The sequence below is a fragment of the Ambystoma mexicanum genome, chromosome 6q, assembly GCF_040938575.1.
Source record: "Ambystoma mexicanum isolate Mex_15411 chromosome 6q, UKY_AmexF1_1, whole genome shotgun sequence".
Lineage (NCBI taxonomy): Eukaryota > Metazoa > Chordata > Amphibia > Caudata > Ambystomatidae > Ambystoma > Ambystoma mexicanum.
Window position 1 is genome coordinate 1,209,219,647 of NC_090937.1, and position 72,089 is coordinate 1,209,291,735.

The window sequence follows — 72,089 nt, forward strand, 5'->3', positions numbered from 1 at the left end:
TAGTCACAAAAAACGTTCTTAAGCACAGTTTATTAGCAAAGTCTGTCAGCCGGCACGTGTTTCGACATTCAAGTCGTTCTCACGGCTGGCAGGTCCATCATAAAATTAATATTAACATTCACCAAACAAATAATTGTTAACCAAAACAAAAGCAGGTAAGTACACATAATATTGTGAAAAGGTATTGTGCATCCAAATTGTAAAATATCGTAGGTTTACATACCCATAATGAAGTGGATGAATTCATTGTCAGAGAAATGAGATTTCATTATTTGCATGAATATCTATAACCTATATATTAAAGCGTGTTGTGCTGTGAGCGAAGCGCGCACATCACAAGTCACCCATGCGTGAACCCTGCGTCCAACCCCGCGTCCAAAATAAGAACACCACTGAGTGGTTAATCGGGGTGATTCAATAAACGAGAGTGGTTAAACTAGGCCAGTTCAGTGCTGGTGAGGATGCTTATATTCAACATTGAATAAGCAGTGTAGCCCATAAGATAATGAAGTGGAGAACATTACAGCCTAAACTGAGTGTGGAAGTTCTCTTAAATGAGAAAATGAATATAAAGTCTCACCCTACTTCTTGTGGTTTTCAATTAAATTATTGATGCTCCCAACATAATATTTAAATCAGCAAATCGCCACCTTCTAATGTCATCTGTTGATGTGTAAGCATATTGTGAATGGTTATTATTAATTATGACCGGGTAATGGTTACAATATTCACACTACCACTTTAAAACAATTAAATGAAAATTAGCATGCTCACCATCGAAATGTGAGACATCTCAATCGTATGTCTGTGATGGTTCCATGTATCACGATGAAAAAAGATTCCCTCAAACAGCTATATCTGTCTCTTAGTTTTAGTAGTGTTCATCCTACGAAAGAAAACCATATATTGCTAAACGTTCTGAAAAGAGAAGAATAGGCGGATTTAATGTATAATGTGAGTGCTTACCTATATAGATGGGCTTAATTCCAGGCTACATATTCGTGGTGTTGTTTAGGCACGAAACCGCCGAGTGCAGCACATTAAATTGCGTTGAACGCGCAAGTGAATGAAGGCAAAATGAGTGTCTATGCGCATGGGCGAAAGGAAAATGCTACTCTTTCACACAGCCTCACTGTACGACAAGTGTTCCTGACATGCGAGCATGCGTATTGGCTACACGTTCATAGATAGCCAATATGCACGTTATTTTATATGAATGTTTAAAAGATATATAAATCACTTTTTCCATTTCACTGCTTGATAATGGTAGTCTTGGCACAACAAATATGTGCACGCTAAATATAGAAGGCTAATATATAAATTGTTTAATAGATCAAATGTTATTAACATGTGCCGTGACTCCGTGTGAAATTGATAATACGTTGAAAAAATAAAGTAAAATGTTGCACAACTATATCAAATGGGATAACTTGTTGCTGGATAGTTTTATAAATCCATGTGCTGTATGGTATTGGGAAAATCAGAAAGAATTAACAGCTGGCCAGATCCAGCTAATTATAAAGTATCAATGTTATTGATCATATGTAAAGTGGTGTCTTTTGGGTGCGCCGTCCACACAAAGCAAAAAATGCTACACGCACTCCGCCCCCCACAGCTATGTAGCTTGAATATCTACAAACAACATGTGAATGTCTATCTATTACAGTTGGAACTGAATACTCCTGTAACTATCATCAGTATTCCACCATATTTACACATTTTTATCCACAAAATGTATACACCCATCAGTATATGTACATGCGCAAAGTGCAAAAAATATGCAGGCATCGTATTGTCCAACAAATTCGAAATGGTAGTTCATACAAACACATGCATCTCATGATCCGCATTAAGCCCAATCTGTGTACATCGTAAAAGACAAATGAGCCTAGCTTCCATTTGTCTAAGTTTTAAAATAATGTCTCCCCCTCTTTTTCCTAGCTTAGCTTTACGCAGTCCCAAAAAATGAATATGTTCCTTGTTGTCTAATTGATGTCTAGTTTGCCAATGTATTGCCAAAGGCAGCTTGGGATCCTGGCTACCCAAGCTAGCCAAAGGCTCACGGATCCGGTATCTTTTTAATTTTTAAAACAATTTATTAAATTCCACAAAGAACACACAAATCAGCAAAGTAACAATGTCTCACATTAACCAGAAAGAACAAAATTAACATAATAATATAAGCAATATAAAGAGTTCATATCAACTAATTACCAACCATTAGTGAAACATCTTCAACACATTGATCTGAATATACCAAAGACAACACAAACACAAATGACAACAAACGATACCACAAACTGAAAGGAGAAAGAAGAGAAAGAAAAAGAGAAAGAAAAGAAAGAAAAAGAAAGAGAAGAAAACAAAGGAAGGAAACCCATTAACCTCACCCTGAATAGCCTCTTTAACAAAGTAACTCAACATACGCATCAATCATAGAGAGCCATAAACGGACCCCATAGCTGCATGTAATCTTCCTCCTTATCCTTATTATGAAATGAAACCTTATCATAGCTTGCCAAGACATGCAACTCCGTCAACCAATCGTCAACATTTGGCTTTTTCCATGTTTTCCAAATCCTGAGTATCAACTTAATCGCTATCATTATAGCTCTATCAATCCAACAAGAATGTCTCCTAGCGCTACCACATCTATTTTTATTGGAAAGCAACATTATATTCACTGCAGATCTCTGCAAAACAATACCAAAAATCAAATCAATCCTATCAATTACCTCCTTCCAAAACGCCTGCACTCTTGGACAATCACACAGTAAATGCAATAGAGTTCCCCTATGAACATCACAACACCAACACAAATCATTAGGTCGTAACCCCAGCTTAAACATCTTAACCGGTGTCCAATACAACCTCCCTACTACTTTTTGTCTAATTAAACGTAAACCCAAATCGGGTCCCAAGTTCAAAGTAACCTTTAGAACATTCCTCCAATCCACTTCAGAAATGTCATCCTGAACCTCTTCCGACCAAATTTCTCTCAATCTAGACCATGCAAATTGTGGTTTCTTATCAATAGGCATAAATTCCTGGCCCTCTAACAACTTACTGATCTCCGGCTTCTTTCCAATAGAACCATCCGCCATATCCATCCTACTATTCAACATAGAAACCAAAGCCAAGTATCTATTCCTCTCCCTCAGCCTCAATCCGTATCTATCTTGTAATTCCACAAAAGTCAACAACCGGTCACCATCCATCACATCCCCCAGCCTCAGAACACCCTTATTTATCCAACTTATCCAATTCAAACATTTATTATCTATCTGTATAACATCATTAACCATATAGAAGCATCAGGGCTGAAACCATAACTCTCATCATTTTCCTTAAACCATTCCCCTATCACCTTCCTTGTCGCCACAATCGGAATAAACTTCAACCTCTTATTTGGTAGTTTATCCATACTGCATACATTTCCTTGTTCAAATGGCGCACAAACGTCCCTTTCCATGCGCACCCAAAGTGGTTCTTTTGCATTCCGTTCCCTAAAGTAATATGAGCTTTTTTTTTTAGCAAAAAGGCTTTGTAATATTTTGTTAAATCAGGGAATCCAAACCCCCCATCCGCAACCTTTTGTACCAATATATATTTTGGAACCCGAGGCCTCTTTCCCGGACCCCACAAAAAAGAAGAGAAGAACTTCTCCAGTGGGATTAACTGCTTCTTACATAACAACAACGGAACCGATTGAATAATATATCAAATCTTTGGCAAGAGGGCCATTTTGATTGCATTAATCTTTGCCCATAAATTCAACTGCAACCTCTTTCATCTCTTAGTCAATAATGACATATTTGTGACTACCAAGTCCAAATTAAATTGCAGCAATTTCTTGAAATCTCTGATAATATGTATACCTAAATATTTGACACCCCTCGGATCCGGTATCTAAGTTGCCTGATAGTGGAGCCAATATACACTTTAGAACAGACACATTTGAGAGCATATACCATGTGTGTGGTCTTACAATTAATCTGGTATTGTATTTGTAATTTGCATCCATTGATTATTGTATATTGGGTCACATTGCTGTCTGCAAATGTGCACATTGAACATGTATCGCACTTATAAAAGCCAGTAATTGGGGACAACCAAGTATTTTTTTGCTTTGATGGTGTCTTGGTTAGCTGAAAAAATTATGGGCTCGACAAATCCCGAATGGTTTCTGATGTTGTGTAAATAAGCTTCGGTTTATCCACCAGATATGGTCTAATGTCTTTATCTAAGAGTAATGTGCCCCAATGCTTGAGTAGCAACTTATATAAACTTGTGGAATCCTTTGAAAACTTGGTGATAATATCAACAGTATGTTGTTTTGGCGATTTTATGTTTGTTAGTTTGCAAAGTGACATTCCTGTCCATCGAGATGTATCTGCTAAGACTCTTGTTGATGCTAGTCTTAGAGTAACCCCTTAACTCAAACCTTTCGGATAAAAGTTCACACTCTCGTTTAAAGTCTGATTCTCTACTGCATTTTCTGCGTGCACAATAAAATTCCCCACTAGGAATGTTGTCTATGGTGGATAGATGATGGCAGCTAGTGGAGTACAGAGTCAAATTAGCCTCAGATGGTTTGCGAAATGTTTTGGTGTGGATAATTCCTTGGTCTATAAAGATAGTGAGGTCAAGAAAGTCAATGGTTTCACTGCTATATTGTGATGTAAATTTAATGCCATGAGTTGGTGTTGATTTCTGAGCAAAACAATGACAGTTCAGGTATGGATCCGGACCAGATCATGAGGATATCATCTATAAATCTTCTCCATATCACAATGTTAGACCGATATTGACTCTGACTTAGAATGTGACTTTCTTCCATCTGGGCCATGAATAGGTTGGCCAAAGTGGGGGCATATTTTGCTCCCATCGCTACCCCTTTGACTTGGGCATAATATTGATCGTTAAACAGAAACACATTATTTTCAAATGTGAATCGCAGAAAAGATTTTAACATATTAACATGGATCCTATATGAAGCTGATTCATTACAAAATGTGTAATCCAGACATGCAACCGCTAAGTCGTGGTCTATGCTTGTATATAGGGCAGTCGCGTCCAGAGTAACTAATGTGTAGTGTGGTTGCCATTGTATTAGTGAGAGAATTTGCAGGACATGTGTTGTATCCCTGATATATGAGGGCATTTTTGTCACAAAATGTTTAAGTGCATTATCTAGATATTTAGATAATCCTTCAGTAGCCCATCCAATCCCACTCATAATGGGCCTAACCTCTGGAAGGTGGTCAAAAGATGTATGAATTTTGGGCAGGAAACACATAGTGGGCATAATGGGCTCCATAATACTCAAAACCTTTTTTTCCTCATCAGTGAGATATCCAAATAAATACCATTGGTTGATCATACTCAGCATGTTCTTGACTATAGCTTTAGTGGGGTTTGTGTTGAGTTGACGATAACAGTTGGGGGTAACAAGGTGCTGGTTAGCCATTTGAACGTAGTCAGCGATGCTAAGTATGACTACATTTCCCCCTTTATCAGCCTCTTTGATTGGTCACCACTTGTAACTAATTTACTATTTACTGGGCAGTGATAGGCATACCCAGCAATCTGACAATAGCACCACTGCAGGTCCCCCACATTCATATCTGATACGTGCAAAGCGCACACCAATTGGACTTTAAGCCTGTTCTCTTTTGTGACTTTACATTAGGTTGTTGCCTACCTAGAATAACTATTCAGTAAAGTGTGACATTGGGTTTTACGTTCCCCTTCATTGTGAAGTTAAAGTATGTGGGTTTTACTTACCTTGTGTTAGCTGTGTGCCATCCAAAATAAGTTACCAGAGTGATTGCTTACCTCAATCTGGGGTTCCCTGATTTCAAAAGCATCCGTAATTGTATATTACATCCTTAGGTTTTACTCACCTGGTATAACTGTGTGTTATGACAAACGTAGTTATAGGTCTTTACTGCACCTAAGATAAGTGTTTCACTATTCACCAAAAGTATATTGTCCAGTTGACTGTTTATGTGATTTGTTCCAAGAGTCACTGTACAACTGGAAGGGCTTACTGCCCTTGTATTACTGAAGGTAATCTGAAAGTAACCATTGGTCTTTTACTCCCAAAGAATAGGCTTGACCTATACTAAATGTGTATAACAAGGTTTTGACTTCTCTAGAACTATGTTAATTGTTACAAATAAGGTCTATACTTGGGTCTGTGGATTTCAAGTATAGTGTTGTGTTTTATATTGTGATTTCATATAATGTGTTAGTACTTACTTAACCCCTAGATTTATCTGGGCCTACCTGTATTTAAATAAATCCTTTATTTTTAAAATACATAGTGTTTCAGTGGGTTTATGGTCATAATACCGAATTTTAAAATCTCGAAAAAATAAATCTTGAAACAAAAAGGCCAAAAAAAAAAGGTTGAATTTATTTTTCTGACGTTTTTTATTCGAAATGGGGGGGTTCCCCCCCAACCCCCCCCCTTTTTTTTTTTTTTAATCCCGGACCCCAAAATAAATATATAATTAAAAAAAAAATTTGACTTTTTTTCGGTCTTTTTTTCGACCTTATTGTTATTCGAGATTATTTTTTCGAGATTTTGACTGACCACCGTTTCGGTGTTTCTTTGGATCATTTGTATTACAATTTCACTTGTAATTTATCTACTGCCCTCTCTCCCTCCTAAAATAAGCCTGGATGTTCTGTCTACGTTACCCTGAACTCAGGTGGTACAGCATTATACTAAGAGTGGAGTCTTGTACTTCCTCAGTTGAATGGTTTTATTAAGCCCTTAGTTGGACTTCAGAAAAACTGTCCTAACATGGCGTATCTCGACTATGTGGCTGCCAGCTTGCTCCCACCTGTGCTGTCCTTGGACACGGATGCGGCTGCGTTAGCTGCTGACCCAACTACCTCCCTTGCCATCATCCTATCAAATGCCAACAAATGGAAGGACTACCGACGGGCGATTTTGGCTCACCGGGGTGTGCAGGGAGAAAATGGAAAGACTGGCAAGGGTGCAGTCTGAGCTGGCTGTAAAGGACCACAATATAATCTTGAGAGGTCGCTGCATCGTCATTCCTGTCGATTTTAGGGCTGATGTCGTCCAAACTGCTCATGAAGGACATGGAGGGGCTGAAAATACCAAAAGACAATTACGCTGCCATGGCTGGTTGCCTTTCCTGGACTTGTTGATCGATGAATGGATCAAGAACTGCCTAGCCTGCCAGTGTACGGCACCAGCAGAGCACCCGGTGGCCTTTCAACCCATGCAAATTCCAGAGCGGCCATGGGAGAGAGTTGCTGTTGACTTCTATGGACCATTGGAGTCCTGGGAGTACCTCCTCCTCCTCATTGATGAGTACTCTCATTTCCCCATTGTTAAGAGAATTGCTACCACAGTGTTCCCTCAAGTAGCGGCCTCCCTGGATGAAGTGCTCAGTGAATGGGGCATCCTGACGATAACACCACAGTGGCCACAAGCAAGTGGCATGACAGAACGCTTCATGGCATCGATAAAGAAAACACTTCGAAGGGCATGCATAGAGGCCATAATCCTCATCAGGACCTGTCCCGGCTCCTATGGGACTTTCGCAAAACTCCGCACAAGGCCACCAACAAGAGCCCGGCAGAATTGATGGTCCGTTACGATGTCCACACCCGCATTTTGAGAGACTCCTCGACTCCGGGGGGAGCGGGCGCTGAGGTGGCCCATAGAGATGCAGAGGTGAAGGAAAGAATGAAGCAAGAGTTTGATGCAAGGCATCGAGCGGTACGCAAGGACTTCCAATTGGGGACGAGGTCCTTGTCCAGCAGCCCATGATCAAGAAGAAAGTCTCTCGTTTCACTCCGAAGCACATGAGTGTGTATGAGCCCCCCACGTCTTAGACATGCAATAAGAATAATGAGACATACCCTCATACAAATGAGGCTAAGAGAAAAGGTTGTGAGAGTTCAAAAAATATTTTAAGTAATTGGCATCCAAAGAATTCTGCTGCCCGAGAGCGCTCTGCCAAATATATCAATTAGATCACATTATAAAGAGAAAAATCATCATAGGTGACGCAATTAACATAGGGTACTACGTCAGCGCAGGATTGGACACTCATTATAGCACTATATAGTTGTGGAGGCACCGTTTCATCCGGATCGGTTGTTCCTTTGGCGGGAGGGTGAACATCACGTGGTCTGGCTGACAGTGTCCAGGAGGGGTGAAGGTCAGGTTTCCGTGAAGCGGGGGGGGCCACTAACTAAGCTAACATAATACATCTTTGTGAAGCATATACTAAATAATGATCATTGCAACTCTTTTGAACAAATCATTGTAAACCTATAAAATTCATTCATGTATTTACATCATTAATTACTGCGGCTTATATGGAGCATCAAGTTAAGGGCTTTGACCATCATGATAACATTGATTGAAGCGAGGGTCTGGACTCGTAAAGAATCTAAGGCAAGTTGGCATTTGTAAGTAATGAGAGACAAGATACTGCAACAAAGGTCTAATGTTACTTGGGGGCCCACCAGGAGGGCATTGTGGTGAGGTTGCATATCTGGTACATCAAGAGAATACCTTGCAGGAACACAGGGTTACATTGGCAGTAATTTTCCAATAGCGACGGTGAGGGGGCATGGACAGATTTGTGGAGATGGATGAGCTGCAGAGCCTGGCTCAAGCCAGTTCACATGCGGGGCAGTGATCTCAGAGGAAGAGTGAGATGTTACATGTGTTCTTTTTTGCAATTACCTCCTGCTTGAGCGTGAGAATGGGGCTGCAGAGTTTTCCAGACACAGTGAGAGAAAATGTGGGGGCCATGTGCGCTGTGTGCGCGGCGCTGCAAAGGGCAGAGAAGCCTTTTCGTATTTTCGCAGTGAGGCCTAGTTACCAAGATGGGGTCAAGGGGGCACAAAAATCACTCTCACACAAGTGTCACAGCTGTCAAAGGGACGATGGTCCACAATGAAGACAAGGCAGTCACGAGAAATAGTTCCCTATTGAAGAACTCAGTCAAGAGAGAAGACTGAGTCTCCTCCTCCGCCGGAGCCAGACCTGGTGTCTCGGGAGCCACGGGACGACCTGTGGGTCCCACCCAGAGGGGACACAGGCCAAGGAGTAATCATGTGCGATCCTTTGGGAGAAAGAGAATTTGGAGACCGACAAGCCAGGCTCCAGCGAGTGACGCGGAAGCCGCTACGCTGGGTCGAAGAATGTTGACCTGGATGTTTGAACATTCGTCCGGGGGTGGTGTTACAAGCCCCTGTACCTTTAAAGCACATGCCTGCTGGGCAATGGGGTGTGTTCAATGACAAAGTGATGTAGGGAGGAGTGTTGGCGTGGATACGCAAGTTCCAGTTGTAGTTTGAATAAAAAAGTTGTGTTCCTTTATCTCTCCGGCTCCGTGTCCTTCCTTTGTGTATGCAGGCCCAGTCAGGGCTACACCAACGTTATCCATACACATGAGGAACTTGGGGTTTACTGTTTACAGACTGTTCCACACAATGTATTTTCACTATTCAACGTGAGTTTCTTACCTGCTCATTTAGATATTCATTTTGCTTACATACACTCTTAGATGACATTCATTTTTGGCCACACAGTGTGGAAAATCTTTTAGTCGATATAATAAAGTGTTGAATTCTGACTCCCCACACACCCTGCTCATCTTTGTGCCCTGTCAGTGCACCCAGCTCTACAGTAGGCAAGACGAGGGCAACCAGTACTTCCTTGGTGCCAAAGAGTGATCCTTTCCAGCATCGGTTTTATCAGGTCACATTGACTTGTATTATGTTCCTATGTATTTTAAAGATACCAATAGGTCAACGGAATGCATGCAGTTTCTCTAGATAGAACTGAGTAGAGGTTTGCATATCTGACATAAAAGATCACTTAACGGAGCTCAAACAAGATTGTAAATTGAACTAGAATTCGTAGTATGCTAATGGACTCACGGCTGAACGGTATTAAGGGGACGCATGCATATTCATGTACATGCTCTTCGAAGGTTTGCTCCATAAACACAGTACCAGTCAGCTTCACGTGGAGAGTTCGTCGGGGAACACAATCGGTATATCATGTTAGCTTCTAAATACGCGCATAGTTGTTACCAATAGTTTATGGAAAGTTAATTTAACAACTGCTAGACTTCCAATACTCGCATGTTCACAGAAGAAACTCTAAAGTCAAAATGTAGATGAACTCGGGCAGTTACAAAGCAGGTAAAAGCCCGCCACATCATCTCGTTCGCCCTACACTCGCAGCTCTCTTCCCAATAAGCACATTCACACAATTGTAAACAGATGGGACAAGCTCAATGCGACCGAGACGTGAATAAAGAGCACAAGCCCACACGAGCATTTGAAAGTCAAATCATTTCTCCCAGGAATAAACCGCAATGGCTCGGACTCAAATGAGAGCCCGCGTTGCTCTGAAGGCTAGTTCAGGATCTTTGTCTTTTCCAATTAATCAAAACTTTTATGTGCTGAAAAGGTTATCGCAGCCATAATGCTGGCTGCAGAGTAATTTATGAGAACGGGCACATCTGCTTTCCGGAAAATAATATGTCTTGCCATAACGCATAATCCTGCATAATTTCAAGTGAAAGATATAGGCTCTGATAATACACGTTGCACACATATAAAAAGGCATTTTTTTCCATAGACACTTGATTATGGTATTTTAAAACGATTGTCATTGTTCGAAGATTTGCATTGTATTCCCTAATTGTTGAAAGCATTAGTAGACGACCAGTTTTGCCAAATATTGATAATGACTGAATCTGGTAAAAAAAGACACTGATGCAAAAGCGTTCTGGTGAAACTAATGCAGTGTAGAATTTGCTGTAGAGAGACAGCGAGTACACAGATATCGTGAAGCACTCACGTTACATATTGTAAAGGATGACATTATTGAATAAGTAAGACAAAAAGACAAACATAAATGAGGGGTTTTGTTTTGGAGGGGCCGGTCCTGGCAAGATGGGGCTGATCATTTTCTGCAGACGGTTTTGGTGGCAGCCATGCCCTTATTAAGGGCATGGCTACCGCCAAAGATGTAATGAGGCCCATAGTCTGTTACGGAACAAGCAATACAATGGAAATACTGGGCCTCATTACGAGTGAGGCGGAACAGGTTAACGGGCTCCGCTAAAGGAGGCTGACCCGTTAAACCCGTTCCGCCTCATTACAATCTCCCCTCGCGGGACACGGTAAGTAACGCCTGGTCAAACCAGGCGTCCTTACCGGGTCCCGCAAGGGGAAGAGGGAGCAAACAACGGGCCGCTCGTAATCGGCCTATTGTTTGCTCCCTCTCCCATTCCCATTGAGCCCTATGGGGGCTCAGATGGGAATGCGGAAGGTCCGGGCCCGGGTTCCTGGAGGGAGGAATTACTGGGCCCTCCAAACTCGGAATGGCCCGGTAATTCTCCATTCTGGGAACCCGGACCCGATTTCGGCGGCACCAATGCCGCAAATAGCGACATGGCTACCGCTGAAGTCGTAATGAGGCCCACAGTGTTGGAAGGATCGCCTTTCTGAAAAGTTGTACATTCTCCTAAGGAGTGTAACTAGTCTTTTGAAGACATCTGCTTCACACACTCACTGTTTACATGCATTCAAACAAAAGCAACACGTTCAGTGAATGCAATACGCTTTATAAATCTGTTAATTATTTTCCCGCAATGGCTTTATACTTGAAACGCCAACACATTTTTATTCTGATAATAATTAATATATTTAATCTTTGAGTTTATCTGAGGTTCTTTAGAGGTTACAGATACCTCAGGTTTCCCCTTATTAGATGTAAACTGCTAAACTAGTTGTGGATTATACACTCACAAAAAGTTGTCTTCTGGTATTTGCAGTCTGGCACCTATAAATAGATATTAACATAGGTATGTTATAGGTGTGCGAAAATGTATGGATTAAAATCCAGCACTGACAGAACATCATTTGCATGGTGTGTTTTGTAATATAAAATAAAAAATAAGTGATCATAATAACAAAACGTATCACATTAGGTAATAGAAGTTTGCAGTAGTGTGTTCGCGTTACCATTTTAACGGCGCTTCTGTGACTGCTGCTCTGTGGTTACGTTGACTGTAGATTAGAAATCGAGCCCTCATCATGAGTTCTGCAGATTTCCTGTAGTACTTGGCGAATGCAGTAATTACAATCAGGTCCACTGGATTGTATGGTTCATTTAAAGTAATTTAATACCAACAACAGACTGGGTAATTGGGAATTGTAATGTCACATTCAAAAAGGAGGGAAACATAAACATAATCTTTATTTTGTCAAGAAAATGACAGGGGATGTTATTGTTCTCTTGGGGCCAAAGTAGGGTTATGGTCAGTCTACCACAGGTGTGTCCGACTGGCATCTGGTCCAATAGTTCCTTTACATTAGTCTTAGATGGCTAAACAGCATCCTTCTGGTACTTTTTAGTGTGGTTCCTGTGTTTTAACGCCCTAATTGCCCTTTCCTCCCAGTGCTGAGCCCTTTTTTGGACATTTTGGCATGCCAGCATTCAATCCCTTCTAATTTTGTGTTACCAATGATATCCTTGCCAAATTTACACCCTTTTCTTCCCACATGTAGGTCGGAATGCCACGAAGGATTTGTGGTTTGCTGTAGTGGGGTGTGAGAAAATAACAAAATGTTTTTGTGTTTTTTCAGAACATGCCAAAAGAGGATGTACAAAGAAGCCTGTTTTTTTTTTCTTGTGAGAGTTAGGAACAAAAGGTTTGAGTTATGAATTTGCCATTTTCCAAGCTTTCAAGAACAGGTTGAGTGGATATATATATTTTTTTCATAAGTGTACCTTCAGTTTTGTAAGAGCTAGCGATTTTCCCCTTTTTTCAATAAAACATGCTTCCACGGAATGGAAGCAGACTATAGGAAAGCTGAATTGGAACATATAAAGGCATACATTTTATGAAAAGTAGATACAATTGCAAGTTCAGAAAAGGGATAATTTTCACAAATTAGGCAAGAGCTCTTTACCCATAGATCGCGTAATTTGTCAAAATATTTCAAAAATGACTGAAAAAAGTATGTGCTGGAAATGTTTACGCTTGTAAGGTAATGACTTTGATGCATATTCAGAAAAGCAATGCACCACTACATTTTCCTGACTCTTCTGGTTAGGATATGAGGTAAGGGTCCCCAAAAGGCATATAACACTCCCCAATGAAAGTCAATGATGGACACACCCCTGGAGGGATGAGACCAAGACCAAGTGTGGTTGAGATTAAAAGTATTTTATGTATATCGATATAGGGCATGCAAAGGACTCTGCAAACTCTGAGAGCGCTTTGTCTGACAATAGCAAAGACTGTCATTTAAACAGTCATTTTAGCATGAGCTAAGCTATAGGGGCCACATAGTCTTTGGGATTGCATGGCAATGACTAGCTACTATGTCGTCTGCAGGCACGGTGCTCCATGATTGGTGGAGATCCACGTGGGTGCATCACAGAGTGCTTGGGTCAGCCGGGCTCATCGGGGTGATGTGCCAGGCTGCAGGCTTTCCAAGGAGATTCACTATTTCAATACTAAAACTTGCCCTGGTGGCCACTCATACACATTCATCACACCCGCCTATGTCACGTTGGTATGTAGAACCTTCAACACATCAATCTAGTACCAGGGAGTGGACACAGGAAAACAGTATGCAATACGAAGCTTCCTTTATACATCATCATAATTTTGGCATTAACAAAGGATCCAATCTCATGGGCCCAGGTGTCTTGTCAGGGGCACGGGTTAAGCTATCTTCATCATTCTATTCTGTTAGAAGTAGTGAGTGATAGTTTTACGGTATGTTCGTACAAGGGTGAATAACTGTTTCTCAGGCCCATTAAACTTAGGATGAACTGAAATACCATTGCGTCGGAGGGGGCACATAGCTAATACCTCAAAAGGTGGTGGGGGTTGGGGTCGTGTGGGTCATAATTCTTCTTGGCCTGGCCAGGGCGGCAGATATTGATTTTATGGTGGTATCTGGCGTCGGAGGCATGGGGGAAGGTGAACGCTTGGTGCGGGTCCAGCAGGCGTGCGGGGAGGTGTAGCTGTACTGTTTCAACAACAGAATACCGGGACCTTCAAGCCATGGCAAGTCTTGAGGGGATGAGTGGGGTTAGATATGCAGCTCTCGAGAAGGAGGGGAGATGGCCTTGTAACTTTTCGCGGGTCTCTATTCACAGAACAGCATGAATGCTCTTACAAGGCAGAGTGGATGGGGGACTTGAGGGCATTATGTAATGGGCACATTTTTATAATTCACATATTCTCGTGTATGCTGAAACAATACAGTTAAAGGTTTTCAGTAGCATTACATCGTATAACATTCATTACTCATTTGCTTTGATCCCACGGGGTGAAAAATGTACACAAAATGTGAGGTAGAACCTGGTTGGTGGATGAATGGTTCTCAGTGACATATCACAACTTTAAACATATGATTAGGATTTGTGACTCGAGGATCGGGGATACTACGCGTTCATCTATCATTTCAACCACAGCGGGTGTGGCTCAGAACTTCAAACAACTCACGAATATCATAACACTCTCAATCATACTATACACAAGCATTTTATATATTGCTCTTGTTGATTATTTTACACTAGCAGCAAACTTTGGTCAGTAAAAGGAGCATTTGAGTGTCCATACGCTTGACACCCTTACAGGGAAATGTTCTGGGGTAGACAGGGGTCGTACCATATTAATGCGAGCAACTGGCACTATGGGTTTTGAGCCTATTAGAAAAAGACTTAGCAGCATTGGATAAGGCTGGGAGACCCAGGGTTCATGTTTAATGCTTCAGCTGGGGGAGCAGGGTTCGGGGGTCATGAGCACCATATATCATGGGTGTGGGGGATCTGCGCAGGGCCGAGGTATACTTAATAGGGACGACTTTGTTCTTTCCCAGACCCCAACTAAAAGTCAGGTCACCGCCAGGGCAATGATGTACTGCGGAAGGTAAATGATATAGTGTTTGTTCTGTTACTTGTTCGCATCTAGTTGCTCGTGAGAATGGGCCATCAACAGATCCACCATAGGGAGGAGGCTGGGGGGAAGTGCAGGGCTCGCTGTGTGCAGACAAGTGGAGGGTGAGCTGCAGCTTCTGCAGGCAGCCTGTTCCACAGAGACCTGGGTTCAGTATGCTCAAAATGGAGTCTAAGTGTATTACAAAATGGAGTCTATGTTATGCTACAAGGTGAGCCGTGCAGCCCCACGTGTCGATCCGCAGCCACCCTGCCTCCCGGGCGCAGGTGCATGGGGGCTGCTGAGGAGTCATGAGCCTCACGTAGGGGTGAAATGTGGGGGGGGGGTCCTAAAGACCTTTCCTCCCATACATTTATCACACATTTTTTGTTATGTTTCACAAAACAAGCAATGCCATTAGCCATAAACTAAGCCATAGTACACAGTATGTTTATGCGGATGGTGTGAACTGACCACCTAGCATTTGAAAATAACAAAAAACAATGTGGTGAAGAATGCCAAGCATACATTTTTTGAAAGAATACAGTCTGACCTTTTGGAGGATGGTTGACTTACGCAGGTCACAAAAGCGTGAAGTGCCTAAAGCAGCTGAATGTAGCAACTGAATGTAGGGCATATTTGGGAAATGAGAGTGTTGTGTAACGAAGCACAGTAGGAAATATATGAAAATGCTATCACATCCAAGAGAAACAATGAATGTCCTATCTTCCCACATCTAGAGGTGGCCTGATTAACATGGTTTGACACATGTGTGGGTGCACTGGCCTGGGAATAAAGGGAAAAGGCTAGACCACTGGTACACCAAACACCCTGGTAAGACCAAATCCCTACTGTATTTGGCCTTGTGAACAACCAACATAATTGGGCCTGTGGTGTCACAGCCACAAAGGGAAACAGGGAGCCCCATGCATTTCTGAACAGAAGACACCCATGGAATCCAAAGAAGTTTCACTTACATGAATCACACTAGAATGTATCATGCAGAATGACCAGCAAAAGCTAAAATTTAGGGAAAAACACAATTTGGATATATTTGTGACAAGAAAACATTGACATATCTGGACAATGTGGATTTGGACCTCTGATCTCCTTAACCAAAAAAAGCCCCAGCTCTTAAGAAGCGAGTGCACTGTTGACTGTAAAGCAAGTTTATTGTAAACCATCTAAGAGGGGCTAAATGACTCTTCACAGACTGAACTAACCAGATTTTCCTCGAACCACACAAATGTTTCACATTATATACATTTTGTAACAGTTCACACACTCGCACATATTTCATTACAAAGTCATCACCCAAACAGGATTGGTTAACCCAATACAAAGAAATCTAAACCCACTCAGTTCCCACGCTCTCATTGGATACATTAATTTAACCACCATGCCCTTTTATTTATGTATTTATTTATTCACACTTGTAGAGTGCACAACAGACGTTGGGCATTGTGGCGCCAGTTACAGGAGACATAGTTCACTTAGTTACAATAGCAGCGGGTTTACAATTTAACAGGTTTTTTGGAGCAGTGCAATATGTATGCAGAATAGCGAAATGAAACATTAGATTGCAGTAGGTTGTGGAAAGAGTGTGATCAGTGGGGGTAGTGGGTAAAAGGAAGGGAGAGGAGAGTTAGTTGAAGAGTGTCGTTTTCAGGTTTCTCCAAAAGGCATAGAGAAAATATTCAGCCGGAGAGCGGTCGGGAGAGCGGTCCATAGCTTTGGGGCTATGTATGGGAAACCTAGCCCTCCTGCCGTGGCCTTGTTGATGCACGGTAGTGAGTTGATTGGTATAGCATGTCCTAGTAGGACTTGCTGATGCAGCTCTAGAGAGAGAGTTTCAGCTAGGTAGGCGGGTGCAGTCGAGTTGATACATTTGTGAGCTGTGGTGAGAATTGTAAATGTAATGCAGTCTTTGACTGGAAGCCAGTGTGCATCCTGTCTGGCTTGAGAGATTTGGTCTCTTCTTGGGATACTTACTGCTGCTCTTAGCGCGTTCTGTGTGATCTGGAGTCTGTTTACGTTTTTTGCTGATGTGCCTGCTAGGAGAGAGTTACTGTAGTCCAGTTTGGCACCAATGGTGGCTCTGGCAATTGAGAGGCAGTTAGTCTTGGTTAGGAAGGGTTTGATGGCATTGATGAGTTTCGTGCTTAGTGCAAAGGCTGAGGCTATGGCATTGACTTGTTTATTCATGGATTGCATGGCGTCGATATGGACCCCTGGGGTCTTGATGGATTTAAGGATGGGGATGATGGAGTTGTCTATGTTGAAGTTGGCGTAGAGGCTGTCTAGTTTTGCTAAGGTAGACTTTTGTTCCAATATGAGGATCTCAGTCTTATCTCCATTTAGGCATAAACCATACTCTGCCATCCAAGCCTGCATAGTGGCATAGATTTGGGTTAGGGCGGCCACATCCAGATCGTAAGTACCAGTTAGAGGTAGAAGTACTTATGTATTGTCCGAACCCTATGGGAATCCACAGTGGATAGTGGTGGGAGGTGCATTTGCTGTGTCTGAGAAAACTTTCATTACTCCTCCTTCAAGGAAGGAGGTAATCCATGAGGTTGCTTGGTTGGAGAATTGTGCAGCTTGTGTAAGATGCTTGGTAAGAGTTTTGTGGTCAACCAAGTCGAAGGCTGCCAAGAGGTCTAGGAGGAGGAGGACTGCCGGTTTACCTTTGTCTAAGATTGGAGTAATTTGTTTTTTTAAATCTAGTAAGGCAGTTTCTGTACCATGTCCTTTACGAAATCCACACTGTCTTTTATCTAGGGCAGAGTTTGTCTCAAGGTACAATTGGATTGACTATGGGCTGCTTTGTTTAAGAAGGACAGGTACGGTGGTTATGGGCTGATAGTTGTTAGGCTTGGTGGGATCTAGTGAAGGTTTTTTCAGGAGAGGGCAAACCCAAGCTTCTTTGAGCCTAGAGGGGACAATGACTGTTTTAAATGAAGAGTTGATGAAAGCGGTGAGCAGGGGAGCAAGGGCATTGGCGTATTATTTTACAATCCTAGGGGGGCAGACGTCCCCTTTGCAAAGAGATGGTTTAAAGTGGTTGAGAAGGTCTATAACTTCCTGTTCTGTGATATCCTTGAAAGAGAATTTAGGGAGGTTAGATGAGGATTCTGCTAGCGTTGTCTGAGAGTGTGCTTTAAACTGAGCCTGAATTTTATTTTGGAGGAGGTCAATTTTATTTAGCATAGCCACATGAATGCTTGCGCACCAGGCTTCTTCCTTAATGATTTCCTCTGAGCTGGTGGGAGGAGCAGTGAGTTCCTTGACTATGGTAAATAGTTCTTTTGTTTGGGAGTAAGCATTGGAGATATGAGAGTTAAATGAGTTGGATTTTGCAATGAAGATGGCTTCTTTATAGATTAGTGCAGCTGATTTAAAGTTATCGCTAGTGAAATCACATGGGTTAGTTTGCCACGTTTTGAGGGCAAACCGATTGTTGGAGCACATCTTTTACAGTTCCTCAGAGAACCAGGAGTTAGAGTGAAATGATTTCTTCTATTTTTTACATTCTAGTGCAGCTACAGTGTTTACTGCATTGGTGAGGGTGTCTGTGAAGATCTGCGCTAGAATGGTCGGGTCATGTGAGAATGGGGGTGCTAGGCGAGGGATGTCCAAGTGTGGTCGGAGGTTATCTGCGGTGAGTTTTTTGGCTTTCTAGCTAGAGTAGTGGGAGCCGGTGGAGCTGCAAAGAGGATTACTCCTTCCCTTTGGCTTGTGGAAACAAGCAGTCCCAAAGACGTACTTTGAAACAAAGGAATTTCCAGAGCTGCAGAATCCCAATACCAGGACACCTGCTGCCCATTTCGAGTCCATCATCGTGGAAAGGACGAATCTGTCCAAATCTTTGCTGAACTTTTAAGGACACTCCAGAGATCTGAAACATCTTACCTAGACCCATTCACCAGAGTGTGGGACTGCAGGAAGTGAAGAAGATTGACTGGGCTATCTGCGGCAGAAAAGACACCAAAACCACAGAGTGAACCAGGAATTTGCGGAAAGTCATGCCACAGTTCCTCCTTCGAACTGCTGCTGAGATCCCATCCATTGTCCTGCCTTCAGTCACCATACCAAGGAATCCAGAGGTCCGGTCCAGAGCTGCAACATCGCAGAGCATCCAGCACAACATTTTTTTTCTAACCTAAGGTAATGTGGGGAAAAATGTATTGCTTACCTGATTCCAAGAAGTCGCTTCAGAACACTGGAGTGCAGGTAGAGGCATCCAGTGCAACCCCCTCCTACCTCGGACCCGATCTGTTGCTTCTGTCCCCTTTTCAAGTCAGTTTTAAGGTCTCCTTTGTTAGTTGTTAACTTGCTGCTTCAATAAATCTAGAGTTCCTGTGGATTTTTTCATAATTTGCTGATTGTCAAGACATCAGGCCCTCTCCTAAACGACTTTAGCTAGGGTTGTGTTTTTGGACTTAGTCGAAGAAGCCATCTGTAGATCCTTGAACTAAGCTCATGCTACACCAACTAACCATTTTCCTCCCTTTTAGTGACTTTACTTTATGTGTTTGCAGAGTACATTTTTTACTGTATAAACCGTTCATGACCGATAATATGATAACATTGTCTTTTCCCTTTCTAACGCTGCTACAAATGTAACTGCAAACAAACACAATAACTGAACGTGCCCTTTGAAGTGTATTATCAAGTATTTCTAAGTGTTCTAACATAAACATCTGAAGTATTTAAAATGATTGTGATGTAAATATAATAAATACATACTTTTTATATCATTATAAGTGTAAGTGCTTCCTTGTTGTGCCCGTCTAGCTAAGATTCAGTGTACTTACCTAGAGCTCACATCTTCCTCTTAAGATAACCCTGACTGCTCTGCCACTCTACCAAGGTCCTGAACTAGTACAGACTGATACTAAGAGTTGGGGATCTACAAACCAGTGGGAGAGCTTACTAAAGTCTTACTGTCAGTAGGACTTTAGGAAAACTCCCCTTACTTAGCTTGGTTCTCAGTGTGAATTGTTTGAAGTGTTCCTTCCCTGTATGAGAGAGATGCCTGTTATCCAAAAAGTGCGAAGTACCCACATGTATTTAATTTCACCTTTTCTTGAACCCTACAGCTAGGTTGTCTTAATGTCCATTGAGGTAGGTTTTGACATTGTCTAGCAGTGATGAAACGGGAATTTTTTAGCAGAGCAGTGAGATGGAATGATAGCTTCCTCTGCTCATTACCAGATTTGTTTTGTTATTCGTTATTCTGAGCAGTGGGCAGTGCATGAGTCCTGCTTTTGCAATGCCCAGTTTGACACATTTTGTGAGAGTGCCCACCAAAAGTAGTGGTTTGCTTTCATAAATGGGTAGTGTACCCTCCAACTGGAAAGGACCCTCTTGTTGTACTGGTCTGATCTCTGGTAAAGTGTTAATCCAGTATAATTACAGCAGCCATGTTCACCACCAACATGTTATCATCTATTTTAGCCATGACCATGACATACAATAGCATCTGAAGCTGTCTGCATTCATGATTGAAGAACCAGGGCAAAGGGCAGCTTCTGTTGCCTTCAAAAAACAGTCCTGTTATGTGACTTGCAAGGCGCATGTGCTGTAATGCTACATACTGTTATATTATCTGCATGCACTTTGCGTTGCTCACCCACTAGTGGCCTCCTTGCCCTGTAAATCCAGGGTAATGCCACACACTATTGATTGCACCACACACTATTGATTGCAAATAGACTAGGAATTCTTTTCAATAGCATCAAAGTTTGATTAACTTTTCTTAAGCCGACAGGGAGACAGTGCCAGAGCTTTTCTGCCAGGACTGAAGGTGATTTTTCCTTCTTGAATTAATAAATGCAAATTTGTTGGGTAGTCGTGGGGTGACATTTTAAATAGAACTTTAACTGAATGTAGGCCCTGTTTCATAATAAACATATGCTTTATGCAGAGCCTTAAATAGTATCTCGACTTTTGCAGTTCAACAATAGTCAGTACTGATACGATGTGTTTTCTCCAGCCTCATCTAGTTAAAAGGTGAGCTATGGTCTCTGCAGGCATGAGTGAAATAGCCTGGGTGACCCAACTATAAACCGACTGCATGCCCAAGGTGAGAAAGGACCAGTGTGAGCAAAGCTGAGACTAGGCGTTTTCAGGAATAGGACAAAGGTTTTTAGAAATCGTTCGTTTCCCTGCACTGTTTTGATTTCTAATCTAGCGGTCAAGCATTGTTCTCCAACCTACGCAAACTGCAGTGTTCCATGAGTGACCACAAGTGCTATGAACAGAGTTCTCCAGGTCCAGGAAGCGAACATTAAATTCCAGTTCTATGTGATATTTTCGATTTTTGTACAGGCCGCCTAATTAAAAGACTGATTTTCTTTTCAGACGATTTGAAGCGACCTATAAAAAAACCAAAAAATAACATTTCCACGCCCCTCATCAATCCCAACACCCCCTCCCTCTCGATGAGATTAACCCGAAAACTCCCCCCCTCCCTCAGCCCCTGACATCCCGCTCTGAACCCAAGACTCCCCTTTCTCCAATCCATCACAATCACCTAACACACACACACCCACATAAACACACACTCACACAGAAACTTACCTCCTCCCCCTCAACGCCGCTTCTGGGTCCTGAATTGCCCGTCACAGTCATGGAGCAGCTTTTCTAAATCAATCTTTCATGTAGTCATTTTATTTTAAATGTCTACTTCACTTAGGACCTAAATTCCATCTTTTAAAAACCTATGCTGTTGTATTTAGTGCTCCATGTTCATGCCTGAAAATCAGGCAGAGGTTGGGCCTTGTTGGTGGAGAAGTAGCTAATGATGGCAGGGAGGAGGCCCATATTGGTGGCGGCAATTTTTTTCCATGCTGAGGTTTTTCAGCTAATGCTAGAATTAAAGAATGCAATGGTTGATGTTTTTCTGAATTTCTATCTACTAAGAATCTCAGAAATAAACTTCCATAATATCCTGTTAAGCAAAGCTTTGTATTCAGAAGGCAGTACTAGGCAGGAGGTCTGAATGTCTTGTGACTAACTGTGTGCCACATCCCAAGATAACTTCTGTGATCCCCAAACCCAGGATCTCCAACTGATAGAACCTTCTAACCTTCATATATGGTGCGAGGGATATCCACCTCAAAGCAGCAGTTTGAGACCATTCATCCTTCACATACCCCCTGTGCTTCTGTAAAGGGGAGTGCGATTTAAGGAGGAATAGAATCTTCACAACCATTCAGATGGCTGGACCAGCTGGTGAGAATACGCAATCCCTGCCTGCTGTTCCAGCCACCCAAGGCCCTTTCCCCGGTGGCGCTTTCTTTTTTTTTTTCTAACGTGGGGAGGCAACAGAGAGCATGTCCCTGTTGCCGTCCCGTATTAGAAAAACACAATTACCCTTGCCCCACCCCAACTTACCTGCGGGACCGGAGCCTTGTTCTCCGGTCCCCGATCTCCTCCTGTCTGGCTGCCTCCACTGAAATAGAAAAGGGACTAGGGCCTTTTTTGGATGACAGCGGACATTTTGGAACATGGTTTCCATGGCCGGGTCTCTTTTAAATTTCAATAGCTGCAGCCATTTAAAAAAAAAGAAAATAATTCTCCGACGTGAGATTGGCTTAAGCAGTGCTAATCTCCCGTTGTGGTGTGAATAGCTTTCACGCACTAGCAGGGGTAGTACATGGGCTTTAATGGACCACAACCCAAGCTGAGGAAAGCCAGCTGTTAATGCCCATACATGCCCCCCCCCACCCACCAGCGCATGAAAGCTATAGTCAGGACTGCGGTAGGAGCCATGAGTTAAAAGTTGGAGTGGGGACTGGGCAATGAATAGTGAAGAGGAGACTTGTATGAAGTGGATAGATGATAACAGCAGATGGAGAATGAGGCGGAGAAGTGCGTAACTCTTTATTAGTCTTTTCATGGTTCCAATTGCAAGCATGATTTGCTTCTGTGTCAGTCCAACTGACACGGAAGCAGACACCCTTTTGGCCCTCATTTATCATTGTCCACAGGAAATGCATAGCACTTTGATATATTTTTGGGGCAAGAAAGGTGTTGCACTTAGATGGATTTAGGGGGCAAAAAAATGTGTCGAATTTAGATGCATTTTGGGGGCAGGAAATGTGTTGCACTTGGATGTATTGTGGGTGCAGGAAATGTGTCACACTTACATGGAATTTGGGGGTAGGAAATGTTTTGCACTTCTATGTATTTTGGAGGCAGGAAATGGGAGCGCCTAGATGTATTTTGAGGGCAGGATATGTGTTGCATTCGGAAGTATTTTGGGGGCAGGAAATGGGTGCACCTCAATGTATTTTGGGGGACAGGAAGTGTGTCACATTTGGATGTATGTTGAGGGCAGGACATGTCTCACACTTCGATGCATTGTGGGGGCAGGAGATGTTTCACACTTAGATGTATTTTGGAGGCAGGCAATGGGTTGCACCTAGATGTATTTTAAATGTGTTGCACTTAAATGGTGGATAATGAGTGGCACTAAATCATTAGCCTGCCCATTATGTGCAGACTTTTTATGATGGTATCCTTGTCACGATGCCTACCCCCAGACATCCGGAACAGGTCCATCTTTCCAGGGAACAGGCACCCAAGAAGACACAGGAATTCCCAAAACCCTGCATAGGGGCTATATGGGTTCAGTCCTGGCACCGTAGGTGCCAGGCTCATATTGTTAACTTTAAACTATGCAGGTCATCCTGCAAAGAACTCATGTACAGGCCATCATGAGGCCATGAAGGGACTACTTTCCTTTAGGAACTATTTTGCTGCTTGGGTGTTGTACTGGAACTTCTTACCTGGGAACTACTTTTTTGATGCTATTTAAACAACGCCCGAAGAGCAGCACAGGCTTCGCGTTATTCTGCATCTTAGCAGCGTAACACTCACCGTGTCTGCAGTCCAGCATCCAGTCTACAGCCACACCCATCTTGTGTCCGGAGCCGATCCTAGAGAAAAGGAAAGAAGAAGAGAAGGTTAGAACAAGGAGATTTCCATTTGGTCATCATCTTTTCCTGGAGCAGCCGCACCTGTGGATAAAGGAAAAAGACATTAAAATAAACTGTGTCACATTGCCAGCTGCAGCGCCGCGCCATACTCACCTGTCTTCAGAGCATCTCCACGACCCGGCGCAGGACCCGTTGCATCGCCGCCCGAAACATCAGCATCTGAAAAGACAAGAACAATCAAAAGGTGAGTGGGGTTCCGCCAAAGGCAATTCTTTTACTTACCTCAAGATACTTACTCGGGATTTTACCGCTTGAGACAGCGCTGGTCACCATCCTACGTTAAACATTTTCGGCAAGGTGCCGCACCTGCAAAGAAGATAGAGAACTATTGGTTAATTACATTTGGAACAATATTACTTGCTAGACAGTGCTTGGTACAAACTGACTCTTACCTAAGTGCTACCTTCATCCATCGAGGCAAACTCACTCCTTGCATCACGCTGTTAGGGAAAAGGTATGAAAGGAGCAAGAGTGAATTAACAGACATTTGAACTCTAAAAGAACTATACATTCGGTTTACACACTACTTACCTCATTGTTGTCTGGAACTCTGCCAAATACCTTTGGATCAGTGAAGTAACTGAACTTCTATGCACTCCTGCACTCCACGCAGGATGGAGAGTTCATCATTCCAAACAATAAGGTGAGACTTTATGAAGGGGAATACTGGAAGTTTTCAGGGAAAATAGTGTTAGTGTAACCTCTCTACCACGGGTGGCTAATCCCCTTTACTGCTTTTAGGAAAATATTCTTGCGGGCCAGGCAGACGAAACTGAGTGGGCAAGTGCAGTCGATCAGCACTTCGCTACGAGTCACACTGGTGGAGACCGCAGCAGTCCATCTTCGTTCGACGCCCCTGTGGAATCCAGGTGAGCATAACATCCTGACCACAACACTCAGAAGATTATAGGGAGAACTAGAAGATATATGAGGAGAGACTATTTATTGCACCTAGAAGATGTATTAGGATAGAGTTTCCTCTGTTCATTAAATGTACTAGAACAGCCCGTCTATTGCAATCGGCCATGGTATAGCACCTGGAAGATTCATGATATTAACCTGTCTTTGCTCTTAGAATGACTGTGAAGACCGTTGATGATTTGAACAAAGATGTATGCTGTTAGCCCTGATATTGCAATTTGAAGGTCTCTGAGGGTAGAGTTGTACTTTGAAGATGTATTAGGACAACTCTATTGTGCGCTTAACAGATGTATCAGTATAACCAGCATATGACACTTAACCTTGGTATTGGACCAGAGCATTTTTTTATGTTAGCTCGCCTTTTGTGCTAAATTTGTGAGGATAGCCCAGGGCTTGCAAAATGATATGCGGGTAGCCTGATATGCCACCAAGAAGATTAGCACATGTAGGTTATCACATATGTTGCACTTAGAATAACTTGGGTAGGCTAGCTCCTGTATCACACTTAAATAATTGTCAAGGTTTACACATGTATTGCACTGAGAAGACATTGAGTAGGTTAACACGTGTTGCATTTAGAAGAAATTGTGTTGGTTAGGAGATGCATTGCGTGTGAAGAGCTCTGGAGACTAGCACATGTATTGCTCTTAAAAGTAATTGGGTAGGTTAGCACAGGCATTGCACCTAGAAGAAATTGTGAAGGTTAGCACATGTACTGTTATAAAAGAAACTGTGAATGTTAGCACACTTGTCTCACTTAGAAGATCTGAGAGGGTTAGATGGATTTGAGGTTGAGCAGTGTGCTGCTCTTAGATGGATCTGGGAGTGTGCATTTTGTGTTGCACCTTATAATGGTAGCCTGACCATTGCGCTCAAAGATATATGATGGTGACCTGTCCATTGCACTTGGAAAATCTAGAAGAAAGCCATTGACACATATAAAGATATATCCAGGTATCCATGATATTTCACTTAGAAGATGCTTCAGGACAGCCTATTATGGAACTGAAAAGATATATAGTAAGATAATAAGGGTGGTCCGTCTATTGCATCTAGAGAATCATATGATCCCAAGATCTTAATGTAGCCTGTCTGTCATGCTTAGAAGATGTATTAAGATAGCCAGCCCATTTACACTTAGAATACTTTGAAGATAGCTGGTCTATAGTGCCTTGAAAAGCCTACGAGGGTAGCCTGTCTTTACTGCACAATCTGATCACACAGTGAGATCAAACATAAGCTCCATCTGAGCATAAGGTACGTATAAATGCACCACTTTGGTGGACTTCCGCTGAAGGCACGGCTTTCCATTCACACACATTAGAATGCAGCTAGGACTACGACAAATGTATTCTAGCTGGACACGGAAGGTCTTTTGCTCCTTACACCAGACTCTACCATTAGAATACAGTGACAACCTATGACAATATTTGGGCTAGCTGGAAACATAACAAGTCACTTGCACAAGCAGGCTCTCATGACCTCCCTCAGCACTCATACACATACCTGACTTTTTGGGTTGCATAGAGGAGCCTTGCCAGCCCACCTGTTTTTCTAATCTTGGCCAAATGCACACACACACATTCTAAGCCATTTCTGAACATTTTCCCATACCTGGACTTCGGTCCCTGAGGGTGTTTCCACAACAAGCAAGTTGAGGCCATCGAAATGGGAAAAGGTGCTATATAAATTACTACTGCTGATGTATTTCAACTGACCCAAGTTCACTATCTCAATGTATATCCTGAGTAAAGTGCTAACTTGCCCGATTATGTTTAAACTAAATTGCTACAATAATTTCAAAGCTGCCACTTAGGCTTAACTCAGGAGAGATGACTCTGTCTGCAATCTATATTGCAATATCTGAAGGTTGCAGGTTTTAGCGTATAGGTTTGGCGAGTATTAGGATTATCCTCCCTGTTTAGGGCAATATCTCACTTGCTATAATCTTTCTTATGTATCTTGCTGGCTACGGCATTGAAGCCACATACTGTGAATTGTAAATCAGACAACATTCTGTTTGTTCATACATGGTGGTCAAGTGTGTTATTTACAAGAAATGGGAACAAACTATGTCACAGGGGAAATCATCCAGATTTGGGAGATGGAATGATGCCTCCTGTCCCCCAGCAGCACCTGCTAGTACTCAACATTATGCTATCTTTAGTTGGCTGTTATCCATATCACATTCTGACATTAACCGTTTGTAGCAAGAATACTTTTCTTCCCATCTAATGTCTCATGCTGGTCTCAAAACTATGGTGCTGTAATTGTAGTCATAATTGCTGCTCACTTCCTATGCATTCTAAGGGATGCTGCATAATGTAGTTAAGATGCATTATTAAATAACTGTCCATAATTTTAAAAAGTATGCACACTTGAGATATTACTCTTGGTGCTTTTATGCTACGTATTTTGACTAGCACTATCCTTGAATGTGTTATCATGTGGACATTAGTACATGGATACCAATACATTCTGTGTGACTAATAATTTTAACTAAGCATGCTTCCTTTTATGTATATCATCCCACTTTCCGTAAGCCTCTCCATCTGGGTCTGCACGTGTCATGACTTTAACTGTCATTACTTCCCACTGCGATAGGTATTCTGCATTTACAGGTATTTATTAATCGTTCTATATGTTATATAAGAGTGAAAAATTCAATAAAAAATATGACAAAAACATGGAAAATGGATGCTGCACAATCAAAGGTTGTAGTTGACAGAATGAAGCAATAATTCCAGGTTAGGGGCAGTAGAGGGCTAGCAACAGCCCACCAGTCCGAGCATAGGCAGTGAGGGCCTCTGTGAGTGTTCAGGGGCATACCAGACTGAACCCCCCCTAAGTGGGGGTGGTTGATATTTGCACCCGGGTACTTATTTACTTATTTGTTTTACTGGAGATGGGATCTGTGCACATTGCGCAAACCCACTCTGCAGGAATAATAACAAAAAACAAAGCTGGCCACCTCCGTATTGTATAGAAAAGGGACAGAGGCTATGGAAACGGCCAAGGTTGGGATGGAGCAATGGGACCTCAACACAAAGCACTAGTCTATCAGGTAAGTGGGAAGAAGGGAGGTGTGAGGGAAGGGTGTGGGATGTCTTGGGGGAGAGGATGGGAGCCTAGGGAGGCAACAGGGAGGGGCTTATTGCTACCTTCCCACAATCAAGATGGCGGTACCCTGGGAAGGCCCTCAGGTGGCTGGAAAAATGCTGGCAGGACACTCTGCTTTCACCCGAGTTTCAAGCCACTTGATTGGCTCAGCACCTTTCCCCAGGTGGAATGGTTTAATGAAAGCTGCAGTCTCTTTGTTCCAAGTCAAACTGTAAGTGAGACCTTTCGATTGTTTACCTAGATTCCAATCCTATGTCATGATCTAACTCAACAGAAGAGTGGGCACTCCTGCTTGGGTACATTTGACCATGGGTAAGTAAGCCAAAGTACGATTGAATGGCTACTTGAACAGCAAAGAAAAAGAAACTTGGCAAAACAAACAGAATTAAATGGCTGTATCCATGTTCTCATATTGTACGACTTTCAGACGTTTCTTGGAATATAACTCTGGCAAGCCAGTAACCTTTCCCAGAATCACTGAGCAGAAATCGGTCTGTTTTGCCCAGACAGAAATTCATACCTATTGCCAAGTAAGTCTGCCCTAGCAGTAGGGTAAGACTGCACCATGCGTCAGAATTCAAGATAATGTTCTGGCTGACCCTAGAAGCTATGTCAGAAAGTAGTAGTGTCCCGAACTGTAGGATACTCCCGACCCCTGCCCACATGTCAAACTGTGGATAACCTCAGTCAAAATTTCAGATAGGTTAATGTAATTAGAAATCAGGTTGACCACTGTTAAGATGGGTTTATACATGTAAATGAGTCATAATACCGTAGTTGAGATATGACTATTAGGTTTATTAGGAGGAGCCCCAGGAGGCCAACCTTCATCAATCAAGTATCTTTGTGTATGATTCTATGTGACACTCTGGAATCATACACCAGGCAGTAGTCAAGGTTACAGAACATATGTACATCATGAACAGGGTAAATATGTACAAGGTAATGGTATAGGAATAACTATGTACATGGATATTGTAGATTTATCATCATAACATCGTCCCCCTTTTAATTATTTAACACAATAGAGATTATATATCACATGTGGTTGTGGTCAATAACTATTTTTTTTCTCTTTTTTTTTAAACAATCTATATTTCAAAACATGAAATTATGAAAGGATACATGGATGTTTGACAGTATACTAATAGTATACATAGTCTTGGCTTTGATTCCATATCTTTTTTCTGCCTCTTAAAGATGTATGAATATCCATATTTTCTTTGGTCAAACATTTTGAGTCATTAGATTTATCTCTGAACATATCTCCATTTGTATCCTGTTCTCTTTCATTTCTCAATAACTCCTCCTCCTTTGCTGGTATTACATCATTACAAGACCACTTCTTTCCATCTTCTAAAATTACAGACTTTTTGGAACACTCCAATACTCTCTGAGGAGGACGAAATCTTGACTCTCCTTTCATCACACGTTTGGGTTCTCTTATTCTGACCCAGTCACCCTTCTTAATTTCACACTCTTTAACATGCTTTTGTTTGTCATAGTAATTTTTGTATTCTTCTTGTTTCCTTTTTACCCTGTCAACAATTTCTTCCAAGTTTATTTCTCTGTTCCTCCTTTTAGTTATCCAGGCAGGTCTCAGTCTGTTTGTAGCTATCCTTCCCCTCATTAAAGTGAACGGTTCTTCCTCAATTGTCGAATGAGGGGTAACTTTATACGTGTTGAATGCTTCCTTGAGTGTCTCTTTCCACAGTAGATTGTTGATAATAGCTAACCGGATAATGCCTTTTATGAAACGATTCATTCTCTCCACTAAACCATTACCCATGGGATGGTATAAGGCTGTGTGTACTGTGTCTTATGGCTCTCTCTCTCAGAAATGTTTGAATTTCTTGTGACATAAATTGAGCTCCATTGTCAGATATTAATTCTTGTGGCTCTCCTTCCCTGCTAAAAATTTCTTCTAAAAACTTCATTACTTTCATAGCTGATATTGATTCTTCAATAATTCCACACTCCACCCATTTGGAAGTGTAGTCAACCAACACAATACGATAAACTTTTTGTGGTCCAAAAGTTTCATACGGTCCAGCTATGTCAATTGCCAATTTTGTCCACACCGTACTAGGAATTTCTACTGGTTACAATGGTGTGATATGCATTGATTTACATTTGTCACTCATTGCACATGCAGTGCAGTCTCTGACTAGGACTTCCAATTCGTTCCACATATTGGGCCACCAGTAAGCCTCTCTGACTCTCCTTTTTGTGAGATTTCTCCCCGCATGACCTTCATGTGCAATGTGCATGATCCTTTTCCTCATACTTGCTGGAGGTACTATTTTATCTCCTCGATAAATACATGCATTGTCACTTGTTAATTCATCTTGCATTTTTTCCCAGGATTTGATATTCTCCTCAATTTCTTTCTAGCCATTTTCAATAGCTTTTCTCAACTGTCTTTGTTCAGGATCTTGTTCTCTAGCTTCGGTCCATTCTTCTTTTGAAAAGCTAGGATGTACATGCGCTATTATGCATTCCATATTTTGATCTTCTGTTAATTCTTCCTTGTCATCATATTCATTTGTAGGCGAGAAAAGCAATCTGCCACTACATTTGTCTTCCCAGGGGTATACTTTACGTTGACATTGTATTGCATTATGGTCAGTATCCATCTCCTTATGCATGGAGAAGTCATGTGAGGGTTCTTCGAGTTCAAAACATGTATTAGTGGCTTGTGGTCTGCCTTGATATCAACTGGAATACCCCAAATAAGTCCTTTAAAGTGCTCTAAAATCCATTTGACTCCCAGGGCCTCCTTCTCAATGGTCGAATCATTTTTTTCAGCCCCTCTCAGTGTTCTGGAGGCAAAAAGCAATGGGAACTATCTCACATCCTTGTACTTGCTCTAATACACCACCTAGTCCCATGTTACTGGCGTCTACTGATATCCTGGTTTTGGCACTTGGGTCAAACATTTTGAGTGCTGGCGCTTTGTTGATTAATGACTTGATCATTTCAAACTCCTTTTTTCAATCTTCTGACCAGTTAAACCTTGTACCTTTACTCATAAGATTCCTCTTTTTTTTAGTTCTCTCAGAGTAGTGGTCCACAAATTTGGAATAATATTCTGTTAAGCCTAAAAAACTTCGAAGTTGATCTTTGTTGGTGGATTCAGGAATCTTAAGAATGTTGTCAACTAATGATTCTTTAGGCTTTTTACCATCTGCATTTATGTGATGGCCCAGGTATGTTACTTCATTTTTCTTTATTTTACACTTCTCAATCTTAAGTGTCATGCCTTTTTGCTGTATGACTTGTAACACACCTAACAATTTTGAATCATGCTCTTCTATAGACATTGCAGATATCAGTATGTCATCCTGGAAATAATGCACTCCTTGGAGACCATCAAACAAATGATGCATCAATCTTTGAAACACGGCAGCTGCCGAAGCCAGTCCAAAAGGCATTCTTTTGTATCTAAATGCTCCCAATGGTGTTATAAGCGATGTTAAGTGCCTTGATTTGTCATCCAACACTACCTGGTGATATGCTGACGATAAATCTAGTGTTGTGAAGTATTTCGCCGGCTTCATCGTGGTCAGCATTTCTCCTATGTTTGGAAGTGGATGGCGATCCACCCAGATGCTAGCATTGAGGTCTCTCAGGTCAACACACATCCTCATTGACCCCTCTGGTTTTTTGACAATTACAATGGGAGACAACCATTCAGTGCTTTCAATAGGTTCAATGATGTCTTGTACACACAATCTCTCCAATTCATTTTTAAGTGCTTCTCTGGTGCCGATTGGTATATTTCTCACTTTGTGTACTACAGGGTTCACTCCCCTCTTGAGTACGATGCAATGTTTGAAACCCTTGAGTCCTCCAATTTTATCATTGAAGACTTTAGGGAAACTCTTTGCTAAATTTTCTGATGTACTGCAACTGTTTTCATTAATACAAAGGATGGGTACATTTTCACCTGGATGTATTCTAGATCTTCAATGAGGCCTGTTCCCACCATCCAACTATAGAAAATCCATTTTCAGCAACATACAATCTGCAGTATGTCTTTCTTCCTTCAAAATTCAGGTGTACCCACGCATATCCAATTATATTTATGGGTATTTTCCCATAACCAGTTTCCTTTATCTTGCTTAGTTGTAAATCTTCAATTTTTTTCTTCAGTGTTTTCACATATGTTTCAACATCCACCATTGTATATGGTGAACCTGTATGCACCATAACCTGTAATGTTTTTCCGTTTATTTCCATTGGTACCCATGGGCCCTTTTCGCCCTCGTTATGTGTGAAAGCCAATATTTGCACCTCATCTTCAATTCTATCTGCGATTGCCAGCAAGCTGCTTGGACCACCTACTTCTTCCAAAGCCTTTATGCTCATCATAGCGGTACCTCTTCCTCTGCCATATCTAGCAGCATTCCTCACATGGCGGGAATTGAATCTGCCTCTTCCTCTGCTATTGCGGCATACCTTGCCGAAATGTCCCATTAGTCCACATTTATAGCATTCAGCTGACAGAGCTGGACAATCTTTTTCTGCATTTATATATTTGTACCATCCACATTTAAAACATCTGTTGGTTGGTCTGCATGTATTGTCTTTCTCCTGTCTGTATCCACTTCTTATATCAGACTTGACCAACCTCTTGACTATGGCAATTCAATCCTCTTCTTCCTTGCCACATTGCCCATCATTAATTTCTTGAATATACTTGATTTCTGCAGTCTCCAGTTTATTTTGAACTTCTTTCATACATTTCTCACCTAGTTCAATCGACCTTGCTATCTCAATCGTTTGTTCTAATGTTGGATTTTTGGCCTGCCATAAACGTTGCTGGATGTGTGGGTCTGCCACATGTAGGACAAGCTGATCCATCAAGTATTCATCTGCTACTCCCGTGAAAGCACACGTGGCCAACAAACCTCTTAATGCGGCCAAATAATTATCTATGCTCTCACTTCTATTTTGTTTCCTTGTAAAGAATCTGTAACGCTCCAGCACAATGTTAGTCTTGTTCCCAAAATGTTTATTTAGTTTGGCAAGTGCAGTGTCATATTTCCTGGCCCCACTTGAGCTTTCATCTGTATGGTCTAAATCAGGCAAAGTTCTAAAAATTCTGAGTGCTTCTGCACCTATACAATTGAGAAGCGTGGCCTCCTTTAAATCATCATTGAACTTAGATCCTCCCATAGCCCTTAAATATACTTGAAAATTATCTTTCCATTGCTTCCAAGGGCATATTGGGTTTCCAGGTAGCGCTAAAAATTTCACTGGAGCTGCTATGCTCTGCATCATGTGCACCTCTCACTCAACAGTTTGGTGCCACGTATTTCCTTTTATTTTCCTTTAAGTCTTTGTGTCTCTAGTAGATGAACACTCCCAGCATACAAGAACACGTGTATTTTCGTTGTACTGGCATCTCTCATAACCGTTTTGGTTCACACTGTCGTTTACCAGAATCTTGCATGTAAATTGTTAAATCATGTACATTTTGCTTGCTCATACATTTGACATGTCAAACTAGACCCAGGCTTGTGCCATTGAATATGTCTTGCATGCAGGTTTGAATTTGGTGATCAGTTATCACAAAGCGGTGTCTAACATTTATAATGTTCGATATTGTAAAGCTTGCTGTGTTTCTTTTTTTTTTGTCCTTGCTCAGCGAGATCACATGTATATGGAACGTGCTCCCTAGCTCCGCTCAAACTTAAACAATATTTCGTTCTGCTTAAACAACTTAATTCAATGTTATTTCTCCCGATGCTAACGTGTGTAACGCAACAGTCGTCGCGTATTGTGTACCATTGCTAGGGCAACATCAAGTGTCTCTAAGATGGCGGAACGCAGAGCACGTAATGGTGTGCTTTCCTCTAGTGTTCGCTTGCGGTTGGCCCCATGTCTCGCGCAGCCTTCGTAAGATGCTGCCAGTTAGTAAGCCCAATTTAGACGTATTTATTTTGTTATTTCTGCCTGTTTTATGCACTGCTTGCTTATTTTACACTTGCCTTTAACGTCGCTTTCTCACTCTCGGGTCGCTGCTTCAACACTTCGATTGATGTCCGTAAAACTTGTAACACGCATCTGGGGGCACCCTCCTTGACAGATCCTCGTTGCCAATTGTTAAGATGGGTTTATACATGTAAATGAGTCATAATACCGTAGTTGAGATATGACTATTAGGAGGAGCCCCCAGGAGGCCAACCTTCATCAATCAAGTATCTTCGTGTATGATGCTATGTGACACTCCAGAATCATACAAGAGGCAGTAGTCAAGGTTACTGAACATATGTACATTATGAACAGGGAAACTATGTACAAGGTAATGGTATAGGAATAACTATGTACATGGATATTGTAGATTTATCATCATAACAACCACCTACAATGAGAATTGTGGTCTAAATATTAAAATGCGAAGGCAAGGCTTTTGGCGAGCTGGACAGAGGCTGAGCGCGAAGGTTGATTGTTATTTGGCGCTTGAATTTGGTTTAGGGTGATTTATCTACATTGCCAATCCGACAAATTGAGACTGCACGACCCGCGGCTAACACTTTGGAACTCCTTTATTCGATCACGAAATATGATTGTCCAATGGTGCTTTGCTGGGAGACATTCCTCCCCAACTGACTTGGCGAAGAGGTAGGCTCAAGACAACCATTGACATTGCGTCTTGATTGGTTCCCTGAACGTTCTGAACTAGGTATACTGACCCACGTTGCGCACCGGCTTCACTTTCATTGGTGAAAGCGTGGTGAGTGAGCAGCCTTGAACAGCCTTGCCTGTGGCCTTGTTTTACTGTATTTTGCCTGCTGATTACCCTTGGATTCCTGGCCTGCATCCAGTTTCCCTCCCCGCACCCGCTTCCTGGTTTCCCCTGCCTGCTGACCCGCCCATCGCGTCCTCATTGGTCAGTCCTCTGGTCTTAACAGACCCTCCTAGGGAAGCCCTCTGGCCGTGCAGCCCTGCGGTGAAGGGCCCAAAGCAAAGGGTGGCTCCTTTAGAGGCGGTTCCAGATCGTATCTGCAGGTATCCGTAGGAGAAGCAAGAAGCCAGTAGCCTGCCGTCAACTAGCACCAACCAAGAAAAGTAAGTGTAGCAAAGGTGGGGACTGAAGCAATTACTTCACTCCAGAAAGCCCTACCACTCTTGCTTAATAGTTTTACTCAGCAAGTGGCCTCTCAAGTGGCCTGTTTCGCCTGGGATCTCTACTCAACTCTCTGCATGATTGTTTCTTCGTCTTCAGGAAGATAGAATACTACGTTTGTGCAATCACGTGACAAGAACTTGGCCACGCCCACAGAAGGGGAGGACACCATAAAAATACGAGGCCGCGCGCCTTCAGCGCGCGCGCCTCAGCAAGCGGCCTCTCAAGTGGCCTGTTTCGCCTGGGATCTCTACTCAACTCTCTGCATGATTGTTTCTTTGTCTTCAGGAAGATAGAATACTACGTTTGTGCAATCACGTGACAAGAACTTGGTGATTATATATTAAGAAAACCTTTTCTATGTATAGAAAGAATATATTTAGAATAATAACATAGATACTTATCTGTTGTTATAGGCCATGCCCACAGAAGGGGAGGACACCATAAAAATACGAGGCCGCGCGCCATCAGCGCGCGCGCCTCAGCAAGTGGCCTCTTAAGTGGCCTGTTTCGCCTGTTTAGCCTGTGGGGCTGTGGGTTAGGTAAGAAACTTTGGAGTTTTGAATGCTAGTTCTCTATTTAAGTACAAACATAGTGATAGCCACTGCCTAGCTGAATGTAAGAAGTGGCTTAAGAAGTGGTGTCGAGACAAAAATGAGTGTAAAAAAAGCGGTGATAAGTAAGCAACATTTAACAATAGCGCTGCCTACAAAGCAAATGACCACTAGGATGAGTGTAGCCCGTGCTGCTGCTGCGAGTCACTTAGGCTCACCGTACTTAACTGACAAGCTTATTGAATGCGCAATTCAGTGTTCTTTAGAACAAAGAATGGATAGACCAGCCCAAGAGCTGGGAACTAACACTGAACTAATTGAAAGTTCGAAATCATTGTTTGTAGAAGATGGTGATACAAATAGCTTCCAACTGAACGTTGACCCGGGAAATAATATTGAAAAAATGGCTAATGGAAATAGGGAGTATGTTGATACACCCCAAGTTTTTCACACTATTGATAATTCCTTGTTGGAGATGTCACAACGCATAGATAAAAATATGTTGGATGATTTAGAGAAAGCGAACCATACTGACACAATACAGACCACAAGTAACGAAACGCAAACGCAAGTATTAATACTAGCTGAATTGAAATCCCAAACAAATCTCTTAAAAGAAATGGTAATGGCATTTATAGCATTACCAGACTTCATCAACGAATTAATGAACAAGCCACGAAGTGAGGTAACAGGTAAAACGCAAAAATCGATATCTATCAATAAAGAAGTATATACTGGAATTGAAGGCATATACAGAGAACTCAATAATGGTAATGAAACACATTGTAAGGTGACAAAATCTACTGTATCGACTATTAAGATACCCTTACAAAATGAAGACAATGGCAAGACATCAGAGCCCAACATGGAGGTAATTGTGATAGAAACCAGCGAATCGATAGAAGCGGTTAGTAACAATCCTACCACTGTAACTGAAATAAGTGATGATGACAACTCTATGTTTGTAGAAAAAACTTCAAAAAGGAAAGAAAAAAAGCAAAGGAAAAAACAGGCCAAAGCTGCGAAAGCAAACAACACATACTCAAGAACATTTTTGAGAAATATGGACATACGTAAGGCATGGCCTGATTGTCAGGCAACAGACAAAAGTAAGAAAGATCAGGAAAAAAATACACCTAGTGACAAAACAAAGACTAAGATAGTCAAAGAAATAGAGATTGGCAGCAATACTGGAAATGATGGTATTGCTGAATCTAGTTACACTGAAGGATCTTCCTTGCTCTCAGAGGTTCTGAAAAATAAAGTAACATCGGAAAGGATTGATAGTAATCTTAGAGCCATAGAGAGAGGACTCCAAGATATCTTTGACATATTTAAAAACCCAGATGCTCCATTGAGGCCTAATACACCTGTGTTAATGAATAATCCTGAGTTGTTAGCCAGCAAGCCATTGTTGAACTCCAATACACTGCAAGAATCGAAAGAGATATTAGCCTCATTAGCTCACCCGAAGGAGTCACAAGAAATTAAACAACTAAAGGTACCATTTGATGACCCCAAGGAGCATACTTTGAAAGATACACAACTAAGCAGCGATGCAATAAGTTTAATCATAGAAAACTTATTGAAACAAAAATATCAAGATCCAAATAGCTCGCTGCATGTCTCAAACACTTTGCCAAAGGGAAATACTCAAAAAAGGAATGGAAGACATTTACCCCCCGAAGATGGAGCAATAGGTGAGAATAATTCGATCACTCAAGAACAAGCGAGATCGATAAAATTGCAGAAAAAGATAGACACTGACTCAGAGAAGGCTACCCTTGATACAAATAAAGCCATCCAATTAAATAAAACAGACTTAAGTACATTGGTGGAGGAATTAATACATCAAAAATGTAATGAATCTAATCACCAATTACCAAAAACTGATGATCTAATGCAAGATAAAGATCCACAGCATAATAACATGAATCATCAGTATGTAGACTATAAAAAGGAGGGGTTGTTATCAGGTGTCACACATGACTCGAATCATTGGAATAAAGAGTATAAGGTATCATCCATACCAAATTTAAAAAGACCGGCTTTTTCAAATGTACCGAGTATAATAATTTACTATGTGTTTGACGAGGGTGGCCCACGATCTCTCTATAGATCTTACCTGCTATCTTTATTTGTGGAGATACCAGAATTAAGTCTAATAACAACCTCAGATATCCAGCTTGTGGATTTCATAAACAACAAAAGGTATGATTATGTCAGATTAATCATAACATCTCCATTAGTGAGAGCTCTAATACTGAAGGAGGCAGGTGCTCTACAGAAAAGGGGTTTTGATGTACAAAAGTATCAAGAATGTACACAAGGGGATGATGGTTTAAGAAAACAAGAGTTTAGCAGACAAGAAGCAGCAGGATATGGCACCAACAGACTGGGAATACAATCATTATCGACAAAAATGCAAGATAGCATAGTAACAGACATTGCTAGGTCTCAGTTGATTGACATGCAGGAATGGAGGTCACTTGCCATATCACTGCGAGACTCCATAGAGAATCTGAAATCGGCAAAAATATCACTTTGACATTTAGTTTAGTTTCCTGGAACACAAGGGGTTACTCACATATTGTGGCAAATAAAAATATTGTGAGTCAACTGGAAGAATTTGACTTTGTGTTATTACAGGAAACATGGGCAACTAACAACTTGCTGTGGGATGGGTACGGAATTATCAACTGTAAAGCGATCAAAGGAACAATAGGTCGACCTAGTGGGGGATTGATCTTGGCGTACAAATCAGATACTAATATTACTATGATAACTAATCAACAAATATCAGAAAGCATAATAATTGGCACATTTAAAATACGAGCAAATGGAAATAGATATTTTGATAGTAAACATATATTGGAATGTAGCCAGCCACTCAAATGATCAGCTGATTGAGGTCTTGGAGTTGTTAAATGATAGAATCACAGCCTGGTTAGAGCTCTACCCTATGGGTGCGCTTGTATTGGCAGGTGATTTGAATGCAGATTGTGATTTAAGAAATTCATATACCACATGGACACTTACATCTATAAACCCCAACTCGGTAGTAACCCTCAGTAAACGATATAGAGGCAGTCTCTGGATTGATTTTGCATCAAGTTGGGGCTTGCAACTTATACATAACGCACAGCCAACCTGGAAAGCCAGAGGACTGAGCTCTATTTTAGATTACATAATAGCCAGTAATCACTTTTTTGTAAATAACTGTGAAATGAAAGTGCAAAGCTGTAAGGAAAATGATCATGCAATGATATCAATACAGATGCCTTGGAACAAAAAAAAATGTGAATGGAGAAGATTGGGATATGCATATAGAAATAAATACAGCAGGTAAAAGAGTAAAATGGACACCAAATAACCTCGAAAAGGTAAACATTTTGCTAATACAGGATTATAAGTCTTTCCCGATGGAATGGAAAATGTCTACTTACTCTGGTGAAGTTTTTAAAGATTATATACAAGAAACACTGGAGAAATGTAATGTAAAGAAAACATATGAACAAATACCTGTAACCAAAAATGCTCATGTCTTTGACATTGATATCAAAAAAAGAAAGGCGCAATTGCATAAAGAGGTGCGTAGCCTAAAAAAATTAAAGGGTAACACAGATGAAATCACCCAAAAAATTAAGCAATGCAAACAGAAATACAAAAATTGGATAATATCATATCGCTCACACATGGCACAAAAAGACGGCGAAGCCATGTTGGCAGCCATGAAGGATTGCAATACAAGGAAAACTTGGGTATTGATTAATGGCACTGAAATTACGCAAATGCAACTTTCTTTAAACCCGATTGCAGGAGATGTATGGGTAACCTATTTTGAAGACTTATATATGAGCTCAGAGGTTCAAATGATGGATAACTATAAGTGTAATCAGACATGGTATTTGGATATCCCTGTAAAAAAAATTGCGATGTATATAAAAAAAGTTAAATCCTCAACCACTCTGGGCCCAAATAATTTATCCAATATTACCTTAAAATATTATATTGATTTATGGGCTAACATTCTACATTGCTTGTTTAAAGAGATTATAGAAACCAAACAAATCCCAACCTCCTGGAAGATGGCATATGTAATCTTAATTTTTAAGAAGGGAAATCGTTTAAGCCCTCTAAACTATCGACCCATAATGATATCAGATGTGGAATCAAACATTTTCACAGCTATGGTATTGGAAGAAATCAATATCTGGATTGAGAATAACAATATACTAGATCCGAAACAAATAGGCTTTAGACAAGCCATGGGAACTGAAATAGGAGCCTTGATAGTAGCCAGTCTACAAGCAAAGGCCAAAGTAAAATATAATCATGCACTGTACATAGCATCAATAGACCTTTCCATGGCGTTTGATAAAGTAGATAGAGGAATGTTATGGAGAACCCTGGATAACCTGGGAATGGAAAAAGGTCTACTAGAACTAATAATTATGCTATATTCCGATACGGTATTGAAAGTGCGCTTAAATAATAGAGGCAAATTATCAGAACAAATAAAAGCTAATAATGGCTTAAGACAGGGTTGTAGACTATCAGTGACTTTATTCAATCTCTATGTCTCTCAGATAGGAAAAATGATGGATGTGAGTGGCATGGTCTCACCAAAGATAGGCAAGTTCACCATAAAATGGATAGCATATGCAGACGACTTCTTGTTATTTGATGGCACGAAAGTATGTCTACAGAGGATGATGAACACATTTGTAAATTTTATACAAGAAAGGAAACTGATGGTAAACCCAAACAAAACTGTGATTTTTCATACTGGTGTGAAATCTTTAAAACAAGATTCTTTGGTAATGTTTTGTGATGGTGTAAAAATAAAAAACCAAGCTGTCCTCAGATATCTAGGATATACCTATACGAGTAAATACACACTTAGTTATATGATAAAGGAGCTTAAAAGGAAGGCTGTGGGTATTGCTAATCAAATGATGGTAATTGAAAAGAAATATGGCAAGTTCACATTAAGCGCATGTATTCTTTTTTATCGCACTAAAGCCATTCCAAGACTGACTTATGGTCTTGAACCTTGTTCAAATAATCTGATACCACATTTGAAAACAGTTGAAACTTGTATATGGAGTAAAGTTTTGAGACATCTACCAAAATGTCTACCAATAGAAGCAATAAAATATGAATTGGGCCTAACGTCACTGAAAAGTATTGTATATCGGAAAAAGATGCTATTATTGCGAAAATGTATCCTTGACAAAAATAATACAATGTATCAATGTTTAGGAAATGACCTAGAGGGTGTTTTCATGAAAGAACTAAAAGAAATATGTGATTCGAAACTACGGGATCTAGGCCTTACAAACGAGATCCTACTGAAAAATCCCCAGAAGGTAAAAGAATTAATACAAGCTTATGATTGGCTAGAGAACAACGTGGTGATATTAAATTCAACACTATATCATCAAGTGATATCCTTTTGGAAATGGTATGCAGTTCCGGAAAAATACTTAATGAAATATCCCTCTAGATCTTTCCGCAATTTTACGATGAGATTTAGATTCAATGTACTGAATACCTATGAAATACAGAGTATCAGAACGAATAATGATGTGACTTTTAAAACCTGTAGATACTGTGAAATATCAGGAACGAAAGAAACGCTAATACATCTGTTACTGATATGCCCTAGTTTATTGAAACCACGAATAGAATACTTTTCCAAGTTTGTAAATGATACTTCGAATGTTAATAGGGAAAATGTATGGTATGAGATGATGCATGGAAACTCAACGATACTGAAAATACGCATCAGTGAATTTCTGAGAATAGTATGCAATGTTTCCTGAAACCTGAGTTCAATCTAGATTATCGTAATAATTTAATAAATAGCTGAGTACACCTAGATATCATGACAAATGTTGCCATCTAAAAAGCTTTTAAAAGTATAAAAAGAAAAAATGAAATGATTAGATGTTTAAGGTTTTAAATGTGGTATAGTTTCTAGTATACTATTATGTTCTAAAAAATAGATTTAAGGTTGGTATTGTTTTGATTTGAAAGTTGTGTTTTAGTAACTTGTAAATGATTGCTTTTAAGGAGACGGATATTTAATGTTCATTTTGTATTGATTTGAAAGTTGTGTTTTAGTAACTTGTAAATGATTAATTCTTAAGGAAACATGTATTTAATGTTGGTTTTGAATTGTTTAGAAAATCAAAAATGACCAACTCTTAAGGAAAAAGTGTATTTTATACTTGTATTGAATTGATTGAAAATTTGTGTTTTAGAAACTTGTAAATGATTGATTATTATGAAAAAGAAAAAAGATTTTGTAAAGGTTTGTAAAAAAACCAAAAACAATAAAGACAATAATAATAATAATAATAATTAAAATGCTATTCCTAAAATGCTTATTCTCAAAAAGTGTTGAGAAGCGATATAAGGAGCCTGCCTTAGTTTGGGAGACCACTACTAAATAGATAGTAGCTTTAGATTACTTCTGTGGTGTTAGGTATGTTCATACACTTGGGTTCAAATAATCTAGAAGTCATAGATAGAATTTAAATGTCAGTTTGACCTGATCTGTGATTGTGGACATAATACGGAGTACAAATATCAAGTTACTCACATTGTGTCGACTCATCTAACTGTGTCAAAAGCAACGTGGTGTTTCTCATCAACAAGCAGCTGGGAGTTGTATGACTTTGTACAATGCTTTAAGACATATTAGTACCCGGCGAGAGTCAAGCAGAATGCAACACGCATTCTGATTGGCTCTCGCCGGGTCCTTACCCGGCCGAGAATCCTTCGATTCTCGGCTGGGATTCCAGCGGCCTTGTCCTCCTCGTTGGGGGGGGCGTGGCAGCCCCTAAGCCAATGAGGAGTCTCGAAGCGGTGCCATCCCGCTCCGAGCCTCCCCACGGCTGAGAGCTAATCCTTCGCCCCATGCTGGGGACTCAGGTAAGCTTTTTTTTTTTTGTTCTTCCCTCCCTCCTCCCTCCTCCCTACCCCACCCCACTTACTTTCTTGCTCCTGCGTCCCTAGTGGGGGACGATGGCAGCCTCCAGCAGTGTGGAGACTCCACGCCTCCACACAGCTGGAGGCTTCCATCGTCCCCTGCCGGGGACGAAGATCCTTTATTTTTGTTTTTTTTCTCTATCCCCTGCCCCTCCCTCCCGCCCTCCCAATCCCACTTACCTTCTGTTTCTTTTTTTTCGGGAGCAGACGCGCTGGGAACAATTGTGTTCCCAGCGCGTCTGCTCCCGAAGGCCGCTATGGAAAGAGAAAACGGACTCCCGTTTTCCCTTTCCCGGCAGCCATTTTCTTGGTCGTTTCTTTTTTCTGTCCGAAACGCTGCAGCTTTTCGGGACAGAAAAAATAGCTTTTAGTGCCCCAGTCATGCACATATTGTGGGCCGGGGTACAAATAGCAATATGACCCTCGCAGCGGGGGCATTACTGACTCAGGTAATAACTCGTATAACTATGGGCCCCGGGGCATTACCTGAGTTGGTAATGCCCCCGCCGCTCGGTTAATATATTGCTTAAATATGAGATGGTGGAGTGTCAGGTCATTGTTCGAGTATTCCAGGACTTAATTATGGATTGTAAAGCCAACAAATTCATCATACTTACAGTTGGGCAGAATGGAACTTACTCCTTCCTGCAGACTTCCTGCAGTCCAAGGTAAGATAGAGGAGCTGTTTTAACAATCAAAGCACAAGCACTAAGCCCTCCATGACCAGAAGATTGGGACCAATACTACACCAATTAAGATTATAACATTCAATCAGGTCAAGGAGCTATACAAGAATTAAAGGTTATTTTTGAGAGCAACACTTATGTTTGGATCATTACACATCATATTAGGACTCAGAAACAATGAGACTGATATTTCTTCATAGAGGGGGTGCTCTTCAACTACAGCAGTCCAAAGGAAGACATTGAAGCTCGATGTTTTTCTTTTTCCTATCTATTTGTTTCACAGCACCAAAGACAAGAAGACAAACACGCATTGGTAAATTATAAGAACATAGGTAGCTTTGAGGATTAACTAGACCTATAACCATCAGACCTCGATCCATAAACATAACGAAGAGGTAATCCCTGGAATGCAGTTGCCAAACAATAATAGATGATGTCTTTCACCTCCTCATCTTGTCTGTAAATGTCTTTGCAAAAATATATATATAAAAAAAAAAGACCCTACATTCATTTATTTCTAAAGCACTGTGACTGGATAAAGCAAAACGGAATATAAAAATGAAAGAGGTCAAAATCAAGGTTGGGCTTAAAAAAAATATAAAACATGGTGACCAGAAATACAAGTGGTCCACAATCATAAATCGTTATTAGGTATATGTTTCCACAGACTGTTAGACTAGTATCTGTGGTAATATTTTGGTAAAAAACATCACCAATAGAGCATTCTAATGCACATGTGGTCCATTACATTGGCTACAACTATAAGCTTTCCAATGAATTAACTCACCAAACTTACACACATTTGCCCACAAACCTGGCCCACAATAAGCCAGTTGAGTGAGAGTGTAGGTAACTGCACTGTATTGCCATATAGGCCAGTTTGAGCATGCCTGCGACAGACAAAGGACTTGATTTACATAGCATTTTCCAATGGGATTACACCATTATAAAATGCTTCTGTGAATGAGGCCCAAAAAGTCCATACCATCAGGATTTGAATTCAGCATAACTCCATTGGGAGGTTGTGCACCCTGAAAAAAAGATCTGTGCCTCTGAATGTATTTACCTCCCCTCTACAATCACTACTAGAATAAACAACTGCTGCTGAACAAATGTCCCTAAAAATGCCTACAAAATGTGAGATGTCAAAATGTATTAGAGAGATAAGGGGCACACAACTGTTTAATTCGTGATGAGGTAATTCTGCAAACCAGAAAGGTTATATAAAATTACATGTGCACACACAAACAGGCCTACACACACAGCCAATGCTCCTCCTATCAATCCCAGCTCCTCTATAACCCATGCAGCTTTAGTTGTGACCCATTGGGTGCATGCCCTATGTTCCTAATTCTGTTGTTCCAAAGGTCATTTACGCTTTACAAACCCCTTAACATAAACTCATGCAGGCACACACACACACTGCTCATTGCAGGCATATTTATTGTTTACGAATGGAATATTATCACAGACATGTATGCCAACAAAGGAAAATATTAAGTCGACAATACCGTCTTGATATTGGGGGGTCATTACGAGTACGGCAGTGGGGGGTTAACGGTACCGGTAAGGATGTCGGTACCGTTAACCCCCTACCACCGCATTCCAAGGTCCCTTAGCGGGTCCCACTAAGGCCGGCTGGTAAAACCAGCTGTCCTTAGCGGGAGCCGCTAAGGGACCATGGAGCTAATAATGGGCCCGTAATTTACGGGCCCGTTTTTAGCTCCTTCCCCATTCCCATTGAGCCCTATGGGGGCTCGAATTTGAATGGGGAATGGTTATCAGAATGGGGACTTACCGGGTCCTCCAAGGTTGGAATGACCCGGTAAATCCCCATTCTGAGAACCCGGACACCAGTTTGGAGGCAGCCATGGCGCTAATAGCGCCATGTCTGCCTCCAAACTCGTAATGATCCTCATTGTCTCGTTATTGGATAGTTGTGTGAGAGTGCCCCAAAAAGAAACTTGTGAAATTTCGCAAGTCACTGTTTAAACGTTTTTTGGATACAACATTTTTTCGGCCTGATTCATGGTAGTTTTAGCGCGGTGCAAAATGACTGATTCACAGAGCGGTGCAAAGTGTATTTTTGCAGTGCAAAGTCACTTTGCATTGCAAAAGTAGTCTTTGCCACGTGAATTAGGTCCATTTAGCGTGGTGTAAAGAGTACTTTAACAGTGACCCTGAATGTTTCCTATCTCCCTGGCATGCTGTTCCGGGAGTGAACCCTCCCAATGGTATGTATTTTGCCCAAAAAAGTAGATCCACGCAAGCTTGACATGTGGCCAAGTTTGCACCAGACCTGCAGATGAACTGGCCTGCCATTCAGTTACCAGTTTAATTGCATCCACTACAGAGGGTCATTTGCCTTCTGATTTTGAGAACATTCAGGCATGTAATTGCTAATTTTACTATAGCGGGTAAGATCTCTCAGTGGGTTGAATGATCATTGCTGTGATGGGTGTGTGTTATCTGCAGGTTGCCGGTTCGAATATCAGCAAGGCCAACTCAGCCTTTCATCCTTCCAAGGTCGATACATGAGTACCAACACAGGTTGGTGATATTGCATGTACATTTGTTCTATATAAAGCTCTTTAGCATAAGTTCTATACAATAACTCAGCATTATCATTTGGCCTTGGGCGTCTGCTTGCATTCACAGTAATGTTCTAATTTGGGCCCATACAGACTGATATTAACGATACATATGGTGATCCATTCTTGTATGAAATGTATTTCACATTACAGTGATATCGTAATCATACTTTTTGTAGTGTACTTAGGAACAAGGTATGCGATGACAGTTCCCATTTTGTCAAGGGGTGAAAGGTTGTGTGCCATCGTTTCCCGTGATGTCACTTTGGGGTGGGGTCAAATGACATCACTTCTTGTGATGTCATTGGCACTCAAGGGTCGTGTGATGTTACTTCCGCTACCCCTGGCATTTTGGTGAAATGACGTCCCTGCCCTTTCAACTCATTCATATTGTTCCAGCTCTACCGAAGCGGGTCAGATTGAACAGCGAGTGGGGCGCTTGCTTTGACATCCATGCAGAGCCTCAGGTTTGAATCCCAGCAGTGCTAAACTCAGCCTGTGATCCTTCCGAGGTCGACAAATGAGCACCACACACCGTGAGTAATAATACGCAGCGCTCAGATGCCTGAGGGTTCGTAGTGCTATATAAATGCAAATTATTATTATTTTTATTATATGCCGCGTTCCTTTGACGGTAATGATGGGCTGAACACCAGCACTCACACTGACAGCCCATGTCCGACTCAACAAACAACCTAATGCACTGATTAATAGCGACAGGGACAGTTTGTTGCTCTGCTGATTTTCTTAAACTATACTTCAATTATACATTGATATTTGGTTCCAATGTGCTTCTTAAGAAAGGAATTTACATTTTTAAAACAATAAATTGTTGGTAGGCAATTTTAATCTCTATGCTATGAAAGGACTGCAGACTTGTGTTATTAATATTGACATTGCTTGGATATGGCGCTTGGCTTAAGGCCCAGGCAGGAAAAGCCTTAACTAAGAACTTGTGACATTCATAACGAAGCAGAACCCCAGGATATCTTATTACTTAATACAATTGGTTTCTAAAAAGGTTGCAGACTTTATATTTAATATCAATAGTTTTACATTTACGAAGTGAACTGGACTGACTTCAAAGTCTGCTTACTTGCAAGAATTGATTTCTAAAAAAGTTCATAACTGGATTATTTGTTTTTACGTGTCAATTATGGGCTCATCCTGGTTGTTTTTCAGCACACATTAGCGTACCTGTTTAGTCAAGTTTCACTTGTATTGATTTAAAAAAGAAACAAAAAAAACCCACAAAGCAGTAAACGTCAAATTAGGAAGTTACAGAATGCAGGACAGGTTAATTACTGTGTATTGCCCTGTACATCACAGGCCAGCCTGTGCGACTCACCCTGGTCATATTAAACTACATAAATATGTTTACCCCAGAGCAAACACAATGTATATTGACCAAAATTACACGCTGTTACAGCTGCCCCACGCTGGACTATTGTATTTAACCTTTGTTGACTTGCCCATGCAGGACCACTGCATTTAGCCTATGCTGATTTGCCTATCTTTTGATGCACCTAGCCCTAGGCTGCCCTATGTTGGACTATTGGATTTAGCCTATGCTGACTTACCAATGTTCTGATGCACCTAGCCCTAGGCTGCCCCATGCTGGACTATTGTATTTAGCCTATGTGACTTACCTATGTTCTGATGCACCTAGCCCTGGGCTGCCCCATGCTGGACCTTTGTACGCCTACCTAGTATGTACGCCTAGTTGTTGCCTCACGGCACTTAACCTTGAGTGTATTCTCCAATCTAGGCATTGCCCCATTGCAACCTAGCCTAAGAGTACATTGGACCTGCACTGCACTGCAACCCTGCGCCCAGACCATGATCACCTGGCTCACTTTCACCATGTTCCCCTTCTGCATCATGCTGAACAATGTACCCTGTAGCGGCAACAACTTCATAACCTTCAACGATGGCCTAGCCAATCTTGGATGTCCTAGGCACTACCCGATCCCTTGCCCCACGCCCTTCCTGTCCTCCCAGCTGCCCTTCCCACCTAACCATTACCCTCACCATACCTCCTCCGTAGACAACAGCTCCCTAGACAACACTACCTCTAACAAAACTCCCAATCATAGTAGACTCAGTGCCCCAAGCCAAGCCACACTGTGCCTCCCACACTGAAATCTCCAAAACCCTCATGCTCAACCAACCCGGATATCACAGCTCGCAACAATAGACTTGGCACTAGGCTCCACCTTATAACGAGCAACCACCCTGCCAAACTCAACACCAAAACTAAAAAGAATCTAAAGACCCCTAATAAGCCTGAACCTCTCCCCCTAAAAGGAGCCTTACTTAATGTCAAATCCCTGGCCGCACACCTCTCAGAAATCGCCAACACCATTCTAACCAATGATCTCGATTTCCTTGCCCTAACGGAAACATGGCTACACGAGGCACCAGGACCACATTTATCGTTAGCTATTCCTGTCAATTACTCCATCCTCAGAGCTGACAGACCCAATGGCAAGGGAGGAGGCATAGCGATTATCTCTAAATCACTATGAGGCTGTAAACTAGTCTCTACCCCATCATTTAATTCAGTTACAAACCTCTCCCTCAAGCACAATCACTCTTCACCTTATTTATAGACCCCCAGGCCATCCTGGAGTCTTCGAAGAAGACATCACTGCGCTCATCACTGAAAATTCCAAGCCACTAGCACAAACCATTATCCTTGGCGACTTCAATCTTCGTTACAATGACCCCAAGGACACCCCAGCCACATCCTTAGCAAACACCCTAACTGAGCATGGATTCACTCAACTCAGTACTTCACCGACCCACCAGAAAGGTAGAATTATCGACTGGGTAGCAACTCTTAACTGCAACACCACTTGTAAGGACCCCCAACCTCTCACATGGATGGATCATTACCTTATCCCCCTCGAAATTCACATTAACCATGTAGTTCCTAAAAAGTGCCCCATGGCACCAGCCTGCCCAACCAGAAACAAACGCAACATCACTGCCGAAGCCCTATTACTCTTGGTCCTACCCACCCTTAACGCTCTACCAGACAACGCTGATCTAAATCTACTTGTTGACACCTTCAACAACTCCATGTCCACAGCCATTGATACCATTGCCCCTTTGAAACTATGTAAAAGCAAGCCAATAAGCAACTTGAATTTGTGGTACTACCCAAACTAAAACTACTTAGGAAAAAGAAGGCCAAAATCAGAACTCCTATGGAAAACTAACTCATCATCTGAAAACAAATCCAATAACAAGAACATCTCTGCGCTATACAAAAGTGAGATAATTTGCACCAAAAAAGATGCCTATAACGTTAAGATAGATCAGGCAGGCTCCTACACCAAAGAACTATTTAAAATACTACAGGAGCTAGAAAACCCCAATCCACTTCCAGACACCTGCTCAAAGGATAAACCTTGGTGCACCAGCATCCAGAACGTCTTCAACAACAAAATTACAGGACTCCAAACCAAAATTGAGTACAAACGTCAACAACGCTTCAGCAACAAGACCACCAACCCAATCCTTAGCTCACCAACTCCTATAATAGATAATATAGGCTTCACCTTTAAGAACGTAAATATCCAACAAGTACCAAAAATGATCACCTCCTTAACACCATTGAACTGTAAAGAGGACAGCGGGCCTGCCTAGATAATAAAAGATGCAGCCAGAGACCTCTCCCCTTTTATCACCAAGCTAATTAACCTTTCATTCACCAACAACTCTGTCCCCAGCAACTTAAAACAACCCTGGGTTCTCCCCCTCTTAAAAAAACAATCACTAGACCCAGCCTTACCAAATAATTATAGGCCCATCACCACTGTCCCTTTTCTGTTAAAAATCCTGTACAGAGTTGCCTACATCCAGATTCAGGAGTACCTAGAAGCTAACCAACTGCTAGGTATACGTCAATCTGGCTTCAGACCGCAACACGGAACAGAAACCGCTCTGGTTGACCTCAAAAGCCAGATTGATGAAATCAAAGACAAAGGTAATGCCGCAATCCTACTTCTCTTGGACCTCTCAGCAGCTTTCGATTTAGTCGACCACAAAATCCTCTGCAGCCACCTATCTATCGCAGCCCACTTCTCCTCCTATGCCTCCTCATGGATACAATCCTTCCTGGCGAACAGAACCATGCGAGTTTTCTCCACAACAGCAGCAGTAGACCCTATCCCCATCACATGCGGAGTCCCACAAGGCTCCTGTGTCTCCCACACTTTGTATAATATATTTGAAAAGCTGCTATTCGACAAGCTGGACCGTCTGTGTGTCACCTACACTAACTATGTAGATGACACCCAGATCCTCATCACCATCTCGGGCAACTACAATGCGGACATCACCCAGATTAACAAAATCGTCTCCATCATTCAGGCATGGATGGCCACCCACGGCCTATACCTGAACGATGGGAAGACGGAGCTTCTCCTGGTTGGCTCTCCCAATAACCTGTCAAAACGTAGTCCTTGCTACAATAACATTATCATAGATGGTAACACCATCCCTATCGTTAAGAGTGTGAAAACCCTAGGCTTCCACCTTGACGCCAACACCAACTTCTCCAAACAAATCAACGCGACCGCCTCAGCCACTGCCTATACGGGTAAGCTAATCAGGGCTAGCAGACCCTTCCTATCCTCCAACAGCTGCCTCACTCTTGCCAGAGCCCTCATTCAGTCCAAACTGGACTACTGCAACAGCCTGTATCTAGGAGCCAACCAATCCATAATCAACAAACTCCAGGTCCTCCAAAATAATGCGCTACGTGCATCACTCAACATCCCAAGGTGAGAGCACAATTCCACAACCAAGAAATCATGTAAATGGCTCTCCATACAGCAAACAATTGACCTCAAAACCATCTGCCTCACTTACAAGTCCTTAAACCACCTAGCCCCACCGTACCTCACCAATAAATTTACTTTAAAAACCACCACCAGAACCACCAGATCATCCATCTCCCCATGCCTGGCAGTGCCTAGATTTGCCCCAAAAAGAGCAGGAGGCGCTAGTTTCACAGTGCTTGCCTCCCAACTTTGGAACACCCTACCACTCAACATTAAAACTATTGAGTCCTTTCCGATCTTTAGGAAACAAGTTATTGGCGGGTTACTGAACAAAGAATAGCATTTACTGTCACCTTCTAAGATCCTCAAGTCCCTAAGAGGGACCATGCCTATATTATATGTAAATTGCTGCACCATGTAATTCATATAAATTGCTGTGCTATGTAAATGTATATCTCATGCCTGTAACCGCTTCCTTAAGCGCCCTTCTACCTACGGGTCCAGAGCGCTATACAAATAAATAAAAAAAACAAACAAACAAACAAAATAAAATGAACATGTTCTTGCTTAAATACCATTTTGCTTGAATGTTAGAATGTTGCTTCTTAGCAGAGAAAGCCTAGCCCATGTAAAACCTTTAATAAAAATGGAGCACATTCTTTGGACACCCCCACAGAGTGTCCAAAGAATGTGGATATAATGTCATATGTTGTATTCCATATCAGGCAAACATTATCAAGCACAGAAAACAACACAACAAATGCTATCAGTCCTGGGAAATCCAGGAATACATGTCACAGAATGCAAGGAACTGGACTAGTGTATACCAAATGGAAAATGGTGGCAGGTATGCAGCACCATGAGCAGACTTGTGTTTGTGGATGTATGGCATGTCTTCCGTTGTTGACAGGCAACAATCTCACCATTTGATGTAGAGGTACAATTCATACATCTGGCAAAGCAAGCATCCCTTTCACTTATTCAGAACCTCTGTGTCATGATTCCATCTTTTCCCTGTTGTAAAGGCTGGAGGGGGTATCTGTACTCCTGCCCTCTATATGGCATAGTAGAAGCACAGAACACTCCAGCCAAGGTTCTCTGTAGGTTAGCATAGGACGAACAACCAAGGCTTAAGCTCTCAGGAGGGGATGAGGGTTGGTTTTTAAGTACAGTATAGTCCCTGGGCTCTCCACAAAGGAATGTCCACACACTATGTTATATAATGACACAGTTATTTGTATAAAAATAAGATTCAATATATATACACACTTAATAACACACTGGTAAATCTAATATGGCAAATTACATGGCCACGGTAGTGGCCATGTAGTTATGGTTAAGTTGGTGTTTCCATAGGAAGAGCACTTTTTGGGGGGCTTATAACTTTGCTCTCCCTGGACGGATCCTCACCAAACTTTGCAAAAAAAAGTATTTGGGTCACTGAATTGTTTTGCAAAGTTTGGTGAGGATTCGTCCAGGGGGGGCAAAGTTATAGGGGGGGTCTGAATGGGCAAATATTTTTGCTCGCGTCTACAGCCCAAACCGCTGGACGGATTTTCACCAAATTTGGACCAGAAGCAGCGGCTTGGTCCCGAAAGCGTGCTTTTGCAAATTTGTTGAAAATCCGTCCAGTAGTTTTTTTTTAAAATGACCAAAAAGTGGGTAAAAAAAATCTGTGTTCGGTCCGCGGAGGGACTTCCCTGTTTGCTCCGCGGACAGTGTCCTGATTGGCCAATCGGCTTGCGTGATGTTCGTGGACATGCAACGTGTTCGCTGATTGGACGGCGTGGAGAGTGAAGCGCGTCAGATTTTCAGTAGCACCCGCCATCTTGGATTTGCGGTCGTCCGCGGACAGCGCGGTGAAAGTTTGTTCAAAATTTGTATTTAGTAAAGTGTGTTGGTGTGTAGGATTGTTTGGGGAGGGTGGGAGTGTATGAGATAGGATGAAACTTGTGTTTTTTATGTGTTAGGCGTTCTTTTTGTGTTCGATTTGTCTGCGGACATCACGGGTGTTCTGAAATGTTCTAAATAAACTGAATGGGGGGTGTTCTGAGGACTCAATATGTGTCCGTTTTGTTCGCAAGCAAACTGAAACTGTTCTAAGAACACTTGCGGTGTCCTGAAATGTTCGCAAATAAACAAAATGGGGGTGTCCTGAGGACGCTGTCCGTATTGTTCTCTGGCAAGATGAATGTGTTCTAAGAACACTCGCGGTGTCCTGAAATGTTCGCAAATAAACAAAATGGGGGTGTCCTGAGGACACTGTCCGTATTGTTCTCTATCAAGTTGAATGTGTTCTAAGAACACTTGCGGTGTCCGAAATGTTCGCAAATAAACAAAATGGAGGTGTTCTGAAGACGTTTCTAAGAACACTCCCGGTGTCCTGGAATGTTCGTAGGGGGTGTCCTGAGGACGCTGTCCGTATTGTTCTCTGTCAAGTTGAATGTGTTCTAAGAACACTCGCGGTGTCCTGAAATGTTCGTAGGGGGTGTCCTGAAGGCGTAGTCCGTATTGTTCGCTGGCAAATTGAATGTGTTCTAAGAACACTCGCAGTGTCCTGAAATGTTTGCAAATAACCAAAATGGGGGTGTCCTGAGGACGCTGTCCATATTGTTCTCTGTCAAGTTGAATGTGTTCTTAGAACACTCATGGTGTCCTGAAATGTTCGCAAATAAACAAAATGGGGGTGTCCTGAGGACACTGTCCGTATTGTTCTCTGTCAAGTTGAATGTGTTCTAAGAACACTTGCGGTGTCCTGAAATGTTCGTAAATAAACAAAATGGAGGTGTTCTGAAGACGTTTCTAAGAACACTCCCGGTGTCCTGGAATGTTCGTAGGGGGTGTCCTGAAGGCGTAGTCCATATTGTTCGCTGGCAAATTGAATGTGTTCTAAGAACACTCGCAGTGTCCTGAAATGTTCGCAAATAACCAAAATGGGGGTGTCCTGAGGACGCTGTCCATATTGTTCGTTGTCAAGTTGAATGTGTTCTAAGAACACTTGCGCTGTCCTGAAATGTTCGCAAATAAACAAGATGGTGGTGTTCTGAAGACGCTTCTAAGAACACTTGCGGTGTCCGGGGAATGTTCGTAGGGGGTGTCCTGAGGACGCTGTCCGTATTGTTCTCTGTCAAGTTGAATGTGTTCTAAGAACACTTGCGGTGTCCTGAAATGTTCGCAAATAAACAAAATGCAGGTGTTATGAAGACGTTTCTAAGAACACTCCCTGTGTCCTGGAATGTTCGTAGGGGGTGTCCTGAAGGCGTAGTCCGTATTGTTCGCTTGCAAGTTGAATGTGTTCTAAGAACACTCATGGTGTCCTGAAATGTTCGCAAATAAACGAAATGAGGGTGTTCTGAGGACACTGTCCGTATTGTTCGTTGTCAAGTTTAATGTGTTCTAAGAACACTCGCGGTGTCCTGAAATGTTCGCAAATAAACAAAATGGGGGTGTTCTGAAGACGTTTGTAAGAACACTTGCGGTGTCCTGGAATGTTCGTAGGGGGTGTCCTGAAGGCGTAGTCCGTATTGTTCGCTGGCAAGTTGAATGTGTTCTAGGACTCGCAGTGTCCTGAAATGTTCGCAAATAAACAAAATGGGGGTGTTCTGAGGACACTGTCCGTATTGTTCGTTGTCAACTGGAAAGTTGTTCTGAAATGTTCGTAGGGGGTGTCCTGAAACCACTGTCCGTATTGTTCGCTGGCAAGTTGAAAGTGTTCTAAGAACACTCACAATGTCCGCGGACATTCTGGGGCCGATTCATGGAAGAAACGTGCGCCGAAAATCCATGCGCAAGCAGGCGCAAGGGAGCGCAAGCGTGAGAAACGCAGCAAACGCGCACGCGTGCGATTCAAGGAAGACGCTGCGCGTGTTTCCTGCTGTCCGTGCGCCCAATCCAGCCATGGCGCATGCAGGCATACAAGGCATGCGCTACGCGCACAGCAAAAGCGCACATAGCGCGGCGCACACAACCAAAGTGGGCGGAACAGTGGGCGTAACACGCAGAATGGGGAACAACACGTGAAAAAGAAGGCGTAACTGGGGAAGTACTGCAGGGAACTACACGGAATGCCCACACGCACGTGAACAACCCATATTCATGGATTTGAATACGGGAAACCCGCGCACGGCAAAAGACGCGCACAGGCGTCAACGCGTCCGCCACACGAAGGCAGGCGGAAGCGTCCCCACGCACAGTACAAAAGTGTGCGCAAACAACAAACACGTATATACAGCTACGATGAATGCCCCATTTGTCGCAGCACTGATCGTGGGACACGGCAGGAGGAGGAGAATAGCCAGGGCACACATTTTCGCACCATGGACAAGCCTTTTTGGGATGCCTGACGACCAGGTCTATGGCAGGTATAGGTTTCCACCCCATATCATCCTAGACCTGGTCAGGGAGTGGGAAGATGACCTTACATCCCCCAGCCTTTGCTCCCAAGCATTGAGCCCCTTGGAGAAGCTGTTCAATGTCCTGCATTTTTTGGCCACTGGGTCATTTCAGCGGACTACTGCCATAGTGGGGGGGGTCTCACAGGCCACGCAGTCACGCTGCCTACACCAGGTACTGGCAATCATGACAGCGCGCCCCTCAGTCCGCAGGCACATATACATGCCCAGAACACCCACAGAAAGGCAGGCCATTGTCCTGGATTTTTTCAGGGTGGCACACTTCCCGAAAGTGCTCGGTGCCATAGATTGCACCCATGTGGCCCTACGTCCACCTAGGGCCACTGAGCACATCTACCGAAACCGCAAGCACTGGCATTCCATCAATGTACAGGTGGTATGCGATGCAAAGGGAATCATCACCTCTGTCTATGCAAACTACCCTGGCTCCACCCATGACAGTTTCATATACAGAATGTGTTCCCTGAGCCGGGCCCTGGAAGCTGGGCAGCATGGCGACACATGGCTCCTAGGTGAGTACAAATGCCCTTGCACATGCAATGCCCTTGCACATGCATGCATGTCACACACAGACAAATACCCAAACCCTAATAATCTCAACTATTATCACCTCCCCAGGGGACAGTGCCTACCCTCTGAGCAACCACATGATGACGCCAATCCGTAACCCCACCACACCTCCCCAGGTAAGATACATCGCCGCCCATATTGCAACCAGGGCCATAGTGGAGCGCACATTCGGAGTGCTCAAGTCACGTTTCCGCTCCCTTGACCGCTCTGGCGGGCAACTACTCTATGCACCACCAGTAGTGTGCAGGATCATTGTGGCAGCATGTGTCCTGCACAATGTTGCAACACGGCAGGGCGTGCCGTTGGACATGGTGGTGCCCCCACATCCCCAACCACAGGCACAGGCGCTGCCCATGGGAGGGGACAGGGCATGTGGCGAGGAAGCCCGGACCCAGCTTGTGGCCACATTCTTCACCTAAACTCCCACCCCTGCGGAGTGCACACAGGCCTGGCACATAGAAAGGTGACAATCGATGATGACAAAGAGACAGTCAACTGTCACAACCCTACCACCCTGAGACAGTTGCCATGGAAGTGCCACACCGTCTGCATCCCTAGCTACTTAAACACAAGCTATCCTGTGTGACCAAAAGGCACACATATGACATGACATGGCCTATACACAAGTATTTCAAGGTGCGATAATGCAGGGAGGGGGGAACAAGGGAAGACAGACAACGGTACTACTAGGCCAGGTGTCATTTAGATTGTGCAAGTGCAGGGGTAGGGGGAAGGGAAAAGTGCAAGGGGAAGGGGAGGGGAGGGAGTGCAGTACAGGGGAAGTAGACCAAAAAACAAATATATAGGTCGGCGGGTGGCAACTGCAAAGGTAAGTGCAGACAAGTGCTGGGAAGGGGGGGCTGTAGGGATAGAGAGACAGTCCCGCAGTGCAGGGGTTGCCAGGGAGGCAGTGCAAGTGGAGAGTGGCTGGGCCAGGGACCGAGGTCGGTGAGAGTGGCCCAGTTGCAGATCCAGTGCAGTTCCAGTGAAGAATTCCGCAAGGGAGAGGCAGAGAGAAAGCAGAAGCAAAGAGGAAGGTCTTGAGGTGCTTCCCGAACCGGAGATGGTTCCCCTCAAGTTCAAGTGAGGCAGGAAGGCTGTTCCAGAGGGAGGGCCCTGCCGCGGAGAGAGATCTACCCCCAGCAAGTTGCTCTGAGAAGCGGATGACCCTGACATGCAAGGTGTGCATCACACACCTGCAAAACAGGACATGGCCATCACTGTCATGTCACTCAAACCCTCCCAAACCACAACATGACATGGCAAGCAATACCCATACACCAACACAGTAACAATAAGGTACACATTGCCATGTCCAAAATCTACAGTGGCATCAGACAATGATGCCTGACCTGGAATCAGATGAAATGACAGACCAACAACCTCCCACCCAAAATAAGTAATTTCAAAATGCATTACAAGAGTTGTAGACCTAACATAACAATGAATGCTTGTATACATGCACATTATGCATTGCAAAATCAACACTGCAGCTTCTGTGTGCTGTGTCCTACTCCTGCAACACACTGCTCAGCGCACAGCACAGTGAACAGCCATTGTGTGTGATGAACACCCTGAGCATCACATCTAAGTGACAGACCACATCAAAAACCAAATTAGGCATGTACAGGATCCATAATTGGTCACAGAACATGTGCTGCAGGGACACAGTGGCCACCAGAAGGCAAACAGTGTACACGTGGATATGCAAGGGTGGGAGTACATGTAGTGCATCAGAGTGCAAGTGTGTGGTTCTGCAAGGACATGCACTCCACATATGCATGTGCACTCAAGTGACCATCAGTGTTCTCTACATATCACATGTGAACATTCACCATGGGTACACCCCAGCATGTCAAACCACAACTATCCCCTCGCACCTGAAAGGTAAACACAACACATGAACAGGCATTGATCAGCAGAACACAACATGTACATAGGATACCACCATTACAATGTCAAAGTTCCCATCACACTGCAGGGCAAGGCAACTATCAACAACAACCCCCCCCCTCACAAATGACCATGACCCACTGAACAACTGCACCTGGGTCATGGAGCCTTCAAACCTCAATTCCACCTGGCCACAGGATCACCTTCACCCTTCGTCACCATCTTCCGCCTTGTGTGTAAAAAGGTGGCTGCACCCTCAGAATCCACACTCATTTCCAAAATGAGAAAATCCAAGCCAGAAAAACAAACCAGAACACCCTCCAGTAGATGACTTGACGTAGCAGTACCTCACAAAGGCCAAGTACTACAACAATGATGCAACAACCAAGGTAGCACAGTAAAACAATGTCACAACAGGATGTGAACCATGTGTGGTACATGACATAGGATGATGCACCATGAACGGATGTGTACTGTCACAGGTCCCGTGTACAGGCCCGGGAGTGTCACGAAACAACCACCCCCACCGTGTCCTGGGTGCCTGCAAGGTCAAACTCACACAGGCCCCTGAGACCCTGGTGGGGAAGGAGGTTCAGGGATATGCAGTGGGGACAGGTGTTGACACACTGGATGACTGGAATGAGTGGCAGGATAGGGGAGGAGGAATGACACATGAAACCAGGGAATGCACGAAAAATGTATTACCTGCATGAACACATACACAATCCAAACAAACTTGGACATCATTGTCATGGCCTTCTGTAGTCCAGGCTTAGGAGTGGTACGAGCCAACCACCCCCTCTAGGGTTTTGGCGCCTGCAAGTTCGGGGCTTACACAGGCATCCGCAACCCCAGCGGGGAAAGAGGGTTAGGGAACGTTGCTTGGATAGGTACGGGAAGCAGGAACACCGGGTAGAGGGTACAGGGTTCAAAATTGCATAGGATTCCGGGTTATTAGGGGGGAAAACATACCAAATTGAACCACACATACATCCATGCATTAGTACACTCCCCAGCATGCTTATGCAGAGCAGTTTGAAAGAAAAACAACAAGACACTTAGCTCTGGTTTTCAGTGCTGGCCTCCTGCCTGCGCACTCTCAGGTCCGGTTACAGGAGCACTGCAATGCTGCAAAGAAAGCCACAGTCAACAACCTGTATGTGCCAATTACACAAAAACACAACACCAAACATGCCCCATAGCAACAAACTACTCTCCAAACAGACAATCTGGTGTAGATGCTTCGTACCCATATGTAACATTACCCCTGTGACGGGTCATACACAGTCAATGCAGTAAGTCAGCCACCGGTGGGTGCGTGGCAAATGGAACACCAATGTGTCACAATTCACACAACATGCAATGTTCCCTGGGTAAGCAGACAGACCCATATAGCAATCCATGACTTCTGAGCAAGTTGCGTACCACCATGACCGAAAAAAAGTTGGCAGTGCATTTATCATAAAGTACATGGAAATGATATGCACTGCACCCGAGTATGTCCCTTGCTGTATGTCCCTGTGAGCTGCCCCTTTCCATGTCTCGGAAGGCTACATGGTTGATACAAGTGCCTCAATGGACCTTGGTGTACCGAAGGGTATGTGACACTGCCCCTGCACGTGTCCCAGACAACCTTACAATCAACAGCCATCAGTCCACCAACACATGTGAGCTGCATTGTGTGCTTCAACACCAATATTCGTCTAAGCTCACCCTCAGTTCTGTAACTAAGCCTGCATGTGCAACTCGCCTGGTGCAAGCTTTGCTGTGTTGTGGCCCCCCTGTGCTGCTCACCTTGCCTGGAGTTCCTTGGAACACGTCAGCAGGTCTAGGATGTAGGTCTGCAATCCCTGTGCCTCTGCTTGTGCACACATGTGCATGTGGGCACCAACAAACGTGTCCAGAATTCCGTCGTCCAATGGGCCATGTCTGCTGGCAAAGGTGCTCTGGAGGCTCATCCCCCTGCAGAAAGGGCATGAAACACATGATTAATGCTTCAAAGTCATCTTTGTGTGTCTCATCAGGCATCTCATTACTTGACCATGTCAGAGAGTCACATCATAAATCACACCAGTCCATCTTCCACATCCAAAGTGTGGAACACTATCTACAGCACGAATTGCAACAAGCATGTGTACAGTAAAGATAAGAAACATACTACACAATGCATAGCAATTAATGTGCACATTAATCATGACAAAACCCCATCTAGCAAAAGCTGCACAGTGGACAATAACACCAAAATCATCCCCACTAGGGGTGTCAACACAAGTCACACAGCACCAGACATGACACAGATATGACAGTCCAAAGCCCTTGTGTAAAATTCTGTGACACCGAACCATCCTTGCGAGCCCATGGATAAGGGAGGCAGGAGTGGCATATGTGAGTCAAGGACCCCAAGAAGCAAACACATACACAAGACAAGCCTGAAGGGCCCAGCTGGAACAGGCAGTGGATGCCTTCAAAAGCCACAAAGCACTGCACGGTCACATGAAAGCACAATAGACAAGCAATTTTAAACTAAATCAACTATTAACTAAATACACTAAATGGAAAACCTACATTACCTAATTAAACTAACTATCAAACAGAAACTTAACTAACTAAACTAAAAGAAAAATCAAAAATGGCCACATACGACCAGGGGGGAGGGGAGGCACCCAGGAGGGGGGAGGTACTGGGTGCTGCTCAACATCCACATGCGATGATGCTGAGCCAAAAAAAAAACCTCCATGGGTTCAACGCCTGCAAAGCCCGACCTATGTGGGAGATAGATGGTCGTCCGAGTCTGGCTCATCCTGGAAAGGAGGGCGTGGCACAGTAGCCTGGCCACGCCTAGCCGCAGCTTGCCCCTCATCGGCAGCAAGTCTGCCGGATGGGTGAGCCTGGTTCTGTGTGACGATGTGACGTAGGTCTGCATGCAGAACCTCACGTGATACACATGCTTCCTCTTGCAAGGTAGCACGTGTAACACGGAGTTCCTCCTGCAAGGCCCGGCTGGACAACCGCTGCACCTCCCGGCAAGCCTGTAGCTCAGCCGAGATGGTACGCTCAAGCTGTGCAAACCTCTCCTCTGCCTTCTGCCTCTGGGACATCATAAGGACACCCAGAGTGCATCTGAGGGAAGCATACTCCTCCCTCAGGGCATTCATGTGCGCCTCTGCATGAGCAGCAATTGCTTGACACAGAGATGACATTTCAGCCTGGCGTGCCCTGTCTGAGGCCGCCATGCCCAGCCTGAGCGAGCGGGCCGTGGACCGTGCCACCTGCTGCTGGAGAAGCACCTGCCTAGCAGGGGGGAGCACAGATCGGGCCACACGCTCCATGCTCTCAGCGATGTTCTCCATTGCTGCCCCCTGCCGTTCGGAATTGGCAGTCATGTCTTGCTCCCACTCAGTATACTGCGGTTGCGCGCGTACATGCCCCCGTCGACGTAATGTCCCAGGCACATCAGTGACTGGTGTGGAGGGTGACCCTGCGTCCCGATCCACCACGGGCGGAGGAACCAAGACTGTCTGATCCCTCAGTGCAGGGGTCGCAGACAGAGGAGTGTCCACATCAGAATCACTCACCCCTGACACATGGACTTGATGCTCATCCAACTCAACATGGACGTCAGAGTCGTCATCAAGGCTGGACTCATAGGCAGCCAGAGACAAGATGGACTGCAGCACTTGGGGGTTTTCGTGGCCTACCACCCCACGACCACCACTAATGCCGGGTTGATGTGGTGGTAACAACCCTGTTTCTGGCATGACAACACCATTGTCCGCCTCCATTGCGTCATCATCTGAAAAATAGAGAGAAAAAAGGTCACTACACATGTCAGAAGCACACAACACACACACACACCGACAGCAAACGCATCCGGCAGACATGTGACACACAACATATAACCTGCCATGCATGCTGGGTCAACTATAAATTGCTTCTGTGATCAGACCTGTTGAAAGGTGGCAGTTTCCATGGAAGTGGGTCTATTCAGTGCAGAAAATGTGTACGCCACTCACTACCTACATGTACAAGGACTGCATGGTGTGTGCCAGGAAATATGAAGGCAGTGCAATGTCAAATTCAGACATCACGTGCATTTTGCATTCAATGTGTACCATATCTAGAAGCCAAGCACCCCTCCACCCCAGTACCAAAGCAGGGATGCCTAGCATGGTATCAAAAGGCTGACCAAACACCTGTGTATTGACAGGCAGTGTTGACTGGCATCAACAGCTTAATGTGATTCAAGTGACAACACTGCAAATGATGCAGGGACAGTAAGCAGGACACATGATGAAAACGCTGGATTCCGCCCATGTGTGAAGAAGACACAACAACAGTTGGACAGAGTCATTGGCCATTGAACAGGCTTAGGCCTGTGAGCCACACAGATTGTCAGACCCTAATAATGTGTGCAACGCAGGACTGAGCCATAGTTGACATGGGAAGGCTGATGAGATGGCAGGCAATGTATGTAACCAAGGACTTGTATTACAGTGATCATCCAGTCAAGGACACATAGGGGCTTGCGTGCAATGCACATGGAGCATGAATGGGAACTCATGTCCCTGCGGGAGATCTGACCTATGCATAGTACAAGTGAGATACCCTGCATCAAGTACTAAGGCTGTACCACACGGCATATGTTTGGCAGATTCTACGCTGGAAGTTAGCATTTACACAGGACGCATGAACAAGAAAGTACACATTGGCAAGATTGAAGAACACCAGTGCAAAGGTGGAACTGGGGTGCAGAGTGGCAGAGGAGGGGCAAGGGAGCATGCCTACATGGAGTCCCCGCATGCAGGCAGAGGAGACATGCATGACGGAAGCATTGCATTACTTACACATCAGAACCATGTACACGTCACATGTAGCAGCAATCATGCACAACACATCCCACAAGTGAAACACACACGTCCTCAACAAACACGCATCATCACTCACTGGACTGGGCATCAAAGTCCAGCATCTCTCCCACTCCTTCGACCAATTCAGGTGGTATGAACTCCGCAATGAGTGCCTCATGCGTAGTGAGCTCTTCCTCCTCTGGTGCAGGCCCACCGCCAGTCAGCAGAGTCAAGTTGTAATTAGAGGCACGCTTAGCCTTAGTGCTGCGTTTGATGTCATTCCAACGCTTTTTGCACTCTTGCGCCGTGCGCACCTCATGGCCCAATGAACTGACATGTTCCGCAACATGCTTCCAGTGGGTGTCACGTTGGGCAGCCGTAGTCTGACTATTGGCACCGACTAGCATGTCACGGCTGTGGCCCCGCACGTAGTCCACGAGGAAGTCCAGTTCCAGCTTACAGAAAGGCTTCTTCCTCGACGTGCAGGAGGTCGTGGCTGTGTGTGGGGTCCCAGCCTGTGCTGCAGGTGCAACCTTCCTCCTCTTGGACTGTGGCGCAGACCCTGGCTGGCTAATGCCGCCCTGACCAGTATGTCCAGTGGGTTCGGTGGATTGGGCCAAGGGAGTGGCAGGTGGAGGGATGACCACAGGCCTGACTTGTGTCAGTGGCAGCTGGGTGCCCACTAATGGACCCTGCGCAGCAACATCAGCTGTGGCAGGGTCATTGACCGCAACGGTCCTGGTTGGCAGACTCACAACCGGGGTGCTGTTGAGTGCATCTGCCCCTGCACTTGCCAACACCCAGCTGTTCGGGGCAGCAGATGACATGACTGCCCCAGGGACACGTGTCTTGGTCTGAGCAGCCCGGTCTGCCCCTATGGTTTCCCCCCTGGCCTGTTGGAGATCTACCAAGGGCTCTTCAAGTGCCAACGCAGCCTACGCTGGCAGACCCCAAGCCTGGGTGGCGGTGTCCACAGCTGCACCTGCAGCTACCACTACCCTTGGGCCCGTGGCAGTCGATGGAACGGACTGCTGGGTCACACGGACGCCAGTGCCAGATGCAGAAGCTGCATCGCCCGGAACCACAGGGGGTGGTGGCATGACTGCACCGACACATGGCACAACATTGTGCTCAAGTGGCGCACCCCTGCCTCTTCCCCCTCTGTGGCCGCCCTGGACACCCTGGAGTCCCCCTACTCCCTGGTCACCACGGCCACGTCCCCGACCACGCCCGCCACGAGGAGGACGCCCAGCTGAGGTGCCCCTCACCTTTGGTGCCCTCACAACCATGGCACAGATGTAGTAGTGCTGGCACAGATGGAGTGGTGCCAATGAGAGGTGTACACCACAATTGACCTGGGCAATTGGGGTGAAGGGGGTGGGAAGCAAGATGTTAGCAGCCCCCCTGCACCTGCAAGGCTGTATGTGACCCCGGTGATGTGGTGACTGGTCACGCAATGCTCAGGCACCCCAAATTGCAGTAAAACCGTGCATGCAACCCTGCAGCCTACGTGTGTGGATTCAACCTCCCGCAGTACGCGGTGGCACCCAGTAACACGAATAACGCGTACGCGTGGGACACGCAGGCTACTATGACTTCGAAAATAGGTGCGATACACAGGGGCACCCGCAGTGGGAAAAAGAGCGTGTGCGACTCACCGTCTGACTAGCGCGATGCAGAAAAACACGCGTAGCCATTACCCCCGCCAAAAGAAGAGATACGTCCTTGATAGCTGTGAAGTTGTGATGGCGCGTGAAACAACAGGAAGCAGCAACACACGTTGGTCTCCACGAAAGGCACGTACAGCAAACTGCTGGGCCCGCTCACCTTTAACCTGTGCTGAGGGAAATGCATGCGCGCATCACGTCACTTACGCGCATGGGCCCTTTCCTCATATTACACGCGGACATGCAGTTTTTCACGCGCGCCTAAATGCCCATGCACGCCTGTGCGCATCACACAGGGGCGCTTGCGCTTCAGGGGCCTTCTGTCCAATGAAATTGCATATGCGTGCAGACGCACTTATGCGCTAAGGGCCTTTCCTCGAATTACACGCTGACGTGCCGAATTTTCACGTGCCAAATCACTCCGTATCAAGCTGGTCACGCGTAAGCACATGGAAGACCACGCTCCTGCCCAGAAAGCCGTACTACTGCCCCCCAGAGCCCCTCGCACACTCCCACCTGCCATCTGCTGCTGCCTGACTGCCTGCTGCCCACGTGCCCTGCCATTTGCTGCCTGCACATCAGCCAGGGGTGCTGTTGCTGTGACCACCCCTGCTGGAACCGAAGACTCCCGACTGGGATTCCATCGCTCCACAGCCCAGCCCCAGGACCCAGTTGCCCACCCACTCCTGCCTCTGGGGTTGTCATGTCGGGGCAAACACCATCTGAGACCACTGACAACCCCCGGCCAGAGAGGCAGAGGGGCACCAGCTTCAGTGCCACCGAACTTGGTGTCCTGGTGGAGCAAGTCCTGGGGCAGTATGATGCCCTCTTCGGAAGTTCCCGCACCTACAAGGAAGGACGGACTCGGATCTGGACTGACATCGTGACTGCCATCAACACGGAGGGGGTGGCAGTCCGCGACTTCCAACATGTCAAGAAGCGCTGGGAGGACTTCAGGTCCAGGACCCTGAACAAGGCCTGGCGCCTCTTGAAGGCAGCGGATGCCAAGGGGCGCCGGGTCCACTTGTCGGAAGATCAGATGAGGGTCCTGGATTGCATATCCCCAGCGCTCCACGTCCAGGTCCTTGAGAGGCAGACCCGTCTGGAGTCGAGCGGTAAGTGTACATGCATCCTGATTTTGAGCTGTGCGTGTGGTGATGTTTCAGTAGTGTGCAGGTTGCACATCTGTTTGTATAGGGTTGAGTATGGGTGGGGGTGTACAGGGCCGTGGGGCTAATACATGCGAGGGCTGGAATGTGTGAGACATGGATGGTGCTTGTGTGTGTAGGCTTGCATGCCAAATGCAGTTGTGTGGGCACACATGTTTGGATGAATGTGTATGTAAGTAGACATGCCCAACGGGGGAAGATGGCACGTAGTCATACAGGTTGGTGGGGGGTTTGGTGGAGGAGGAGGCCGTGCAAGCACCAGAGACGGGGTCTGGAGGTGGGGATCCCACTGGTGCTAGAGGGGCAGTGCAGGACCAGGGACAGGAGGCAGCACAGGCCGCCGCGGAGGTGCCTGTGTGCAATCCTGTCCCTGATCCTGTCTCTGCATCATCTTGCACCAGCAGGGATGCCTACGTCCAGACCCGTTTTCAGGCAGGGGATGAGCAAACGACAACTGGCCTTCCTCTGCCTGTGGACGTGGCTATCCGGGTCCGGGTTGAGCCTGTCCTGACTGGTGTGGCGTTACTGGTGTTAATTGAAGCAGATCTCTAAAAACAATAATGTGTTTTCCTGCAAAGAGCTCTTCATAGTCTGTTTTGAGTACTTCTTGTAATCTGAGGTGAATCAAAGCTAACATCAGGTTGGAGACCATGCTCACTTCATCTATTAGTAGCATTTTCATTTGTTTCAATACTCTGCGTAATTCCATTGCAGCTTCTGCAGAAAGTTTGTAATAGTCTAATTTGTTCTGGTGTTCTACTGGTAATAGTAGTAATCGGTGTAATGTAACACCACTTATGTTGTAGGCAGCTAAACCTGTGGGGGCAGTGACAACAGCTGACAGTTTGTTGTTTGTCAGTTGTTGAAGGAACTTACTAATGATTTTGTTTGTATGGGGTCAAGTATGGGTGGGGGTGTACAGGGCTGTGGGGCTAACACATGCGAGGGCTGGAATGTGTGAGACATGGATGGTGCTTGTGTGTGTAGGCTTGCATGCCAAATGCAGTTGTGTGGGCACACATGTTTGAATGAATGTGTATGTAAGTAGACATGTCCGTGATGTCACGCATGTATGTTGTTTTCAGCTGCATGTATCAGCACTGTGTACATGTGCATTTGTGTGTATTTGACAAGGGTGCAACAGTGATGCAACATGGATGCATGTGACAGCCGGATGTGGAAGCCTGATTGACATGGATGCCCATCTGAACACTGCGACACTTGGCAGAGGTGTACACATGCATGCAAGTGTGGTGGTGTGTGTACATGTGTGGTGCACTTCCTGTGTTGCATGTGATGTCTGGCTCAGCTTTGCCTGCTCATGCTGTTGTATGGGTATGGATGGTGCTGGCAGTTGCGATATGGCTGTGGTATGGCTCATGTGTGTGAGTTGAAATGACATGTGTGTTGGGGATTGTGATGGCATGTCTGAGGTTTGCCAATGTCACTCATGTGCAACTGTCATGTGTGTATGTGTCCATTGTACAGTGCCCTGATGCCTGTGTTTTATTTCTCCCTGTCTGCAGCGTCAACTGATGAAGAGGGCGGAGAAGGTGCTGTGGAGCACAGCGGCGGGGATCCCACCGCCAGCTGGAGACGCAAGGCCCGGCTCCCCTCCCATGTTGTCATCTCGTCGGGGGGTGAGGAGTCCGGTGCCGCGTCCCAGGCTGCAGCTGCCGGGGGGAGGTCCAAGAGGCGGAGGTTGGAGTTGGACTCCTCGGCAGCAGAAGTGGCAGCTGAGACCCCACAGGGCCCAACGGGGGAAGATGGCACGGAGTCATCCAGGTTGGTGGGGGGTTTGGTGGAGGAGGAGGCCCTGCAAGCAACAGAGACGGGGTCTGGAGGTGGGGATCCTACTGGTGCTAGTGGGGCAGTGCAGGACCAGGGACAGGAGGCAGCTCAGGCCGCCGCGGAGGTGCCTGTGTGCAATCCTGTCCCTGATCCTGTCCCTGCATCATCTTGCACCAGCAGGGATGCCTACGTCCAGACCCGTTTTCAGGCAGGGGATGAGCAAACAACAACTGGCCTTCCTCTGCCTGCGGACGTGGCTATCCGGGTCCAGGTTGAGCCTGTCCTGACTGGTGTGGCGTTCCGTCAACGGGCCATGCGAGGTGACCTGCAGTCTTTTCATGAGGAGACTGCACGTCATCTCGAATGGCTCGTTGACCACGTCAGCCTGCTGGGACAGGTCACCCAGGTCACCCATCCGTTTGATGGGGCTTGCCACGACCCCCTCCTCAACTGAACCCCCACGCGCCAGTCATCCTCCGTGCCATCTTCCCACCCATCAGTCACCTGGGTGCCCTGTGGAGCTGCCTCTGACGGTGCGGCCAGGCTGGTGGAGGAGGCATCCCTGCCACAGTCGGGAGTCGGACATCCAGCAGGGGTGGCCACATCAACGACGGCACCCCAGCGGGCGGAGAATGTGCAGGCAGCTGGAGGCAATGCACGGGCAGAGGCACAGCAGCAGCAGCAACGCGGTGGGAGCCATGAAGGCTCAGGGCCTTCAACATCGGAGGGGCAGGCATCGGCCAGAGGGCAGGAGGACCCAGGACAGAGATTGTCTTCCGTGTGGCAGCGGTTGGGCCACGCCATAGATGCGGAGCGGCTGCGGGCGGAAGAGGCACGGCTCACAATGGTCAGGGCGGAAAACTCCATGCGGAGGGCCCTGAGGCGGGCCGAGTGCCTCGAGGCAATCCGCAGGGGGTTGGAGGTTGCCACGTCGACGGCCCTGCGGACCCTCTGGGCCATGGAGGAGGACCGCCTCCGGGACATTGAGCAGGAGTTCGATGATGCACTTGTACATAGTTATGTAGGTAGTGTTAGGTTTCCTTTTTTTTGGATTTATTTTGGACCTTTTGGACATTGGCCACATTTTTGTATATAGTTTATTTTATTAGTTAGTGTAGTTAGATAGGTTTCATTTCTTTTGTTGGGATAATGGACCCTAGCTTGTTCGTCTGTACATAGTTCACTGTTGGATTTTATTTTTCTTTCACAATTTACCCATGGAGCAATGGCTTTCAATTATTATTTCCCATTGGATTTTCTTTTGTGGACAGTGACTTTGGACACCATTACTTTGGATTATGATTTTTGGTTTTGCTTTTTTTCACGGACATGCTTCTTTTCATTTTTGTACATTCCCATTTCTGTTTCTTTATTTTTTATTCTATTTATGTTTCCTTTAATACATATTTTTTTATCGAACTTCATTGGTTTGATGCATATCATGATATGGGTTTTGAGATTCACTGACACCCATTGGGTGTATGTGAGGGAAATGTGTTTGTTTTGAAACTTGCAATTGGTGTTCTGTCATGTCATTGCCAATTATGAGTGGGTGGATGCAATACGCGGATGGGTGTTTTGCATTTGGAGGCTGACCATAGGGACCAGGGATCTAGATTGTGATGACATGTTGGCTGGGGAACATGAGTTGGGGCCTGCTGGCAGGTGCCCCACAGTGCTGGGGGGTGGGGGTGGTGGGGAACATGAGTTGGACATGGGTGGGGGCCTGCTGGCAGGTGCCCCACAGTGCTGGGAGGTGGGGGTGGTGGGAGACATGGGTGGGGGCCTGGTGGAGGGTGACCCTGTACTGCTGGGGGGTGGGGGTGGTGGGAGACATGGGTGGGGGCCTGGTGGAGGCTGCCCCTGCACTGCTGTGGGGTGGGGTGGTGGGAGAAATGGGTGGGGGCCTGGTGGAGGGTGCCCCTGCACTGCTGGGGGGTGGGGGTGGTGGGGACATGGGTGGGGGCCTGTTGGCAGGTGCCCCACAGTGCTGGGGGGTGGGGGTGGTGGGGACCATGAGTTGGACATGGGTGGGTGCCTGCTGGCAGGTGCCCCACAGTGCTGGGGGGTGGGGGTGGTGGTCGACATGGGTGGGGGCCTGGTGGAGGCTCCCCCTGCACTGCTGGGGGGTGGGGGTGGTGGGAGACATGGATGGGGGCCTGGTGGAGGATGAACCTGCAGTGCTGGGTGGGTAGAGGGGGTGGGAGACATGGGTGGGGGCCTGGTGGAGGCTGCCCCTGCACTGCTGGGGTGTGGGAGTGGTGGGAGACATGGGTAGGGGCCTGGTGGAGGGTGCCCCTGCACTGCTGAGGGGTGGGGGTGGTGGGGAACATGAGTTGGACATGGGTGGGGGCCTGCTTGCAGGTGCCCCACAGTGCTGGGGGGTGGGGGCGGTGGGAGACATGGGTGGGGGCCTGGTGGAGGGTGACCCTGCACTGCTGGGGGATGGGGTGGTGGTAGACATGGGTGGGGGCCTGGTGGAGGGTGACCCTGCACTGCTGGGGGGTGGGGGTGGTGGGAGACATGGGTGGGGGCCTGGTGGAGGGTACCCCTGCACTGCTTGGGAGGTGGGGGTGGTGGGAGACATAGGTGGGGGCCTGGTGGAGGGTGCCCCTGCACTGCTGGGGGGTGGGGGTGGTGGGGAACATGAGTTGGACATGGGTGGGGGCCTGCTGGCAGGTGCCCCACAGTGCTGGGGGTGGGGGTGGTGGGGAACATGAGTTGAACATGGGTGGGGTCCTGCTGGCAGGTGCCCCACAGTGCTGGGGGGTGGTGGGAGACATGGGTGGGGGCCTGGTGGAGGGTGCCCCTGGTGGCTGGGGGTGCAGGGGGACATGCGTTGGTGGGCACTGGTGCAAGTTGACATGTGGGTTGGCTGGGGGGCATGGCCATGGTGGATGGGGTGCCTGCAGGACATGTGTAGGGTAGGCCCCTGTGGTGTGAGCCACCTGCAGGGGCCGGGGAGGGTGTAGAGGGAACACCTGGGAGGACCCACACGTGCAATTCACGTGTGGTGCTCTCCGCGCACCCCTGTAATACACGTACCCTGATGGAATCGCGTGTGGAACTTCAAGCGCACCCCTGTGATACACGTACCCTGCTGAAATTGTGTGTGGAACTTCCCACGCACACCTCGAATACATGTACCATGCTGACTTCGCTTGTGTGACTTCCCACGCACCCCTGGATTACACGTACCCTGCTGATATCGCGTGTGAAACTTCCCGCACACCCCGAAATACATGTAGCCAGGACATTCGCGTGTGGAACTTCCCGCGCACCCCTGATATGCACGTACCCTGCTGATATTGCATGTGAAACTTCCCACGCACCCCGAAATACAGGTAGCCAGGACATTTGCGTGTGGAACTTCCCGCGCACCCCTGATATACACGTACCCTGCTGAATTCACGTGTGAAAATTCCCACGCACCCCTGATGTACACGTACCCTGATGGAATCGCGTGTGGAACTTCAAGCGCACCCCTGTGATATGCGTACACTGCTGAAATCGCGTGTGGAACTTCCTGTGCACCCCTGGAATACACGTACCCTGCTGACTTCGCGTGTGTGATTTCCCACGCACCCCTGGAATACACGTACCCTGCTGATATCGCGTGTGAAACTTCCAGCGCACCCCGAAATACACATAGCCAGGACATTCGCGTGTGGAAATTCCCGCGCACCCCTGATATGCACGTACCCTGCTGATATTGTGTGTCAAACTTCCCGCGCAACCCGAAATACACGTAGCCAGGACATTCGCATGTGGAACTTCCCGCGCACCCCTGATGTACACGTACCCTGCTGAATTCACATGTGAAAATTCCCGCGCACCCCTGATGTACACGTACCCTGATGGAATCGTTTGTGGAACTTCAAGCGCACCCCTGTAATACACGTACCCTGCTGATATCGCGTGTGAAACTTCCCGCGCACCCTGAAATACATGTAGCCAGGACATTCACGTGTGGAACTTCCCGCGCACCCCTGATATGCACGTACCCTGCTGATATCGCGTGTGAAACTTCCCACGCACCCCGAAATACAGGTAGCCAGGACATTTGCGTGTGGAACTTCCCGCGCACCCCTGATATACACGTACCCTGCTGAATTCACGTGTGAAAATTCCCACGCACCCCTGATGTACACGTACCCTGATGGAATCGCGTGTGGAACTTCAAGCGCACCCCTGTGATACGCGTACACTGCTGAAATTGCGTGTGGAACTTCCTGTGCACCCCTGGAATACATGTACCCTGCTGACTTCGCGTGTGTGACTTCCCACGCACCCCTGGAATACACGTACCCTGCTGATATCGCGTGTGAAACTTCCCGCGCACCCCGAAATACACATAGCCAGGACATTCGCGTGTGGAAATTCCCGCGCACCCCTGATATGCACGTACCCTGCTGATATTGCGTGTGAAACTTCCCGTGCAACCCGAAATACACGTAGCCAGGACATTCGCATGTGGAACTTCCCGCGCACCCCTGATGTACACGTACCCTGCTGAATTCACGTGTGAAAATTCCCGCGCACCCCTGATGTACACGTACCCTGATGGAATCGCGTGTGGGACTTCAAGCGCACCCCTGTAATACACGTACCCTGCTGAAATCGCGTGTGGAACTTCCCACGCACCCTCGAATACACGTACCCTGCTGATATCGCGTGTGAAACTTCCCGCGCACCCTGAAATACACGTGGCCTGGACATTCGCGTGTGGAACTTTCCACCCACCCCTGGAATGCACGTACCCTGCTGATATCGCGTGTGAAACTTCCCGCGCACCCCGAAATACACGTGGCCTGGTCATTCGCGTGTGGAACTTCCCGCACACCCCTGGAATACAGTACCCTGCTGATATTGCGTGTGAAACTTTCTGCGCACCCCGAAATACACGTAGCCAGGACATTCGCGTGTGGAACTTCCCACGCACCCCTGGAATACAC